The 72,089-nt window shown below is 44.2% G+C and overlaps 2 protein-coding genes across 2 annotated transcripts; one reads left to right on the top strand and one right to left on the bottom strand.

Annotated features, from left to right (window-relative positions):
• Positions 1-6,095: 6,095 nt before the first annotated feature.
• LOC309568910 (olfactory receptor 5V1-like) lies at positions 6,096-7,028 on the bottom strand (the record flags this gene model as incomplete). Its single annotated transcript, XM_082274685.1, has 1 exon — positions 6,096-7,028. One exon carries the CDS (start codon positions 7,026-7,028, stop codon positions 6,096-6,098), a length of 933 nt encoding a protein of 310 aa, XP_082130811.1.
• A 55,312-nt stretch (positions 7,029-62,340) lies between these two features.
• LOC309544345 (olfactory receptor 6B1-like) lies at positions 62,341-63,279 on the top strand (the record flags this gene model as incomplete). The annotated part of the gene is made up of 1 exon (XM_082243246.1): positions 62,341-63,279. The coding sequence occupies one exon, from the start codon at positions 62,341-62,343 to the stop codon at positions 63,277-63,279; it is 939 nt and encodes a 312-aa protein (XP_082099372.1).
• Positions 63,280-72,089: the final 8,810 nt, after the last annotated feature.

The raw sequence follows: 72,089 nt of genomic DNA, 5'->3' as shown, positions 1-72,089 counted from the left end.
GGAATTGAAGGATATATTGCAGAAGACTTGGACGGAATACCTTCGAGACAACGCTCAGCATACCTCAGACCCCATCCTCCTTTGGAAAGCTGGTAAATCAGTTCTCAGGGGTAGGATCATATCTTTTGCTGCATCCCACAAAAAGAAAACCCTGGCACATTTTAAAACTGCTAGTGATAATCTGCATGCGGCCCAACTCCAACTTTCCCACCACAACTCCCCGACCAACAGAGCCCAGTGGAAGGAAGCCAAATTGGCTTTCGACCACTGGGCAGAGTTTAAAGAGAAATTTCGGCAATCGCTCCAAGACCTTCGTTTTCATAAATTCGGGAACAAAGCAGGTAAATTGCTAGCCCATTTATTCAAAGGCCCTCACGCACCGGTCCACATTCCTAAAATTAGAGACTCAACGGGGAACATATTTACCTCACCCGTTGATATAGCCAAGGTGCTGCACACCTTTTACTCCTCCTTGTATGCCCCGGACAATGTTGACAAACACCAGGCAGAACAATTTTTAAACAACGCCCAGCTTCCCACACTGGATCCGACTGATCTGGCGCACTTAAATGCCCTGGTAACGCTTCAAGAGATCTCTGAGGTGATCGCCTTCTTGTCCTCTGGGAAAGCTCCGGGTCCAGACAGCTATACTTCCGATTTTTTTAAGATTATTGGAAGCTCGGTCGCCCCGACATTACAAGTTGTTTACCAACATATTCTTGATGGAGGGAATTACCTGCCTACGGGCTTCCATGCTCACATCAAGCTAATCCCTAAGCCGGGTAAGGACCCACTAGAACCAGGATCTTACCACCCCATATCCCTCCTTAATTTGGACTCTAAGATCCTGTCCAAAATTATGGCCTCCAGGCTAGCCTGCATCCTGCCCAACATCATTCACCCGGCTCAAGCTGGTTTCACAAAGGGTTGGTCGGCCACGACTAACATTAGGAAAGTACTGGCTGTTCTGGAGCAGGCTAAGTTGGATCCGTCCCTTGACATAGTTATCATCACCTTAGATGCAGAGAAGGCCTTCGATAATGTTGTCTTCTCCTGGCTGTTTACTGTACTCCAGAGGTTTGGCTTCGATGGGCCTTTTCTGCATCTTGTTAGGTCAATGTACTCCTCCCCTAGCGCTATGGTTATCACCAATGGTCATCCTTCGGAATCCTTCCCTCTCCATAAGGGTACCAGACAAGGTTGCCCTCTGTCTACCCTTTTGTTTAACCATGCCATGGAGCCGTTTTCCCGATTTTTGATCTCTCACCCGGCACTCCATGGGGTTCGGGTGGGCAATCAGGAGATCCAGACGGCAATGTTTGCGGATAACATCCTCATCTTTACTTCCCTACCGTCCACCGATATCCCTTGTATCCATGACATCTTCACAAATTTTCGGGTCTGCTTGGGGCTGAAAATCAACTTCAATAAGAGAGAAATCCTCCCCCTTTTTCATGTCAGGCCTCCACCTTGGGCACAAAATTCGGTTTTTCAGATTGCAAAGTCCCACATAAACTACCTAGGGATAAACATTGGTAAATCCCCTTTCTCCATATACACATTAAATTTCCCCCCTGTCCTCAAAAAGATCATTTCCCAGTTGGAAGCGTTGTCGGAACTACCTCTCTCCCTCTTTGGCAGATGCCATTTATATAAAATGACGTCTTTCCCCAAACTCTTATATCCTCTTCAGACCATACCCCTACTATTAAAGCAAAAGGACACCCAGCTACTGTACCGAGCACTACAGGCTTTTCTTTGGAGGAAGAAATGCCCCTGCATCTCCCTTACTAAAATGTCCCTTCCAAAACGTTTCAGGGGGGGGGTCAATCTCCCTTATGTTAGACTTTACAATATTGCTTGCCTCCTCCATATTGGGATGGACTGGGTTTCAGGTCTCTCAACATATTCCAACTATCAGATTGAGTCCCATATGGTTGCTCCCCTCTCTTTTGCCTCTATCCCACCTCCCCTCAGATCCAATTGCTTGCTCAGAGATACGATTGTGGCATGGAGGGAAACTTGCAAACTGTTGAAGTTTTCTCACACGATAACCAGGTTTCTGCCTATTGATGGACATCCTCAGTTCCCGCATCCTCAGGACTACTCGGCCTTCACCCTATGGCCGAGCAAAGGTTTAAAATGTTTCCATCAGCTTTTTGATCCAGGAACAGGCAACCCCCTTCCCACAGACACTATCACTAAAACCTACCTTATCCCCTCCAGCCATTTTCTACATTTATGTCAATCAATTGCCTTTGCTACCCAATTGTGTCAGGACAAATGGAAAGGTTTTCCTCGCTCACTCCTCAACAACTTTATGGACCTTCCGAAATTGAGCATTTCGGACATCTATCGGCCTCTCCAGTTTTTCAGACTTTCACAGCGGAACCCTTCAACCCCCTCACCTTGGTCCAAAGACTTTCAGTTTGATCACCTTCAATTTGATATATGGATATATAGTCCATGGCCAAATGGGCTGCATACTTGGAAAAATATCCTTTACCTCAGGCCTCACAACGGGGCTTGGCTCCCCAATATTCTATTTCAGTGGGAGGATCCTCTACACTTGGGCTGTCTGTCCTATCTCACTGCCAATCCAATGATCTACTCTTCAGCGACCCCACCTAGCGAACCTGCGACTTCCTTCCTCACATACCCGGATACTTCCTTGATGGCGGGACTAGTGCAACGGTCACTCCTTAATTACTGACCCTCCTGGGTCATTCGATCCCTCAATTACCTTTGCAACATAATGCAGTGCAATCCTATTTGCCTCCCTACAGTAGACTTCAACTCTGGTGCATGCTCTCCTGGTTCTTGTCCTGCTGGTTTATCCAGGCTTATGCCCACTCTCAGGTTATTTGCTTTGCCTCATATGTTTGTCTATTTGACTTCCTCCTGACCACAGAATTGGTGTTATTTGTTATGTGTTTTTGATATTGGTTCTGCCATGCTATAACTGTCATTCCCTCCACCTTTCCCTCCTTCCTCCCCCTCTCTCCCACCACACCCCACCCCACTCTTACCATCCCCCCATCTCCCCTCCCCTCCTCCTTCTCCATCTTTCTTCTACCTTTACCCCCCACTCCCCGCTTTCACCCCTACAGGTTATACGCATGTAGGTTCTAGGTTACTAGTTGGTCTGACATTTTTTGCCTCTTATTTTGATGTGAGTATTGATATGCCTAGATCGTATCCATGTTGGATTTTATATTTTCATATATGCCTGTAATGTCTTGAAAAACCTCAATAAATTTTGATTAAAAAAAAAAAAAGTTGCAACAACCGACATTTTAGTCCCTAGGGTCTCTGCTAAAAAAAAAACAAAAAAACATATGTAATGTTTAGGGGTTCTGAGCAATTTTCTAGCAAAAAAAAATGATTATTTCTACATGTAGGCCAGAATAGGCCCCGTATGGAAGTGGTTAAAGGGGAACAAAAAACATTTGCATTTCTGGTGCAGCTGCATTGATGTCTATTACAAGCAAAATGCAATATACTATGGGAAAAGTCCCGGACCCTTTCCAAAAATGCACTGGCTGAAAAATGCATAGATGTGAATGTGTACCAGAGGAAACCATGGTAAATGGACTGTAGTGTTTTCCTGAAAAATGCACAAAAAAAAACACATAGATGTGAATGTAGGGTTAATGGGGGAATTGTTAGGCCTGCTGAGCCAAACCTCCAACTGCAGCAGCAAGTTATTCAATTTGGTGGGGTTCCCCCTTCAAATCCATACCAGACTCTTATCAAGGATACAGGCCTGTAAACTCCGGTGCTGTTTTTTTTTTTTTTGTTGTTGTCTGTTTGCTTGATTTCTTATTTAGCAGCAATTTTTTTGTTTATATGTATTTCTCAAAAAAAAAAAATAGGGTACTATGTACCCCTTTACTTATGTACATGTGTAGGAGAAGTATTTCGGGAAGATACTTTTTTTAAGGGGGGTTACAGAGTCTGATAAATCCCCCCACCTAGACCCTCATTCTTTATGCTTTTTCTCTGTTTTTTGCTGTGCAAGTTCCCCCATGAAATCCATGTCAAACCCTGGTCTGGTATGTATTTTTAGGGGGAACCCCAATTCATTATTTTTGTTTTATGCATGGGGTCCCCCATTAACATCTATTCCTGACCCTCGTTTGGGATAAAGGCCTTGCATAGAGGAAAGGAATTTTTCAAAGTGGCAGAAAATCGGTTGTCTATTGGTCTTGCAAATGGCCAGAATTGATTTTGAAGATTAATATCTCATGGACTTCAACGGGGTTCAGGTTAACAATGTGAAGTTAGGAGTGGTTCAGCAAAAATTCTGTGAGTTGAATCCAAGTATGTTTGTTTCATCCCTACCATAGAGCAGAGCTCTCAGCTGGAAGAGAGTTCACACCACATCATCTGAAGAGGATTAAAATACAGCTTTGCTGTTGCATAACTGCATAGAATAACAAAAAGAAAATATTCAGATAGCAATTTATTAGAAAATGTATATAGGGTGTACTACAGCAATGAGGAAGCAACATTTAAGAAGTTAGTTATGGTGTAGTCTTTTATGTATGCTTTAACGTTTTTTATCATGAAACTGCTTGTAACCTGCAATCAATTAAGGAGAGGTGAACAGTAGGTACTAACAAAATGATTTTCCCCGAGTTTAAACTCTCACATCTCAGAGCTTCCTTCCCCCCTCCAGTCACAAGCACTTATTTGTGGTATGTCACCCTCGGATACGAAGGAGACTTCATTATTGTATAAAATGTGATTTTGCTTGAGTTTTTGAAAACTAGGCAATTACTGTTATTTCATGATGGTTTGATATTCAGGTTAAAAGTATTGTTGGTATATTTGCTCAATCCAAAATAAAGTGGTGCGGCCAAACCTGTGTAATTGTATTAATCTATTGTTATATTATTTTCCTACCTCATTTTGTATCTGTAAAGATTCTTTTCAAAACTGATGTATACAATCTTTCTACTGGTGTCTACTTTGTGCTTGTACTGTCCATGGAATGCATAGTAGATAAATAATAAGAAACAGACACAAATGTTTTCAAAAATAGATTCTAGAAATCGAGGAACCATTTACACCGAAATGTGTTTCCTGCACACCATGTGAACACACTGCCCTTGTGAGATAAATATGGGTGCCATCTTGTAAACAGGATGTTTGCTGCAAGTTTTGAGTTGTACCTTAATGCAGAAAACCAGCAAGCCAATCACACAAGCAGGAAATCAACAATGTACAAAACACCTCCAGGTCACCATATCGTATTCAATTTTACAGAAAATTACAGTGACTGCAGAGTGAAAAGGAAAGGTGACTTGATAAAGTTACAATACAATATAGCTTGTAAAGCATCTGTATATACTATAATATTTTTTTTTTTTTTCACAAAAGTTGAGTTACCCTTTAATGAACTCTTTATTCTGTGTTATTATTCATTTTTTTTCATAATAAAAAAATACACTTTTATATTTTTAAAACCTGAATATATTTTATATAGTATTTCATGCTTTACTAAAACATTATTCAGTATAGTCATCTAAATTCTAGCAGTTTTTTAAATATTAAGCTGCAACAAAGTTTTTGATGTCTTAAATAAATAAAAGGAGAATGAACACTGGATCTTTAAAATTGATCTATAAATAGAGGAATCCTGTAGTGTTGTCATTTGCAACTGCTTTCCTATGTTACATCTGCAACTGCTTCCAGTTTTACATTGCAATCTATAGAAAGTTATCAAATGGTGGCATTTCTAATTTCAACATGAAGAAAATGGGCTTAAGGTCAATCGCTATTACCCACAGCTATCGCCACAGCTCCTTACTATACACTGGCCACGCATGTCTTACAGCTGTGTACAAGTACAAGTCCGATGTCATGATTTGTGCTAGAATTTTATTGCTTTTTTGTTAGAAACATAGTCATTATTTCCACGTTATATCAGGTTCTCATCTGACGTCAAGATAAAAAAAAAGAAAGATAACACAAATGCAAAAGAAATGCTTTTATTTTCATACATAAGTTATTTTAATTTCAATATCATACAACCAGGGCACTCTCTTTGATATATTATACATACAGCAAATACCACAAGGCAATAATAATTAATTTGCATGTATTTTCCTGAATATAACTTTCTGAACAGATTCCTTTACTTCTTTATTTCTCAAACTGTATAGTATCGGGTTGAGCATTGGGATTACAATAGAGTAGAGAACAGCAATTGCTTTGTCCATGTTTGATGCATTTCCATTTGAAGGCTTAAAGTAGGCAAATATTAATGTTCCATAAAATAATAGCACAACCGTGATATGAGAGGCACAAGTAGAGAAAGCTTTCATTTTTCCTGCAGCGGTGCGTATTTTTAACACTGCCAAAATAATGAATAAATATGACCCGAATATAAAGATAAAACAAAATACTCCTAAAACAACATCAGTTACTATGAGCACTAGCTCATTAATACTTGTGTCGGAACAAGATAGCGCCAGCAATTGTGGAATTTCACAAAAAAAGTGGTTGATTTTGTTGGATGCACAAAATGACAGACGAAATGTGCTTGATGTGTGATATGTTGAGCTGCATAAACCAAATGTCCACACAACAGCAGACATAAAATAGCAAGCTTTTTTGCTCATAATAGTCTTGTATCTTAAAGGATTACAGATTGCAAGGTAACGGTCTATTGACATAATGGTCAATAGGAGAAACTCTGTGTCCATAGTAGCAGTAAATACAAACATTTGCACAACACATCCTTGGAATGATATTACCTTGCGTTTAGAAAAGAAATGAGCTAACATGTTTGGAATAGTGGATGTTGTGCATACTGCATCTAAAAAGGAAAGATTACTAAGGAAGAAATACATAGGAGTATTCAGTGCTGGATCGATACTGGTTATAATAATTATAATAAGATTGCCTATCATGCATATTATATACATAAGAAAGAAAACAGAAAATAAAACTACTTCGAACCCTGGAGCACTGGAAAGACCAAGAAGAATGAATTCAGACACTGTAGTTTCATTGTACATCCTGTGCTATTGTTTGCATAGGCCTATAATAGAAAGGAACATTTTATAAATTAATGAACATTTTACTAAACTGCTTTTATCTCATGTCAAAATTATACAACACTGAGTTGTTTCAGACACAAGTGCTGTACAGAACACAGGTTGCTTTACTGCATTTGGGGCTAACAGTTTGTAACATGAACGGTATATTGCAATATTTTACTAGACTTTATATCACGTTAGATGTTTGTTGGAGAATAATGAGTAAAAAAAGCCCACTGTATCTGTTCAGTTGTTACGCTGAAGAAAAAAAAAAAAATAAATATGTTGGCTTGATACCCTTGATGTCATCATAGAAACTTTGGGGAAATAATCACATCTTCCCACATTCTTTCTGGAGCAGGTATACCTGGCAATCATTCCGCTTATATCTTTCATTTTCAAAGCTCAAGTGAGCAAAGCCGAGGACAGAAACTGATTGGTTGCAATGCCCAGTTTCTCCAGATTCTGTCTGCTACAGTTTTGATACATTTCCCTCTAAAGGTGTCTAAAACGTTACAAAATGTGCCCTACTTACACCATTTACTAAAGGATTAAAGAATAGTGCTATGTGCAAAAGTCCTCATTGAACCTAGCACACATCCAGTGCATGAGTCACCTCAGGAAAAGAGTTGGTTGCCCCCAAATACCAGATTTAAATAATAAGCTTTAATCAGGCAAAACAGTAAATTCATAAATGTTATCATATGTTGATTACACATATATAACAAACAGTATAAATATAAAAAATACACAAAAAGAAATACAGAACATACAGAACCAGGGAAAAAGCTAAATTCATTTTGAATGAATGAACTTTATATGAAAGATGCATGCAACAAATGTTGCTTAGAGATAATTTTGGTAATACAAATGAAAACACTATTGTATGCATGACAAAATTATTACATTCATTTTTAGGAGTAAAAAGATGTATAAAATGGATCATACATTTACCTTTGACAATGAAGTGAAGTCTCGATCCAAAGGAATAATATCTTGCCCTCTCTTTATATGGTTTTTGAAGTCGAGGGAACAATACATATGAGGATCCATAAGCAATGCTCTCAATTTGCCAGATTATTGTTGAACCCCTTGAGTAAAACATAACAATGCAAGCGATAACTGCACAGGATTTATGAAAATAGAAATAATGAAGCAAACTGAGAAATGATTGTAATTATATTTAATATTTTGTAAAACAAAATAAAGATATATTCACTTGTTGACCTTTTAGAAAATGTCTAAAATAAAATAAGGACATTAAAGCTGAAGTGAAGGGAAAACAAAATGAACATAAGACAGCACCCTGCATTTTGGGTTTTCTAAAGAGAAACCAGTTGCCGACCACCTCATAGTAGATTTACAGCTACGGGGGAGGGGGACACTCTGTGGAACATCATAAATACAGTATATACGTGATTCTGCACTTCTGGGCAGGGGGCGCGTGCATGCCCCACGACACGTCACTTCTGCTGTGAATATTCACAGCAGAAGCAGATTAGCGGGTGTTGGCCAATGAATGGTTGCTGGCACCCACTGATCGGCAAAGAGACACACTGGATGGAGCTCTGCATATATAAATAATGCAGAGCTCTGTCCTGTCATCAGGTATGTGCTGGATTTTGTTTCCCTGCAAAGCAGCCAGTGTCATTATTACACTGGCAGTGCATATTTTTAGCAGTGATCCCTGTATTAGTGTTACTGGTATTTACAAAGTGTCAAAAGTGTCAGTTAGTGTCAGATTGTTCATCGCAATATCACAGTTTGGCTATAAGTTGCTTTGCTAGTATAAAAAAAAAAAAATCAGTATATATATACCATAGTTTGTAGATGCTATAACTTTTGCACAAACCAATCAATATACGCTCATTGGGATTTTTTTAAAATCAAAAACATGTAGCAGAATAAATATTGGCCTAAATTGATAAGGAAACTTGATTTTTATTTATTTCTTTTTTTATTGGATATGTTTTTTTTTTTTTTCAAATTCTTTATTTAGATAAACAAGGGTAGTGCAAACACAATATATATTTAAAAACACAGTAATAAATTGCAACATAAGCATAACTTGAAGCAGGTATGTGAGAAAAGTATAACAGAGCATGCGATGATAGCAAGCAAAAAAGTTGAGAGAGTAATGTATGGCAAATCAACATATAGACTATCGTAAAAAAACAAAAAGAATAATTCACATCATCAGATGAACAGGACTACAAGTCAGCAAAACCACAAAGTGGTGAGCGATGGTAGTAACATGCATTGACTTCTGATGTATGGGGAAGGTATGCTAGGAAAATCTTTTCTCACCAGGAAGACAGTGAAGACAAGTGTGAAACATACCAAGGTGGTACCAAGGAGGTACTCAGAAAAGGCAAAAAAGGGGAGGGAGAGGGGTGGATAGGAAAAGAATGGGGAAGGTAAGGGGAGGAGAGGGAGAAGACCCGAGGGTGCAGAGAGAGAGGAGGGGGGTAGTATAGTGAATAAGGTGTAATGGAGTGCTGCAAACCACAGAGGGCAAGAGAATATATATAGGAGACAAGGGAAGGTAGGAAGAGTATAAAGTAGCTGAGTGGATCCCGTGCGGTCGCTCAATCAGATCTAACTGCAATGTTTCAAGTATCACCCTGGAGAGCTCTTCCCTCATCAGAACAGATGAACATATTCCAGCAACCCCACGTCGCCGTGTAGTGTTCCCTCTTGCCCTGCGAAGTAAGAATCAGGTCCTCAAAGTCATTAATAAGCTTGACTCTGGACAGCCAAAGTGGGATTGAGGGGGGGTCGTGGATTTCCAACAGAGGTAAATGTACATTTTGGCTGCGTTAAGTAAATGGCGCAAGACCGATTTCTTATAACCGTCTGGTGGAATAGAGGAACAGTGCAGAAGAAAGAGATCAGGGTCATCCTGGAGGACAAAATCGGTCATCTTTTGGGTGATCCTCTTCACCTCTTTCCAGAAAGTACTCAGCTTTGGACAACTCCAGAAAATGTGGAGCATGGAGCCGCATTCCCTCAGCACATGTCAGATGCCTCAGGGAAGAAGTTGGTGATTCATACCGGGGTGTAGTACCACTGTGTCAGTAATTTGTAGTTAGCTTCTTGAATACACGTGCAGATCGAGGAGCGTAGAGAAAAGCGGAAAATGTTTCTATGTTGGGTCATCGTAAAGGTCCTCTGCAGGTCCCTCTCCCACTTCAGGGGTCTCGGGAGGACAAAATCCCCCAGGGGCTCCAAAAGTATGGCATAGATCAAGGACAGAGCGTGAGGCAAGGGAGTGTCTCCCGACAGAAGGTCTTTGAGGGGTGTCAGTGGAATTTCGAAAAGCGATCTGGGTTCCAGTTCGCGGAGGAAATGGAGCAGCTGCAGCGCCTGCCATCTGGTAAGTTTAAATGGGCCTCCCATCGCTGTCAGCTGTAAGGCCAGGTTGTATCGTTCCTGAAATGGTTTCTCTGAAACATCCCGACTCCAAGAGAGCTCGAAACCTTCCCCCCTCGCAACCCAACGAAAAGGCCCTGTTACCCAATATCGGGAACATAGGTGAGTATGCAGTCCCCGTGCTCCCAGAAGCCAGGGCCGAGGAGCAGATCTGAAGTGTCGGGCCAATAAGGGGGTGTCGTTTGACAGGCACAGGAACCGATCCAAGACACCTCGGGGCACCCGGGAGATGAATCGGAAATAGAGACATCTCCAGTGACGTCCACAGCTGTGCCTGCACAAGTCCACAAGCCTGTTCAAGTGGGCCGCCTGGTAATATCTCCTGGCATCCGGGACTGCCACTACACTAGATGATTTGGGCATCGTAAGAATACGTCTACCCCACCTAGGGCATCGGCCAGCCCAGATAAATTTTGTAAAGGCGGCGTCCACTTGCCTAAAGAAGGCAGCAGGAATCGCCACCAGCAGGGTTTGAAACAGAGGTATTTCAGTAAGATAGACATTTTGAGGATGTTGCAGCGACCGAACCAAGAATGGAGGCCCGTGGACCACTTGTCTAGCAAGGTATGTGTGGCACTCAGGAGAGGAGGGAAATTCAGACGGTACACATCCCCAGGGTTTGGTGGCAACAGTGTACCCAGATACTTCAGAGCTGAGTCAGTCCATCTGAAGGGAAAGCTGTGGTGAAGGGAATCTTAGAGCCGGGCAGGTAAAGACACGCCCATTGCCTCCGATTTGTGGTAATTTATCTTAAGATGGGAGACTACCCCGTAGATTTTGAATTTGCATAGGAGATTTGGCAGGGAAATCAAGGGGTTAGTTAGGGAGAAGACAAGGTCATCAGCGTAGGCTGAGATCTTATAGGAGACGGGACCCACAGGTAACCCGGAGATATCAGAGTTCAGGCGTACCTTGGTCAGGAAAGGTTCCAAGGAGAGGGAAAAGAGAAGGGAGGAGAGGGGGCAGCCCTGTCTAGTGCCGTTCAAAATCCGAAAAGGCTGAGAGAAGACTCCATTAGCTTTAACCATTGCACGGGGGCATGAATAGATACTCAAAATATAGTTAAACATGTGGGGGCCAACGCCAAAGTGACGCAGCACCTCGAACATGTATGCCCAATTCACTCAATCAAAAGCCTTCTCGGCATCTGTGCTTAAGAAGACATTAGGGCGGCGCATGGTTTTTGCTAGGTGGATCAAGTGCAGGGCTTTGATGGTATTGTCCCTGGCCTCCCTTGTGGTGATGAAGCCTACCTGGTCTAAATGAACCAGGTCTGGACGTAGGGGCTGGAGCCTGGACACAAGTATCCTCGTAAAGAGTTTCAGGTCGGCGTTCAGCAATGAGATTGGTCGGTAGCTCCCACACGGGTCCTTCCCCCTCCTTTGGTATGAACGTTATGTGTGCTAACAGAGAATCTGTATGAAATGTGGTGGACCGACCAATCTCATTGAACAGTTTCAGCATATAGGGGAGAAGCTGGGGATGTAGTAGCTGGTAATACATAGCGGTGAAACCATCAGGACCAGGGGCCTTACCCTTTTTTGCTGACCTAATGGCCATGGACAGCTCTTCGGGAGTAAAAGCCTCCTCCAAGGCGTCCCGCGCCGGCGATGGAAACCTCGAAAGAGGGACAGAGTCCAGGTAGGACTGGACGTGTTCCGCGTGAGATGGATCCTGGGATAATTGGTAAAGATCTGAGTAGAAATCCCCAAACCGTTGGGAGATTTCTCTGGGGAAATGGAGTTTACGGCCACTGGAGCTCGTGATAAAAGGGACATAGGAAGAGGTTTGCTGATCTCTTAGAGCTTTAGCCAGTATTATTGGATATGTTTTTTAATTAAACAATTAAATTGTATTGAGTTAAAATAGAGTAAAAAATGTAGATAGAGTATACATAAGTATACATAAGTGGTAAATAAACATCAAGTCATTACTATCATAATAATGAAATAACATTGCATAAGTCATAAAAGCAAGAACATATACCATATTGATGAAATATGATGGGTATTGAACATTATCATATATATTACGTTGGCAATCTTGTTCTAAGGTGAGGAAAAAAAAAAGGGGGGGGGGAGTGAATTGTTGTTTATTGTTTACATCCTTAGGTTTATCAAGGGTGTAAGTAGTCTCAGAGTACAAATTAAGACAGTTATATTCATTGTAAATGTAAAAGTTTTCAAGTTAGCATTAATTCCCTGTAAAGGTTTGAGTGGGTAAAGTTGTACCAGATACTCCAGATTTTGTGATATCTGGTGATTTTGTCATCTGTCATGGTTAAGGTTTTTTCCTTTTCATGTATATTTTCTATTTTCATGATCCAATCCTTTATGGTTGGAACTCATGTTGTTTTCCAACATCTCTGGATTAAAACCTTGGCAGCCTTTAACATATGTCTGGTCAGGGTTTGTTTATATTGTTTAAGAGTATATGTGGAGATGTTAAGGATGCAGCAGGCAGGGGTCAGTTTAATGTTGGTTTCCGTTATCGTATAAATCAGATCACAGACATGGCTCCAGAAATTGGTTAGTCTTGGGCATTGCCACTAGATATGGATCATTGTGCCTCTCCCCTGTCCATGTCTCTAGTATCTCTCGCTGGTTTGTTGCAACCATCTCTTTAGCTTATCTGGTGTGGCATACCAATGTGTTAAAATTTTGTATGATGTTTCTTGCATTTTCATGCTTATAGATGTAGGTTAAGATACATGCCCTGGTCCACTGACTCTCTGATATATTTGTACCTAATTATATTTCCCATAACTTTTTTAAGTTATCTGGGTTGTCATCATGTTCCGATTGGAGCCATGAGTAAGCCAAAGAGGTGGTTTTACAAATTTCTTTACCATTTAGAAAAATGTTCTCAAGTTCTGTAAGAGGTTTGGAGAATTGGGTTTTCTGCTTGTTAGTGGTTAGGTAATCATGGATTTGAAAATGCATCCAAAAAAGAATGTTGACATATCCACAGGTTACTTGAAGGTCTACTTTGCTTTTGATTATGCCTTAATTTAGGCAGTATTTTATCAAGAGAGGCTTGTCTCCGTCTGTGCATAATACTGCAGGGATGCTCAAGCTCAGTGGAAATTCAGGGTTATTAAAAATTGGGATGAGTGGGACTGCTATGTTGGACAGATGAAAGGTTTTTGTTAGTTTATGAAATATCTCTAATGTGTTGGCTATAGGAGGGTGTTCCAACAATTGTTTGGGATAGTGAGATTTTGGGTATCCATGGTGTAAGACCTAGAGTAAGTTCTGTGTAAGATCTTTCCAGATTGACCCAGTCCTTGTTTTGTGAATGACACTTCTAATTTTATAATTATGGTAATTATGGCTGCAAAGTAGTATCTCTTGAAATCTGGGAGACCCATACCTCCAAAGGCTTTAGATCGTGTGATTAGCTGAAATCAAATTCTAGGGTTTTTGTTGGCCCACGTAAAAGATCTTAGGTTTTGTTGGAGTTTTTAAAAAAAAGTTTAAAGGGAGTTTAATAGGAAGTGAATTCATGCAGTATAGCAGCCTAGGTAAGATTACCGTTTTGATTATATCTGCCCTACCAAACCAGGAGAATGTTTTTGTGTTCCAAACTTTGAGGTGTTTTTCTAATTCGTGCAACAGTGGTATATCATTTTGCTTGAATAGGTGGGTTAGTTGTGGGGTGATCCAAATGCCTAAGTATTTGAGAGCTTCCTAGACTGACCTAAAAGAAGTTTTGTTTTTCTTCAGGATACTAGAACAAAGGCCTTATCTGCATCTGTGAAAAGGAGAAGGCCCTCAATGCCCCCCTGTTTAGATCTTAAAATTAAGTTGAGGGTTTTTGTGATATTGTCTCTTGCCTCTCTTCCCAGCATAAAGCCAACTTGTTCTGGGCCCATTATTTTTGAAAGTAGGGGTCCTAATCTGTTTGGTATTATTTTTGCGAACATTTTTTATATCGTTGTTTGATAATGAAATTGGCCTATAATTTGTGCATTCAGTGGGATCTTTATTTTTTTTTTTTTGGGATAACCGTGTGAGAAGAAAGGAGTTGGGGAAGTCTTGTTTTTCACAAAGAGAATTAAGAATGTTGCAAAGTGGTTTTGTTTGGAGCTCTAGAAATGTCTTATAGTACTGTGAAGTAAGACCATCTGGTCCGGGACTTTTTCCAGCTTTCATACTCTTAATGGCTGATGAAATTTCTTGCATGTCTATGGGTTTTTCCAAATTTTTGGCATTTGTATTTGTGAGTTGAGGTAATTTACTTTTCATGAGGAAGCCAGATATTATGTCATGGTTTTAATAATACTTTTAGGATATTTATCAATATTTTATAATATTTTAAATAGATATATGATTTATATGTGCATTTTTAGATTATTATGTATATATTTGCCTTTTAAGCATATTGAATATTAATGGGATTATGCCTCATGTGACCTAGGGCAATCACAATTTATCTCACTTGGTGCCTTCTAATTTGACATGAAGTGGGTTATATTGATGTGCCAGTAGATGGAGGTATAGTGGAGCTTTACTGGCTAGCATTTGTCTTTGGTGTTGATTAATATGACCCATTTGTTATTAATTTATGATTGGGTATAAGGGATGCATAAAATATATATACATTGTAAGTTAATGCCTTTTTGGGTGCTCATTTTTTAGCTTTATTGCTTGGATCGAGAAGTAAGGGCAATATTTTACATATACCACTTCCAAGATGGTGGTTAAGTCTGTCCCGGGAGGTCACATGGGACGTAAGCTCCATGGGTAGCAAATATAAGCGGTGTCGCCAGTGCGCCGCCCGTACCTTGAGAACGTCACATCTGATGAAACGTATGTCGGTCGCGGTGTGCTGACATCACTATTACGAGTCTGAGGACAGGTGGAGGAGTCGACCGGCCGGCTGCTCATTCAAACCCTACGCTCTACTGTCTTGATTTTTTGTAAGTTGCTCTCTTTTTTCTATATATTAAACGCTTATGGTTTTACACTATGGGGCGCTTTGTTTTCTTTTTATAACCTCGCAATTGGATGCATTTGGTCATTTCTTGTTGAGTCATCTCGGCTTTGAAACCCACTGTGAATATCCCCACCAGACAGACATTTGGCTCTCCTTTCATATACATCTGGTAAGCAGCTGTGATGTCGGTGGTGGTCTCCCCCTGATTGTCATTTGGGGTTTCCTTGAGGTTGCTTTTTTTCCTGGCTAACCGTTAATTTCACCACTTCTTTCTGGTAAGTAGATTGGACTTATGGGTGATGGTCTCCACTATCTATTACTTTGCTTTGGACATTTTAATGCATATCTGGTAAGCAGTTAGTATTGGTGGTGGCTAGGGTTGAGCGAACACGGACTGTATTATTCGTGTTCGTACCGAATAATTGGATTTTTGTTACCCGAACACGGACCCGAAAACTTTACTGTATATTCGGGTAAAAATCCGTGTTCGGTCGTTTTATTTCCGGGTTTTGCATGCTTTGGCGCGCTTTTCATGGCGGGCTTTCAACAGCCAATCAACAAGTGTTTAACTGGTGTGCCTAAGCCATCCCAGCCATGCCTACAAATGTATCAGTAGCTGTGATTGGCCGTCTGAAGCATGTGACCAAGTCTTTATAAGTTTGAGGCAGCGCCGCTGCGGCGTCATTCTGCTGTTTAGTTCAGGGAGAGAGCACACATCAACTTGCTGGCTGCTGATTAGGGACAGACAGGAAAAAAAAAACATTTGTGTCTGGATAGAATTGAGGGACAGGTCAGAGTGTGTTAGGCAGGGCAAGTTGTAGGCATTTTAGGGAGAGAGTCTGCTGATTTTTAGGGTCAGTGTGTTCTACAAACTACAATCGATATTGCTGTGTGGGGTGGGGTTTGCAGTGACCGATCTACGATCTTAGCAATCCTTTTAGGGACAGAGTCTGCTGATTTTTAGGGTCAGACAGTGCGTTCTACAAACTACAATCGATATTGCTGTGTGGGGTGGGGTTTGCAGTGACCGATCTACGATCTTAGCAATCCTTTTAGGGACAGAGTCTGCTGATTTTTAGGGTCAGACAGTGTGTTCTACAAACTACAATCGATATTGCTGGGGGGGGGGTTGGGGTTTGCAGTGACCGATCTACGATCTTAGCAATCCTTTTAGGGACAGAGTCTGCTGATTTTTAGGGTCAGTGTGTTCTACAAACTACAATCGATATTGCTGTGTGGGTTGGGGTTTGCAGTGACCGATCTACGATCTTATCAATCCTTTTAGGGAGAGAGTCTGCTGATTTTTAGGGTCAGTGTGTTCTACAAACTACAATCGATATTGCTGTGTGGGGTGGGATAGGAGATAGGCAGGTGTCAGTGGTCCACATCCATTTTGCTGTGTGTGGGCTGCAGTGAACACAATCTTTTTGGGCTGCAGTAAACACAATCTTTTTGGGGTGCAGTGAACACAATCTTTTTGGGGAACAGTGAACACAATCTTTTTGGGGTGCTGGCTGCTGATTAGGGACGGACAGGAAAAAAAAACATTTGTGTCCGGATAGAATTGAGGGACAGGTCGGAGTGTGTTAGGCAGGGCAATTGTAGGCATTTTAGGGAGAGAGTCTGCTGATTTTTAGGGTCAGTGTGTTCTACAAACTACAATCAATATTGCTGTGTGGGGTGGGGTTTGCAGTGACCGATCTACAATCTTATCAATCCTTTTAGGGACAGAGTCTGCTGATTTTTAGGGTCAGACAGTGCGTTCTAAAAACTACAATCCATATTGCTGTGTGGGGGGGGGGGGGGTTTGCAGTCACCCGATCTACGATCTTATCAATCCTTTTAGGGACAGAGTCTGCTGATTTTTAGGGTCAGACAGTGTGTTCTACAAACTACAATCGATATTGCTGTGTGGGGTGGGGTTTGCAGTGACCGATCTACGATCTTAGCAATCCTTTTAGGGACAGAGTCTGCTGATTTTTAGGGTCAGTGTGTTCTACAAACTACAATCGATATTGCTGTGTGGGTTGGGGTTTGCAGTGACCGATCTACGATCTTATCAATCCTTTTAGGGAGAGAGTCTGCTGATTTTTAGGGTCAGTGTGTTCTACAAACTACAATCGATATTGCTGTGTGGGGTGGGATAGGAGATAGGCAGGTGTCAGTGGTCCACATCCATTTTGCTGTGTGTGGGCTGCAGTGAACACAATCTTTTTGGGCTGCAGTAAACACAATCTTTTTGGGGTGCAGTGAACACAATCTTTTTGGGGTACAGTGAACACAATCTTTTTGGGGTGCTGGCTGCTGATTAGGGACAGACAGGAAAAAAAAAACATTTGTGTCCGGATAGAATTGAGGGACAGGTCGGAGTGTGTTAGGCAGGGCAATTGTAGGCATTTTAGGGAGAGAGACTGCTGATTTTTAGGGTCAGTGTGTTCTACAAACTACAATCGATATTGCTGTGTGGGGTGGGGTTTGCAGTGACCGATCTACGATCTTATCAATCCTTTTAGGGACAGAGTCTGCTGATTTTTAGGGTCAGACAGTGCGTTCTACAAACTACAATCCATATTGCTGTGTGGGGGGGGGGGGGGTTTGCAGTCACCCGATCTACGATCTTATCAATCCTTTTAGGGACAGAGTCTGCTGATTTTTAGGGTCAGACAGTGTGTTCTACAAACTACAATCGATATTGCTGTGTGGTGTGGGATAGGAGATAGGCAGGTGTCAGTGGTCCACATCCATTTTGCTGTGTGTGGGCTGCAGTGAACACAATCTTTTTGGGGTGCAGTGAACACAATCTTTTTGGGGTACAGTGAACACAATCTTTTTGGGGTGCAGTGAACACAATCTTTTTGGGGTGGAGTGAACACAATCTTTTTTGCCCACTGAGGAGGAGGGAGAAAAGTATTTTTCTATCAGGCACTGTGTGCAGCATTTTTCCTTCAGCTGTGCTGTGCTGAGTGACTGATCATATACTGCTGTGTTCAGTTCACATGTGCTAATATTGAGTGGTTTCAGAAATCATACACTTTTTTTCTATTCCACTATTCAATATACAGCCTTGGGTTAAAAAAAATTAAATTGTGGCCTGCAGCAGAGCTGAATGATATTTGGGGTTTTTGGGGTTCATCTCATACTTCTGAAGATTTGAGGGTGCTGCCTGTTCCATATTCCTCCTACTCCTCATTCAGCCTTTTAGGGGTATAGTAATTGGGGCCTAGTGTGGTTTTGTACGTGTGAGATACATACACTTTTTTTGATCATATTTCCTATTCCGCTATTCAATAAAAACCTTTGGGGATCAATTAAATTGCGGGATAGTCTGTGTTGGTACATGTGAGATCCACCTTTCCAAGTTTTTGGGGTTCATCTCATACTTCTGAAGATTTGAGGGTGCTGCCTGTTCCATACTCCTCCTACTCCTCATCCTTCCTTTAGGGGTACAAACAATAGTAATTGGGGCCTAGTGTGCTTCTGTACGTGTGAGATACATACACTTTTTTTGATCATATTTTCTATTCCGCTATTTAATCAAAACCTTTGGGTATAAACAATTAAATTGCGGGATAGTCTGTGTCGGTACGTGTGAGATACACCTTTCCAATTTTTGGGGCGCATCTCATACTGCCGAGGATTTGAGGGTGCTTCAGTCTGCCTCCTGCCTGTTCCGAACTCCTCCTACTCCTCATCCTGCCTTTAGGGTACAAAAAATTGTAATCGGGGCCTAGATTGTGTTTGTACGTGTGAGATACACCGTTTTGTAAAATTTGTCCTATTCCGTTATTCAATATACACCCTGTTTGAGTTTAAAAAATTAAATTGCGGGATAGTCTGTACCGGTACATGTGAGATACACCTTTTTAAATTTGTTTGGCGAATCTCCTTCTACCGCCGAGGATTGCAGGGCACTTCAGTTTGGCTCCTGTTCCCAACTCCTCCTACTCCTCTTCCTCATCCTGCCTTTAGGGTACAAAAAATTGTAATCGGGGCCTAGTCTGTGTTTGTACGTGTGAGATACACCGTATTATAACATTTTTCCTATTCCGCTATTCAATATACACCCTTTTGGAGTGTAAGAAAATTAAATTAAGGCATAGTCTGTATCGGTACGTGTGAGATACACCTTTTAAATTTGTTTGGCGCATCTCCTTCCACCGCCAAGGATTGCAGGGCGCTTCAGTTTGCCTCCTGTTCCCAACTCCTCCTACTCCTCTTCCTCATCCTCCCTTTAGGGTACAAAAAATTTTAATCGGGGCCTAGTCTGTGTTTGTACGTGTGAGATATACCGTTTTTTTATCCTTTTTCCTATTCCGCTATTCAATATACACCCTTTTGGGGTAAAAAACATTAAATTGCGGCATAGTTTGCATATTTGACTGTCAGATACACCCGTGCGATACTGTTGTTGTTTTGTTCCGCTATTCAATAAACACCTTTCTAGGGCAAGATCATAAATTACAGAAATATGAGGAGACCGTCAAATAGGGGCCGTGGCCTGGGTCGTGGTGCTGCTGGTAGAGCTCCTGTTGCAAGGAGAGGACGTGGTCGATCTGTGCCAGCTACACGCACAAGTGAAACACCTTCCACAAGTGTGAGTAGGCGACAGAACCTGCAGCACTATTTGGTAGGGCATAATGCGCCTCTAGACGTGATGAGGCCTGAAGAAGTACATACGATAGTAGATTGGGTTGCTGACAGTGCCTCCAGTTCCTTCACATTGTCTCCCACCCAGTCTACTGCAGAAAGGTCAGAGTTGGCACCTGCAGCCAATGTCCAACCGTTTTTCACCTCACCCCCTTGGAAATCAGGCAAGCAGTCTGAGCCCCAATCCATACAGCAGTCTCTTGTTCTTTTTGAGGACTCTGTCAGCAGGGTTTCCCAGGGCCATCCACCTAGCCCTGCCCCAGAAGTTGAAGAGATTGAGTGCAGCGATGCCCAACCACTTATTTCTCAAGATGAGTACATGCAAGGACCATCGCAGCACGTCTCCGATGATGACGAAACGCAGGTGCCAACTGCTGCGGTGTTCAGCATTGTGGAGATCAACAAGGAGGGCAGGGGTGAAGACTGGGTGGAAGATGATGTGGAGGACGATGAGGTCCTCGACCCCACATGGAATGAACGTCATGCAGGTGACCTGAGTAGTTTGGAGGAAGAGGCGGTGGTCGCACAGAGCCACCAGCACAGCAGAAGAGGGAGCAGGGTGCAGAAGCAGAGCAGCCATGCCCTAGACACTACGCCCGCTACTGCCCAACGCAGCAAGGGAACGAGCGCACCAAAGTCAGCTCAAAGGAGTTCTCTAGCGTGGAAGTTCTTTAGAAAATGTGCTGATGACAGGACACGAGTGGTTTGCACCCTGTGCAATTAGAGCCTGAAGCGAGGCATAAACCTTCTCAACCTGAGCACAACCTGCATGATCAGGCATCTAAGTGCAAAGCACGAGCTGCAGTGGAGTAGACACCTTCAAAACCAAGAAACGTCTCTGGCTCATCCTGCTTCCTCTTCTGCTGCAGTCTCGGCCGCTCCAGCCACATCTGTAGTGATACCGGCACCTGCCACTCCGCAAACAGAGGATCTGTCAGCAACACCACCACCTGGGTCACCAACCATCTCCACAATGTCCCGTGGAAGCGTTCAGCTTTCCATCTCCCAAACACTTGAGAGGAAGAGGAAGTACCCCCCTACCCACCCGCAATCCCTGGCCCTGAATGCCAGCATTTCAAAATTCTTGGCCTTTGAAATGCTGTCATTTCATCTGGTGGAGACGCACAGTTTTAAAAACCTTATGTCGGTGGCTGTCCCACAGTACGTCGTGCCCAGCCGCCACTACTTTTCCAGGCAAGCCATCCCTTCCCTGCACAACCAAGTGGGGGGAAAAATCAGGTGTGCACTGCGCAACGCCATCTCTGGCAAGGTCCACCTAACTACCGATACGTGGACCAGTAAGCACAGTCAGGGGCTATATATCTCCCTAACGGCACACTGGGTAAATGCAGTGGCGGATGGGCCTGAGGCGGATAGCAATTTGGCGCATGTCCTTCCACCACCGAGGATTGCAGGGCGCTTCAGTTTGCCTCCTGTTCCTAACTCCTCCTACTCCGCTTCCTCATCCTCTACCGCCTCCTCATCCGGACAGCGTAACACCTTCACCACCAACTTCAGCACGGCCAGGGGTAAACGACAGCAGGCAGTTTTAAAACTTGCCTGTTTGGGGGACAAACCACACACCGCGCAGGAGTTGTGGAGGAGCATGGAACAGCAGACAAATGAGTGGTTGCTGCCAGCGAGCCTCAAGCCCGGCCTGGTGGTGTGCGATAACGGGCGAAATCTCATAGCAGCTCTGGGCCTAGCCGGTTTGACGCACATCCCTTGCCTGGCGCATGTGCTGAATTTGGTGGTGCAGAGGTTCCTTAAAAACTACCTCGATATGTCAGAGCTGCTGCAGAAAGTGCGGGCCATCTGTGCGCACTTTCGGCGTTCTCACCCTGCTGCTGCTCGCCTGTCAGCGCTGCAGCGTAACTTCGGCCTTCCCGCTCACCGCCTCATATGTGACGTGCCCACAAGGTGGAACTCCACCTTGCACATGCTGCAAAGACTGTGCGAGCAGCAGCAGGCCATAGTGGAGTTTCAGCTGCAGCACGCACGCGTGAGTCGCTCTGCGGAACAGCACCACTTCACCACCAAGAACTGGGCCTCCATGCGAGACCTGTGTGCCTTGTTGCGCTGTTTTGAGTACTCCACCAACATGGCCAGTGCCGATGACGCCGTTCTCAGCTTAACTATCCCACTTCTATGCCTCCTTGAAAAAACAATTCGGGCGATGATGGAAGAGGATGTGGCACAGGATGAGGAGGAGGAGGAGGAAGAGGTAACATTTCCAAGGCTTTCAGGGCAGTCATTCGCAAGGGGCTCCGAGGGTGGGTTCCTGCACACACAAACGCCAGGGACACAATTGTCCAGCAGGGGCACAGTTCTGGAGGATGAGGAGGATGAGGAGGAGGAGCTGGAGGAGGAGATGGAAGCATGTTCACAGCAGGGTGGCACCCAGGCCAGCTCATGGCCATCACTGGTGCGTGGCTGGGGGGGATACAGAGGACACGGACGATACACCTCCCACAGAGGACAGCCTTAAGTTGCCTCTGGGCAGCCTGGCACACATGAGCGATTACATGCTGCAGTGTCTCCACAACGACCGCCGAGTTGCCCACATTCTAACTTGTGCTGATTACTGGGTGGCCACGCTGCTGGATCCCCGTTACAAGGACAACGTACCGTCCTTAATTCACTCAATGGAGCGCGATCGCAAGATGCGCGAGTACAAGCGCACGCTGGTAGACGCCATGCTGCTGGCATTCCCACCTGACAGCGGGGCCACAGTGGAAGCACAAGGCAGAGGAGGAGGAGGAGGAGGAGGAGGAGGAAGAGGTCGCCAACGCAACCAGGGCACCGACAGCACCTCAGAAGGCAGGGTTAGCATGGCCGAAATGTGGAAAAGCTTTGTCAGCACGCCACAACAAACAGCAGCACCAGCAGTTCATATGGAACTTCTTAGCAGGATGCAGCATTTCACCAACATGGTGGAGCAGTATGTGTGCACACGCCTAGACGTACTGAATGAGGGGTCTGCCCCCTTCAACTTCTGGGTCTCCAAGTTGGGCACATGGCCTGAGCTTGCCCTTTACGCCTTGGAGGTGCTGGCGTGCCCTGCAGCCAGTGTATTATCTGAACGGGTATTTAGCACGGCTGGGGGCGTTATCACAGACAAGCGCAGCCGCCTGTCCAGAGACAATGTGGACAAGCTCACGTTCATTAAAATGAACCAGGCATGGATCCCACGGGACTTTTCCATACCTTGTGCAGAATAGCGATGGATACCGACCTTACCCAGCCATTGTTCCATTTTTGCTCTTTCTCACTCTTTTGGGGTGTACCCTCATTTAAAATTTGTGAAAAGAAGCAGTGTTGGCTACCTCGTCCTCCTCCACCGCCGCTTCCACCTACACCGCCCATAGGTGTGCGCAGCCTATTGCATTAGGGTGTGCACCCCAAAGTTTAAAAACACATGCATGTGTTTGCCTACATGTACATGGCCCCGTTACATTACTCTCCCTGCTGGCAAAGTGAAATAGAGCAGAGCAGGTCCGAGGGAGATCTTTCCCATCTCCTCACTGGCAAACAGAGCGATAATGCTATGTGCCCTAGGTGATTAGGGTGTGCCCAGGCACATCCGGCACACCCTGTGCGCACGCCTGTGACACCGCCACATCCACCACCACCTCAACCTCCCTCCTACTCCATATGGGCCTCGTCCTTCAGAGATGAAGAACATTGTTTTATTTTTTTATTTTTTATTTTTTTTTGTTGTTTTAAGTTATTTCCCTATCCACATTTGTTTGCAGAGCACTTGCCATGCTCTTAGCTACGTTTTGCTGCCATTTGCAGCACTCTAGCCCTTTCCATTGGTGTTTTAGAGCCATTTTAGTGCCTGAAAGTTCGGGTCCCCATTGACTTCAATGGGGTTCGGTGTCCGGGAAAAGTTTGGCAAAAGTCCGGGACACGGACCCGGACTTTTTTTTAAAGTTCGGCCGAACCCGCCGAACACGGACATCCAGGTGTCCGCTCAACTCTAGTGGTGGCACATATTTTTGGCAGCACATACTGCAGTGGATTACACTTTGGGTGTAGATACCTATTGGATGATGCAGTATTACGCTATGGAATCTATTTTTTACATGTACCTGGTATATAATTGCTGAGTCTTCTTGGACATCTGAGGATTCATCTAGAAGTCGTTCCTGATTGGATTCGATAATCTTTGATTTGGGCAATTTATTTACCTGTATCTGGTAAGGAGTTTGCACATTTAGTGGCCTTTCCAGCTATTTACAAAGGACTTTACACAGACTTTCAATTTTTTGGTAGTTTATTACCATTTAATGGACATTTGAACCAAGATATTGGAAGCATTTGTGGTTCACATATTTTATGTATGGTTTATCACTGTTCATCTATCACCTTTATTCACATTTTGGTATAATATTTTTGGTTAAATATTATTCATTGTTTAGCGCAACTTATTTTTATATATTTTTGTCTAGCTGTTTGTCGCACTTTAAGTTGCTGCTCACCTTATAGGAGCCTAGCGCAGTTATCCCCTCTATTTCTATTATGTCACTCTTGCCACCTTGTAAGTAATTGGGTTTGTGTTGTTGTGGTAAATTATATAAGTTGGTGTAAAATTGTTGGAAATTGGTGGCTATTAATTTTGTGGTGTAATCTAAATGACCTTTACTGTTTTTGATGCTGAATATGTTTTCCATATTTTTGGCATCTTTCAGTGCTTTAGCAAGTAGTTTTCCACTTTTGTCTCCTTCTTCATTATAAATGCGTCTTCTGAAGAAAAGAGAATGCTTGAGGTTAGAGTCAAGAAGATCTTCGAGGTGCTCGTCTAGCCTCAAGCAGTTTTGAGGCACAACTAGTAGTAAGTGATTGTATATGGCGAGATTCCAAGTTTGCTATGGTGGAAGACAATTCGGTTATTTTGCTTTCTCGCTCTTTCTTCTTTCTAGCCCCCCCATTTAATGAACTCGCCCCATATCACACATTTATGTGCTTCCTATATGTGTAAATATGAGTAGTCTTATATTGTATTGATTTCAAAATATGTTTTGATGGAATCTGTAATGTTTCTTTTTTTGAATATTTTTTATTGAAATTTCAAAAAATACAAACAACATACATGAAAGGAATGCCCACAGGGAAAATAAGTTCAGCGTCATGTGCTTACAATAAGGAATGGATCAAGGGGGAACAGGGGGAGGGGGAGGAAGAGGGAAATAAGGGGTTACTCCAGAACACAGCAGTAATTGGAATGCAGTTGCATGATAGAAATAACATAATCAGGTGTCAGTACATACATACATACATAACCAGAGATGCATGAAACAGTCGTTTGATTCTCAGCAGGAGGGTATGGGATGTCTTAAAGGAGAGTTATGTGGTACCCTGGAACTCTACTCGGGATGGGACAGGGACAGAGGGATTCTGATATAGACCCACACTGCGTGGTAGGGGAGGAGCGGAAGGGAGACGACCCCCCCAAAACCCCAATGGGAACATAGTCGTCAGGGGGAAGAGCGCCGACCCCCCCCCCCCCGCCCCCACCATACCCCGATGTCAGAGTGTTAGCATCAGTACTATGGGGAATATTTCCAGTATTGCCATGCTCTGTCAAATTTGGCAAGTGAGAGAGCATTGATTGCCAGGGACTTCTCTAGGTGGTGGTTGTCATTAACAGTTTTGACTACCTCAGAGAAACTGGGGATCTCCAGTGATCTCGATCTGCGGAGAATCAGCGTTCTGGAGGCCAAAAGTATGTGCGTAACCATCTGTCTAAAGCATATTGGATATTCGTCAATGCCAATGTTTAGCAAAGCCATCTCCTTCCTAGGGGGACGAAGGATGCCTGTACATTCAGCAATACAACAAAAGACTCTGGACCAGTAACTCGTCAACGACGGACAATCCCATAGAACATGAGCTAGCGTACCTATACCACCACACTCCCTCCAACATTGGTCAGAAACCGAGGGGAAGACCTTCGATAGTCTGAAAGGGGTGTAGTACCATCTGTTAGTGATCTTTAGCATTAGCTCCCAATGGGAAGTGCAGTGGGAATTTTGGTAGGTAGACATGGTGGCCCGGAACCATTGTTCTGGGGTGAACGTACAAGCAAGATCTTTTTCCCATCGTAGCATAGGTGTGGACTTGGGGGAGTCCGGCCTGTGCAGGAGGCACTCATAAAAGAGGGATATACCTTTAGCCATTTTTTTAGTACAGTGGCAATACAACCAAGCTTTCTGGGATATTTGTCTGGTTAATAAAGGGTGTTTGGAAAGGAAGTTATATATGCAAAGGACTGTAAAGGTCAGGGCAGGTGGAATGTTATAGGTCTGCATAAACATTTTTGGAGAGCGGAGGGCACCATCCAAGTAAAAGTGGGAGAGTTCCGACAAACCCAGAGGGGCCAATTGGCGCAGTTTAAGAGAGGGTATATGGGCTTCAAGAATCGTCAGCGGAAAGGACGAGCAGTTGTGGGGGGTGCCTCCAGTCTGCTCCCCCTGTGCGGCCCCCAGCATGCGCCACGCCAGAAGGGAAGCCTGCATTGTTGGGGGGAACATGGGAAGCCTCCAGGTGATCCAGAGGTCGCCCAGGAGCAGCAGGTGGAGGTCCTTTGTGGGCAATAGGTGGCGTTCAATCTGTGTCCAGGGGTGTTCAACAGAACGAGAGAACCATTCCCTTATCTGGTCCAGCCTAGTAGACCAGTGGTACAATTTAAGGTCTGGCAATTTTGCACCACCATGTTCCCATGGGCAATGTCAATGTAGAGGTAGCTACTCGTGCTCTTGCGCCACACCAAATAAAATTGCGCATGTAACGTGAGAAAGCATCCAGGTATTTTTTTGGGAAGACTATGGGGAGAGCTCTGAAGAGATACAGAATTTGGGGTAGTATCGACATCTTGTAGACAGCCATCCTGCCGCCCCAAGAAAGTTCCATCTTGGCCATTGAGGTCATCTTTTTGGTGGTTTTTGTCAGTAGGGTGTCAGCATTCGTGGGGAGGAGGTTCGAAATGCGGGGGGGTTATTTTCACACCTAAGTATGGGATGTGGCTGTCAGACCAGGGATAAGAGTATTTTTTTTGGAGAAGTGTTATCATTTGCCTATTAATTCCCAAATTTAGCACTAGTGACTTAGTCGTATTGACTTTGTGGTACGAGATTGCACCAAATTCTAAAAGGATGCGGGGGACCGCTGGAAGGGACTGCAAAGGTTTCGTGAGAATTACCACAATATCATCCGCAAAAAGGTTCACTGTATGAGATGTGTCACCAACTAGGAATCCCACCACCTCATTGTCTGATCTAATGGCCTCTGCCAGGGGTTCAATAATCAAGTTGAAGATTGTGGGTGAGAGAGGACGCCCCTGACGGGTGCAATTGGTGATGTGAAATGGTGTGGAGGTCGTGCCTGAAGTGAGTACTTGGGCTGAAGGGCAGGAATAAAGGGCCAATATCGAGGAGAGAATACACCCTGAGAAAGCCAAATTTCTCCAGAGCCAGGCGCATGAATAGCCAGTTAACTCTGTCGAACGCCTTCTCTGCATCCAGCGTAAGGAGCAGAGAAGGCGTTCGAGTCTTCTCCGCCAGGTGGACCAAGTTGATGATCCGCCTAGTGGCATCCGACTTTTGCCTCCCGGGCATGAAACCCATCTGGTCATTTTTAACTAAGTAGGGAAGGATGGGTTGAAGAAGGGCAGCTAGTATCTTGGCATATATCTTGACATCACTGTTCAAGAGGGAAATGGGTCTGTATTTGACGGGGAGACTGGGATCTTTTCCAGGTTTGGGAATAGTTGTGATGTAAGCATTCAACATCTCATGGGGGAACTCAGTTTTCTGAGCCGCCTGACTGAACACAGCAGCAAGTGTGGGGCTCAGGGTGGTGTCATGGAGTTTGTAATATTCATTACAAAGACCATCTTGTCCCGGGAACTTTCCAGTAGGGAGTGTGCAGATAGCTCTGGAGACTTCAGCGGCTGTAAATGGGGAGGACAAGGATTGTAGGTGGGCTTCGCTCAGAGTGGGCAGGCAGAGTCTGTCAAGAAACTCACGAATAAGCTCGGGAGTAGGGTGGGCAGTGGTGGGATCTTGGGATAGATTATACAGGGAACTGTAGAAGTCTGCAAACTCATTCGCAATGTCACGGGTTTAGTTCCAGTCAGTCGATGGGAGAGGTGGGAGATGCGCGTGGTAGTCCTTTTCTGCTTGGTCCTGGCAGCTAAAATTTTACCTGCCCTGTTGGTATGGGCATAGAATTTAAGCTTTAGGGCTTTGAGGTGGCGATCATAGCGATCCATGAGGTGAGATTTCAGGGATTCTCTCTTCTGGGACAGCTGCAGGGCCACAGCCTGTGTAGGGGAGGATTTGTGGGCAGTTTCAAGGATATGGATCTCTGATATGAGTGTGTTGAGTTTTTGGTTATAAGCCTTTCGCAGTCTAGCAGTTTGTTGAATACAGACGCCCCGTATGAACGCCTTGTGCGCTCCCCAAAGCGACCAAGGGTCTGAGACTGAGGGGGTGTTAAATTTGAAGTATTCTGACAATTGACCCTTAATGATTTTACCAGAGAAGGGATCTTGTAGGACCTTAATATCACATCTCCAGACCGACGTCCGTTCTTTGGGTCCGATCTCCTCCATCACCATTTCTACAGCAGCATGGTCAGACCAAGTGATGCTTCTAATGGCTGAGGAGGAGATCCTACCCAGCAAAGGGAGGTCAATCAGAAACATATCTATACGCGAGTAAGATCAATGTCTGGAGGAGTAGTAGGAATAATCTCTTTCCGAGCCATGCTGACACCTCCAGACATCATAAAGCTGTTCCCTGATCAGGAGAGAGTGCAAAGACAATTGTCGGCCCCGAGCGGGCACCGAAGTGTCAAGCCCTGGGTCGACCACGGTGTTCAAGTCCCTACAATTAACCAGGTTACCATACACATCGGAGGAGACTCTCTGTAGCAGTCTGTGGAGGAAGCGTTTCTGGTGACAGTTCAGAGCATAGAATGCAACCAGGGTCAGGGGAATGAAGTTGAAGTCACCTTGGAGGATGATAAATATGCCATCAGGATCTTGGGTCAGATGACGAAGTGTAAAGGCAATTGTGTCCCTGATCGCAATCATCACGTCCCGCTTCTTCTCAGAGGCGTTGACAAAAAACAAATTGGGGAAGTTTCTGTGGGAGAATTTCGGCTGGCTGTTGAGCTTGAAATGTGTCTCTTGGATGGAAACAACATCGGCCTTGCTGTTACATAACTCAGTCCACAGAGAGAACCTCTTGGCTGGGTGGTTCAAGCCATTCACGTTCAAGGAGAGAAATTTGATGGTCATGGTGTCTTGAGAAGGTGGAGACGTATCAGCTGGACATATGAAGCAGGTATTATGGGCACATGACGAATGTGGCAGTCAACAGGTAAGAGTAGACAACGTAGGTGTACACTGGAGCAATGGGTAAGCGAGAAGAGCAGTCCAAAATTGACGCAAAGCGCCAGACTAGGAGTAAAAAAGAGTTCAGGGGCAGGTAAAACCTGCAACAAAAAGTGAGGGGCCATACGGGTCGAAGACACTGCCTAGGCCGGGGACTAATGTGGAGCGGGCAATAGTGGGTGCTCACCTCCGGGAGAGGACTTTTTGGAGTTGGACCTCTTGCGTGAGACGACGTGCCAATCACCAGAGAGATTCTGCGGAGGCGAAGAAACCGAGGAGGAGGGCGGCTGGTCCGGGATGATCCCCCATCTGTGAAGTAGGGACATTCCTTCCTCCAATGTGGATATGGTAACCATGGAGCCCTGATGTGTGATGGTTAGGATGGCCAGGTGTTTCCACTTATGTGGGATACGGTGATTCCTGAGGTCTTTTGTGATGGTGGCAAGGTTCCTGCGCTTCTGAAGCGTATGCCTAGAAAGATCTGGGAGAATTTGGATTTGGGGGTATTGCCCAGGCATGGCTTGGAGTTGTCTGGAAGCCAGAAGCACTCTGTCTTTCGTTTGAAAAAAATGCACACAGAGGAGAACGTCTCGAGGTAGGTCTTGGGCTATGAAGCCTGGTTTTTGGATCCTTTGGATCCGGTTGATCTCTAGCTCATAAGCCGAAAGGGAGGGAACCAGGGCAGAGAAGAGATCAGTTTCCACCTTTCTCAGATGTTGAGGCTGGACCGATTCCGGGACCCCCCTTAGTTTCAGATTGTTCCTCCGTGACCTGTCCTCAAGATCAGCCAATTTATCATTCATCCAGGCTATATCATCAGAGTGACCATTGTGTGCAGTGATCAGGGTGTTGAAGGAGAGGGTGCATTTTTCCAAAGAGGATTCCACACTGTCCACTCTCATTTCTATGTGCTGAACATACCTTTTTGTTTGAGCCAGGCCCTGTACAACATCAGCATGTATGGAGGACCAAAGGGAGTGTAGCATGTCCTTAAGCAATGAGGCAGAGACCGGGTGGTCACCAGCAAGGAACGCTGCAAAGGGGTCCGCGGGCAGTGTGGCTGGCGCCCAATGAGGGGGAGAGGCAACCGCTGATTGATCTATCATGCAGAACTGTGTGGGGTCTGGAGGAGGGGACCCCCAGCGGGGCTTCTGCTTAGCAGAACTTTTGGTGGAGGGTGAGGGGGAGTGGAGGAGCCGGACGAGTTACCACTGTCCGGGTTTGCTACCTGTCTGGATGGCGGGTCTCGGCTCTCCCGTCCGCTCGCTCTGCTAGGTGGTGGCGGCTGCGACCATCTGGCTCCATTTTGCCGAAGCCCGGCAGCGTTAGAGAGAAGGAACTGGTGGTCTGTGAGGCTCCCTTTTTGCCCCGCATGGCTCCCGGAGGCGGTAGGGGTCCGGTGAAGGCGTCTATACCCACTGTGTAAGCTGGTGGCTGATGTCCCGGGTTGCTGAGCGGAGCTGAGGATCTATGCGGCCATCTTCAGCGCCGTACGCCACGCCCCCAAATCTGTAATGTTTCTGAGTATTTCTGGGTCTGTGAGTAATGCAGGGTTGAAAGTTTTTCAGTTTGCTCAGTCATGTTTAAGTTAAGTGAAATTGGAGCGTGGTCTGAAAGGGTTTGAATGCCTATTTGTGTCTCTTTTGGGTAATGAAAAAATAATCAATATGCGAGTATCTATCATGGGGTGAAGAGAAACAGGTGAAATCTTTTCCCATAGGGTTTAGAGTCCTCCATGTGTCTACTAGTAATAATGAGCATAGGTGATTTTAAATCTTTTTAAGTACCCTAAAGGTAATGCATGTCTTCCCATTGGACGTATCTTGAAGGTGGTTAAGCAGGATGTTAAAATCGCCTCCCAGGATTAAACACCCGGAAGCAAATCCTTTCAACTCGTCTCTCAAGCTTTGGCAGAGGGTGGTGTGTGCCGATTCTGGAAAGTAGACGTTTGCAAGTGTGACGAGTTTACCTGCCCATGAGCCCTTCAAGAACAAATAGCGACCTTCAGGATCTATTAAGTGATCCATTACGGAAAAATTTGCTTCTTTACTTATTAGAATAGCGATCCCTTTAGTCTTGGCCAAAGGATTTGTGGCGTGGTATGTTTTGATAAAGCAGCTATTTGTTAAGGCGGGTACATGATGGGTTTTAAAGTGTGTTATCTGCAGAAACATGACCTATGGTTTAGCTTTTTTTGAGCTTAAAATATTTTCTCTGGTATATTTAGGCCCCTCACATTGTGTGAAATGACAAGGGGTATTTTGCCTAAGGAGGAATATGCCATATTTTAATGGTGCTGTGAGGAGAAGAAAAAAAATAGGTATTTTTTCATTTAAAACAGAGAATAAAGAACTAAAGAACAAGTTTTGTACAATCTTTGACTAGCCTTGGTCAAGGGTTAGTTATAGTGGTTATGGAGTTTCTATTTAAAACTGTAAAATCAGCTGAGTCAAAACAATTAACTCCACCAGTTTTGGGGATTGGTGGAAAGTGTCTGTGAGTGTATTGTTTAATAATAAAAAAATGATAGAAGTTACTAGGCACCGTTTCGTTTATCAGTAAGATAGGTACTCAGTAAGAGTAATCAGAGCCCAATCTTGAACCGATAAAATAGGTTGCATCATTAAGCGAGAGCCAGACGCTCTCAGCCGCAGTGATTAAATTTAAATATATAAAATTGTGAAAAGCAGGGGGATGTGGAAAGAGAATAGAAAACACACCTAAAGGTGATCAAACAGATCATCAAAGTTATCTATTTCAGATGAAGCAACAGTAGGTATAATTATGAACTCTCAAATGTCTTAGGCTGGCCATACATTATACAATTTTCTTGTTCAGTTTCCTTTAGATTTACCTTAAACTATATAGTGCAAGGGGCTGCCTGATTGCATACAAATTAAAAGTGTTTATGTTTGGCCTCCTATTATATGTTTTTTGTAAATCTAAAGGAAAATTGTACAAGGAGATTGTATAGTGTATGGCCAGCCTTAGTGAGTTCTTAGGAGAGTCAGGTGTGACAGCACCTCTTTGACCTGTTCCATTGACCATGGATCATAAGGGTTCCTGGGATGTCAGTGTTTTTTCCAGACAGGGGAACATAAGATCTTAGGTAGCAGTCTGCTTGGTTGGAAACCCTGAAAGAGCAGCACTTATTCGCACAATGTGGAGGTGTCTGACATCACCTTTATGTTACTTTTAAGTAAGGTGAGTGATTATCATCTTAAGTGGTAGTGATAGTTCAATTGTTTTCAAACTCACCAAGACATGCATGACTGCAAGTACGCAGTCAATTGTCAGTCTGATGTGGGGGGTCCTTGGGTCCCAACATTCATTTCCCAGTGCTCATCCCGAGGGGGAGAATAAAAAGAGAAGAGGATATGAAGGTGGGGTATTTTTCTCCATTAAATAATGGTGTTAATGAGGATGAGTCATCTGTCAATAGAGCAAAGAGGTTGTAGTTCACTTCTCTTTAAGATGAGGACATTCATGTATCTTCAATAACCTCTCTAAACCAGGATTGCTTGGATTTAGGGTATGAAAAGTTGGATCCAAAGCTATTCTGTCTATGTTGTCTGATTTTCTTTTAAACAGATTTGGGTGTTGTTATCTTCTCATTTGTTGGTGTATTGCATGATGATATGTCCGGGATTTTGAATTCCTCATACCATTTCGGCAGATCTGCGTATGGTATTTTCAGATTGCCACAGAAATCACGTGTAGTGAAAAGGGGAATCACCACCCGTATGTGATTTCCTTTTCCTTTAAAGCTGTCAGTAGAGGGCGCATTGCTCTTCTGTTTTTCAGAGAAATGGGTGAGAGATCTTAGAATAGAAATATGTTGTCGCCATTGAATGTGATGAGCTTATTTTGCCTGACTTTTCTTAATATCTCCTCCTTAAGTGTGAAACTTGTGACACAGCAGATGTCTCTTGGAGGAGCATTTTCTGGTCCCTTGGGTTTGAGAACTCTGTGGGCTCTATCAAACTCAATTACTGTGTCATTGGGTCTTTCAAGCAGGTTATTAAAGATGGTTTGTAGTACAGGCTTTACTTGCTCTTCCGTGACTGTTTCAGGGACTCCTCTCACCCTAATATTATTCCTCCTTCCCCCATTGTCAAGGTCTTCCAGATGTCTATTAATTACAATCATATGGGCAGAGTGTGTTTCAGTGACCTTTTCAAGCCTGATGATAGCTCTGTCTCTTTGTATGCCTGCTCTCTTGTGAGATGCCATATGCTCAGTCCCTCAGGTCAGTGATTGCTGCAGTAAAGGATTTCTTCAGATTGGCTGCAATGTGTGTCATTTCTGTAAGTGTGTGTGGCTGTTCTGAGTGATCTGCCTCTCTTTTTTTTTCAAATATTTTATTTAGAAAGTAAAAAACAGTGGGAAATACATTGGTATACAGTGCAAATAACATTAATCGTAAAGTGAATACACACTAAACCAAGAAAAATGGTAACACAGTGGAGTTCAACATGGAAAGAGAAGCAGCGTGATCACCATGTAAGACAATAAGGTCATAACATTATACTGCCGAGGGTGTATTGAGCGCCTAAAGTCACATGAGTATCCATAAACGGATCAACAGGGCTGTAAAACAATTCCAACTGTCCCTTCCAGATTTTATATTAGGATAAAGAGAAGTGAGAGAAAGAAAAAGAGAGAAAGAGAAAAGGAGGTCAGAAGTCACAGATAGTAAGCAGAAAGGAGGAGGGAAGAGAAAAAAATCTGGGGGGGGGGGGAGAAGGAGTTTAATGGAGAGGGTCCAGGCAAAGCAAAGAGTATGGACGTGCCCAAGTGTCAACAAGTAGAGTTTTGAGAGCACATCAGGGATTTCCCCCTGTCAGAGAGGATAAGCACATTCCAGAAACCCCAAACCTTCTCATAGCGCTCACGCCTGTGTGGAGCTGTGAGGGTAAGGTCCTCCATTTTGTTGATCTCTTACAATTTGCACATGCAATCCCTGATAGTGGGTCAATGGGGGGGTCTTCCAATACATTGGAATACACGACTTAGCTGCGCATAGAATGTGAGGAAGGGTCAACTTTTTATATTTTGTGAGCGGAATGTCCGATAATTGGAGGAGGAAGAAAGCCGGGGTGTCTTGAATGGTATGATCAATAAGCTCCCCTATGAGGTCTTTGACAGCCCTCCAAAAACTAACTATCCTAGAACACAACCAAAAAACATGCAGCAATGTACCCTCTTCCTCCCGGCAACGCCAGCACACCCCCGAACCACTCGGCTAGAAATTGTGTAGGAGGGAGGGCACTCGGTACCACCTGGTGAGTACCTTATAGTTAGTCTCTTTCATGCACGTAGGGGTTTTGACGGCCAACGTACAGATATTCAATCGTTGAACCGACGTAAATACAGTCAAGATCAGCCTGCCATTTGCGTATGCATGACAGGTTGAAGTCCTCTGCCGGTTTAACTAATAAGCCATATGTTTTTGAGAGTGGGCCAGGTAAGCAACCCTCACCTGTACAATAGTCTTCAAAGGGCATGAGTGCATGGGTATCTAGTTCAGGGGAGGGTAGCGAGTGCAGGAAGTGGTGAAACTGGGCCGTCGACCAGAACCCCAGACCAAAGGGACCATCCGGCGCTGTCAGAGTTTCTATGGATGGCCACCATCCCTCACATGCTAAGTGGGACGCTAGAGACTTGCCCCGGGTCTTCAGGAGCCTGAAGGCTGGGTCTGTGTTGCCCGGCCCAAAGGCCGGGTTGCCTAGGATTGGGAATAATGGGGAGGTGGGTGTAGATATAGCCATCAGCGTAAGCGTCACACCGATCGTAGGGTGCGACTTAAGGGAGTTCGGGGCAGCACCCACACACCAGGGGGCTCCGCCTAGAGGGACACCCGACTGCGCCTGTTCAACTTGTACCCAGAGTTTACCCGAATTATGTCTACGCCAGTCTAGGAAGCGGCTAAGGTGTACTGCCTGATGATATTTTGCCATGTCTGGAAGGGCCAGGCCACCGTACCATTTAGGGAGGACTAGATGGGCCCATATGAAATGTATAAAGAGGGAATGAAGCCTTGTGAAGAAAGGCAAGGGAAGCCTTATGGGAAGAGCCTGTAAGAGGTACAAGATCTTAGGAAGCACTGTCATTTTAATGAGATTGCACCTCCCAAACCAGGAGTGCAAGCCTCTACTCCAATCATCCAGGAGCTTACAAACTGCAGACAGCAAAGTGAGAAAATTCAGTTCATAGAGCTTGGACAGGTCCGGGGAAATCTGGGTGCCAAATATGTGAGTGCCGATGTTGTCCAGCAGAACAGCAGGGACAAGGAGAGGTGACTCAGAAGCATAGGTGGAATTGCCACTTCTGACTTAATTTTTAAGTCAGAACAATGACCATAGGCATCTAGTTCTTTAAGTAGGTTAGGAACCGAAAACATGTCCTCCCCATAGGCCGAGACCTTGCATTCAACATCTCCAACTTTGACACCAGAAATATCGGGATTACTCCTTACTCTGCATAGAAAAGGCTCCAATGAGAGTGCAAAAAGTAGGGGAGAGAGAGGACACCCCTGGCAAGTGCCATTGGTAATCGGGAAGGAGTCTGAAAGTATGCCGTTGCATTTCACCTGAGCTGTAGGATGAGAGTATATTTGTTTTATCCAGGACAACATGGTACCACCCAGGCCAATGGACCGTAATATTGACAACATAAATCGCCAATTGACACGGTCAAAAGCCCTTTTGGCATCGGTGTTAAGGAATACACATGGTGTACGCGATGCCTGGGACACGTGAATCAAGTTCAGCACCTTGGAGGATTTGTCCCTAGCTTCACGGGTGGGGATCAATCCTACTTGGTCTAGATGAACGAGATGTTGCATGTGAGGCGCTAGACAATTAGCTGACATTTTAGTGAATCATTTTAGGTCTATATTCAACAAAGAAATCGGTTGATGCCGTTGGGTCCTTCGGAATCAGGGATATGTGAGTGCAAAGAGAATCAGTGGGGAACGATGAGGCTCCAGAGCCCAGGCCATTAAACCACGCCAGCAAATGTGGGCCAAGTAGCGGGAGGAAAGTGGTGTGATAATGAAGTGTGAAGCCATCTGGGCCCGGTGCTTTACCTATCTTAAAAGCACCCAGCGCACATATGAGTTCCAATAAAGATATCAGAGCTTCCAACTGTTCCCTTGCGTCCTCGGGTAGTAGCTGCAGCTGGGCGGAAGCTATATAGTCATCCATTTGAGACTGCGTAGCATCCTGTACCGAGTAGTTGTAAAGGGACGAGTAGAACCCCCAGAATTCATTTGCAATCTGCTTAGGGAGCATAACCCTATGCCCCGAGGAAGAGGCAATATGTGGGACATAACTAGCCAGCCTCTGTGCCCACACAGAGGCCTCCAGCAGCTGCCCACATTTGTTCCCTGACACATAGAAAGAATGGCGGGAGCACTGTAGGTCTGCCCTTTAGCTTGGGCGAGGAGAAGGTCCTGGACTTGTTTACGTAGGCAAAAGAGATCCCTCTACATCTCCCAGGCTTAGGTTACGCTTGTGCAGCGATTCTAGAGTATGAATGTCCCCCAGCAATTTCTCTAGCATTTGTGACCAAAGTTTAAGGCGAGAGCCATGTTTGATAAAGATGCCACGTATAACCATTTTATGGGCTTCCCAGACGACCCCTGGGTCATAGTCATCCGTCACATTCTCACGGAAGTAATCCCTGACTTCCCTAAGGACCTCTGTGTGTACCTCCAGGTGTTGCAGAAGAATATCACTAAGACGCCACACTTGGGTCCCTACACCCGTACCTTCCGTTAGTCTATAGGACAAAGAGATCATGGCATGATCTGAGAAAGTAATCGAGTCAATGGCAGTGGACACCACAGCGTTAGCTGGTGGTGGGGAATCAAAAAAAAGTAAATTCTGGAGTATGTCTTGTGAGGTGGAGAGAAAAAGGTGTAGTCACGTTCCCCATTATGTTGCAGTCTCCAGATGTCAATGAGCTGAGCGTTGTGGAACGCCTGCAAAATCCTCTTGCGGGGGCCGTGAGGAGTGGATGAAACGCCTGAGGAAGTATTGACCGCAGGGGCAAGGGGAACATTAAAGTCTCCCCCCAAAATCAACTGGCCTTCCTGAAAAGAAATACGCTTCTTAAGAATATGGACAATAAAGGAGTCTTGACCATCATTGGGAGCATAAATATTCGCCAGAGTTTCCGGGAAATTACCAATCGTGCCCTTGAGGAACACGAACCGTCCCTCAGAATCCAATAAAGAGCCCTGGAGGGTCCAGGGGACACGGGCCGACAGGAGGATGGACACCCCTTTAGATTTTGCCTGTTTGCGTCGGTCGAGTGATAGGAAGCAGGGTAATAATGTTTCTTGAGTAGAGGGAGACGATCCTCTCTGAAGTGGGTCTCCTGGATAAATGCCACATCTGCACGACTGTGGCGTAGGTCATTAAGGAGCACTTTACGTTTTTTGGGGATATTGAGCCCCTTAGCATTCAGAGATGTCACCTTGAGAATGTCCATTCCCCAGGGTAGTGCATAGGCAAGGAGATGTAGAGGAAAGAGAGGGGGTAAAACTAAAAAAAAAAAAAAAAAAAAAAAAAAAAAAATTGGAGGGGGGGGGGGGCGGGGGGGTAGACCAGAGAAGAGGCAAAGGGGTTAGACACTAGGAGAACCAAAGAAAAAAGAGTAAGCAAGAGGTAGAAACCTCACACTGAAACTAAAGGGCAGGTAAACTGCGCTTGCACTAGGAGGCTGCCAGAGCCCACCACATGCAAGCCTACGTGGAAACGTGGGTGGAGTAGGCTCAGCAGAAATGACGAGTCCAATCCACCCACCCAACCCAGCAGGAGAAGGCCAAAGAGGAGAGGCAATTAAGGTATCAGTGACAGACAAGGGTCGAGGAAGTGAACACAGCAGCTGGACAAGGGGAGCAGTGCATAAGCAACAAGAGCATGTATAGCAACGCAAAACAGACCTTAGATAGTAAACATGGGTTCAACAATTATAAAGAGTAAAGTGTCCGGACTGCCTGTACACTAAGGTAAGTATAGGTGGCCCGCACAGGTGCACCACTATAGTGACCATATCAGGTAAAGGCACTCAAGTCCAAAACTTGCAGCATGGGGTGACCAGAGGCTGCAGTGACATCATACAACAGGCAAGTGGAGCATTCTCTCCAGGCAATCCGGATCATCCGTCATTGAATAAGAACACCATAGCTGCCCCAGGGGGCACCCGGCAACACCCCCCATCCCCCCCCCCAATCACCCGGGGACACTACGCCAAAATAGTCCGCAGTGAATGGCGACGGCGACTCTGAGGTCCCCCGAACTCGGAAGCAGGGGGGACCCCCAACCCCACCACCCCCCAATCCCTGGGATGAGCAATGAGATAAGTCCCGGAACCCACCTGCATGCCAGCCCAAAAGCACACTATGGCAGGTGAAGATCACCAGTCAGTGAGGCCCACAGGCGATAAGTCCCAATCTGTCCCAGCTAGTACAGTCACATGGCGTCTGAGCGTGACGGGGCATATCATGCAGGAGGGAAATATGAAATCGGGGTCCAGAGGACCGCATCTGATCCCCCACAGGAGTTCTCAAAGCTCTAATAAAAACAAAACAGCTATGAGAAAACGGGTAAGCAGGCAATGAGGGGAACAAAGCGGGTTGCACTGAATGCACATAATTTACAGTGTAGTCCCAGAACTGAACGGGAAAAGGGGGCTGACAGGAACCAGGTACTCACTCACAGGGCAATAGGTTCAGGTGTTCAGAGCTCCCTGGGGGCCTCAGGCGTTAGGGCTCTGGATCTGCGGCGGATGCTCTGAGGGCGAGGAAGTTAAGCGGTTCCCAAAGAAGTCGGAGCTCGATGGTCCGCGGGGCGAGGGATCATCAGCAACCAGTTCGGCACCTGAATAGGTTCAGCATTGAAGAAAGCGAACAGGGCGGGCAGTGGAGAGTAAAGGAGGAGTTGGGCTTGCGGAACGTGATCGATAGGGGGTACCCCCATCGGTAGGTGATGCCTGTTTACCTAGATAAGTCCAGCAGCGGGCGCAATAATGCCCGGCGGTACAACGTGGCCCTGGAGAGTTCTGGCATAATCTTTAGGGATGCGCCATCAAAGTCTTCAGGGCCGGTCGCCTCAGGTAAGCCCTTGAGCCAAATATTATTTTGGCGGCTGCGGTCCTCCATATCTTCCATATGCAATTGCATAGCCAGAGTTGCTTCCATGTGAGAGGTGTGTGCTTTCTCCAGGGCGGCAAGTCGGTGATCCATAGCTGTGAGTGCAGTCTCTCCTTGAGACACCGCCACTTGCCGAACCTCCGCCTGCACTGCCTGCACCTCTCTCCGATGAGTCGCTTCAAGCCGGACAACGATAATCTCCAGATCAGCCTTACTAGGCAGGGAGCGGAGAATGGTGTGTAATTCCTCGTCCACCCCAAGTTGACTGAACGGTTGGGATGTGCTCGGCTCGGGTGGGCAAAGTCCTGCTGGAGTATCCGACAGAGCATCTGAGGCAGCCGATGAGGCAGGAGAGGCCAGTGGTAAGTTTGCGCCTGCGTGTTGCAGGCCACATGGCTCCGCCATCTTGCCAGCTGGGAAGGGAGCCTGCGAGGCCGTGAAGAAATGTTTTATCTCACTTTCCGAGGGGGTTCCTTGAGGGGTGCCCGTATGTTCAGGGGTGCTCTTGGTCTTCCTCTTCTTGATGGACCTCATGCCTCGAGGTAAGCTCGAGGAGCTGGGATTGGCAGGTTAGGATACGGAGCTCAACTAGAAAGCAGCCTCAGCCGGCCATGTCCAGACCATGCCCCCGTGATCTGTCTCTCTTACCAGATCCTCTGATGCAGGCAGGGATTCCTCACTGAAGTCTTTCTCGAGGCGGGAGGTTACCATCTTGCCAGCCGACACGCTGTCTCTGTGTGATTTTCTTGTTTGAAAGATTGTGGGGATGTTCTATAAGGAGGATGTCCCTGATGATCGATGTGGTCTGTTGCTGGATAAGGCTTTGGTCACTCTGCCCATGTTTGATCCCACTGCGGGCTGATTTTGTGGCCTTAGAGCTTGTGGTCTCTCGAAGTTCCTGCATTATGCCTCCATGACGCTCGCGCGCCAATCCACGCCCACCTATTGGATATGTTTTATAGCATATTTTCAAATTGTCAGCCCTTTTTTGTTTGTAGCACAAAAAATAAAAAACCCAGTGATGGGAAAATAATTACACACATTTCATTTATATACAGTGTTGCATGCCTGTGCAATTGTCAGGTAAAGTGATGCAGTGCCATATAGCAAAAAACGGCCTGGTCATGAAGGGGCGTAAATCTTTCTTCAAGCGGATACCGAAAGGGTTATACTTTCAGTCTTTCTCCCTGATTGAAACTTTGTATAGCCCCCATCTGGGGAGACATGCAGAGAGGGGAAAGGAAGATAGGTAAATTATTCTTCTGACTCATTCACCTATATTTGAGAATTTAAGCTTGAGCCACTGAACTTTGAAATCATCAGAACAACTAAGGATAATCCACATAAAACATGTAAAATGAGCCCAGAGCCCCACCTGCTGTTTGAATATGGACCCATGAAACTGACTGCACAAAAGTAAAGAAATGACAAGCCCGATTCCAAAAAAGTTGGGACACTGTACAAATTGTGAATAAAAGCAGAATGCAATGATGTGGAAGTTTCATATTTCAATATTTTATTCAGAATACAACATAGATGATATATCAAATGCTTAAACTGAGAAAATGTATAATTTTAAGGGAAAAATAAGTTGATTCTAAATTTCATGGCATCAACACATCTTAAAAAAGTTGGGACAAGGCCATGTTTACCACTGTGTGGCATCCCCTCTTCTTTTTATCACAGTCTGCAAATGTCTGGGGACTGAGGAGACAAGTTGCTCAAGATTAGGAATAGGAATGTTGTCAGATTCTTGTCTAATACAGGCTTCTAGTTGCTCAACCGTCTTAGGTCTTCATTGTAGCATTTTCCTCTTTATGATGCACCAAAAGTTTTCTATGGGTGAAAGATCTGGACTGAAGGCTGGCCATTTCAGTGCCTGAATCCTTCTTCTACGCAGCCATGATGTTGTAATTGATGCAGTATGTGGTCTGGCATTGTCATGTTGAAAAATGCAAGGTCTTCCCTGAAAGAGACGACCTCTTGATGGGAGCATATGTTGTTCTAGAACTTGGATATACCTTTCAGCATTGATGGAGCCTTTCCAGATGTGTAAGCTGCCCATGCCACATGCACTTATGCAACCCCATACCATCGGAGATGCAGGCTTCCGAACTGAGCGCTGATAACAACTTGGGCTGTCCTTGTCCTCTTTAGTCCGGATGACATGGCGTCCCAGTTTTCCAAAAAGAACTTAAAATTTTGATTCATCTGAACAGTTTTCTACTTTGCCACAGTCCATTTTAAAATGAGCCTTGGCCCAGAGAAAACGCCTGCACTTCTGCATCATGTTTAGATATGGCTTCTTTTTTGGCCTATAGAGTTTTAGCCGGCAACGGCGAATGGCACCGTGGATTGTGTTCACTGACAATGATTTATGGAAGTATTCCTGAGCCCATGTTGTGATTTCCATTACAGTAGCATTCCTGTATGTGATGCAGTGCCGTCTAAGGGCCGGAAGATAACGGGCATCCAGTATGGTTTTCCGGCCTTGACCTTTACACACAGAGATTGTTCCAGATTCTCTGAATCTTTGGATGATATTATGCACTGTAGATGATGATAACTTCAAACTATTTTCAATTTTTCTCTGAGAAACTCCTTTCTGATATTGCTCCACTATTTTTCGCCGCAGCATTGGGGGTATTGGTGATCCTTTGCCCATCTTGACTTCTGAGAGACACTGCCACCCAGAGAGGCTCTTTTTATACCTAATTATGTTGCCAATTGACCTAATAAGTTGCACATTGGTCCCCCAGCTGTTCCTTATATGTACATTTAACTTTTCTGGCCTCTTATTGCTACCTGTCCCAACTTTTATGGAATGTGTAGCTCTCATGAAATCCAAAATGTGCCAATATTTGACATGACATTTCAAAATGTCTCACTTTCAACATTTGATATGTTATCTATATTATATTGTGAATAAAATATAAGTTTATGAGACTTGTAAATTAGTCCATTCCTTTTTTACTCACAATTTTTACAGTGTCCCAACTTTTTTGGAATTGGGTTGTACAATGTTAGCAGTTCATAATATAATAGATAGGAAAAAATGTAAAATAAATCTCTGGATAATGTTTTTCTTAGTTTATTCATTGCTATACTTGTTCCAGTGTTGATACTCCTACAGATTAGAGTTGGACTATACTGTACTGCACCCTGACCTGGCTATGCATTGTGGAAAATGGTGGAAATTGCTTTTTTTCACTGTATGAAACACCAAGGAATATATTTATAAAGCAGTAAATCTGACATTGTTATATGTTTAAATGACAATGATCACCACCAGAGAATATTTTGTGAAAGTCACAATTACTGCTTTTTAAATATATCCCCAAGTTTTAGTATTAAAAATACATTGGAGATTATTCTGCCTATTGGTGCAGGTGGTTTAATACTGTGTGCCTTGTAACCTGGAATCCCTATGAGCCTTTTACCTTATCACTAAAGCCATAAGTGAAGTAAAACCAAAGACAACAACTCTTTAAAAAAATCTTAAATCCTGTTCACAAATAAAATCTGTTAAGGATTAATACACTGGTCTTTTTTCTCCTAAATGTAAGCTTTTTTTTCAGCACTCGCTGTCTATTGTAAATGTCTAGGGAGCAAAATTGCCTTTGTCTAGCTCGCTAGAGTAACTTCATTATGCAGATTGTAAAACTATGTTGCGCTAACCCTAAAATGATGTGAATATCAATCCAGTGACATGATATAAGAAACTGATGCAAATTAAAATAGAGTTCCAAATGTGAGTGCAAGTCCGGCAAAAAATTGTGGAGTGACAGTCCACACAAGTAAGAAAGATGGTAACTGGCTTGAAGACAGAATATGGAATCAAACACCAGAAAGAAGCCATGAAGGCTTACCAAAAAGCCATGGCCCTCTTATGAAAGGAAGGGCAGGTAACACCTCTGCCCTCAAAGGGCTAATTGGGAATCCTTAAAGCTCAGCTTTGCTCATTATGTAGATTGCAATAATGTTAAGAAAGGGATTTAGATTCTGGTCAAACCAAAATTTGCACCAGATTTTTCTATTTCTTTATTGAGAACAATGTACCAGATTACAGCATTGTCACAATATAAGACACGAAAATGTCAAATAGTTAGGTAGAACAAAATATAAATGTGGATAATTCCAGTGCAATAACCAGATGATTGCGAAAAAATGATTCAGATTCAAAGGTACTGTGCAGACATAATTTTAACTTATTAGAAAAGTGGATGCACTTGGTACGTATGGGACACATGGCGAGCAGGAGATAGTGGACTAACATAGCACATCCAAGTGCACCCAGAAAAGCGTCCTAAGAAGGATGTAACCTGATATACTAGAAAACAAGCGGACTGAACAACCTCAACATGAGAGGTGACCTCGAGAGCAGGAAAGTGGAAGAAAGAGTAAGGACTAGGGGGAGGAAACAAGGAAGGGAAGACGAGGAAAGAACAGAGCAAGTAGATGAGGCTAGTAGGAAAGGCAGAAAGAGACAGGGGGAGCCGGGGCAGGGCCACCCAAACGGCACGCCGGGCGAGCAGCGCACATCGCGCGACAGATCAGACGGCCTCTTGCTGGTACACATCAGTGCCGTTGAAGTGCACCCATAGCATCCACCGGTCCCAGGTCTTCTCCTCAGTGTTTTTCAGGGTGGCAGTCAACTCTTCCATGCGGATTTGCACCAGATTTAAAGGGTTTGAATTCCATTTGAATTTGAAGTTTTTGGTTCAATTTGTTGTCCAAAAACGTTGGCATTGTAATGCATTGTGCACCATTGTTGCTATTTTGAAATAAATTTAGTGATTGCTAGTAGTGTTGAGCGAACACGGACTGTATTATTCGTGTTCGTACCGAATAATTGGATTTTTTTTACCCGAACACGGACACGGACACTTTACTGTATGTTCGGGTAAAAATCCGTGTTCGGTCGTTTTATTTCCGGGTTTTGCATGCTTTGGCGCTCTTTTCATGGCGGGCTTTCAACAGCCAATCAACAATCGTTTAACTGGTGTGCCTTAAGCCATCCCAGCCATGCCTGCAAATGTCTTAGTAGCTGTGATTGGCCGTCTGAAGCATGTGACCAAGTCTTTATAAGTTCGAGGCAGCCGCCGCAGCAGCGTCATTCTGCTGCTTAGCTAAGGGACAGAGCACACATCAATGTGCTGGCTGCTGATTAGGGACAGATAGGCAGGAAAAAACCATTTGTGTCCGGATAGAATTGAGGGACAGGTCGGAGTGTTTAGGCAGGGCGAGTTGTAGGCATTTTAGGGATAGAGTCTGCTGAATTATAGGGTCAGTGTCTTCTACAAACTACAATCGATATTGCTGTGTGGGGGGTGGGGTGAATCTGCACTCAATCCTGATCTACGATCTCTTCTCAATCCTGTTAGGGACAGAGTCTGCTGAATTTTAGGGAAACTGTGTTCTACAAACTACAATCGATATTGCTGTGTGGTGTGGGATTGGAGATAGGCAGGTGTCAGTGATCCACATCCATTTTTCTGTGTGTGAGCTGCAGTGAACACAATCTTTTTGGGCTGCAGTGAACACAATCTTTTTGGGCTGCAGTGAACACAATCTTTTTGGGCTGCAGTGAACACAATCTTTTTGGGCTGCAGTGAACACAATCTTTTTGGGGTGCAGTGAACAAAATCTTTTTGGGGTGCAGTGAACACAATCCTTTTTGGTGTGCAGTGAACACAATCTTTGTGGGGTGCAGTGAACAAAATCCTTTGTGGGGTGCAGTGAACACAATCTTTTTGGGGTGCAGTGAACAAAATCCTTTTTGGGGTGCAGTGAACAACATCCTTTTTGGGGTGCAGTGAACACAATATTTTTGGGGTGCAGTGAACAAAATCCTTTGTGGGGTGCAGTGAACACAATCTTTTTGGGGTGCAGTGAACACAATCTTTTTGGGGTGGAGTGAACAACATCCTTTTTGGGGTGCAGTGAACAAAATCCTTTTTGGGGTGCAGTGAACAAAATCATTTTTGGGGTGCAGTGAACACAATCTTTGTGGGGTGCAGTGAACACAATCTTTTTGGGGTGGAGTGAACAACATCCTTTTTGGGGTGCAGTGAACAACATCCTTTTTGGGGTGCAGTGAACACAATCTTTTTTGGGGTGCAGTGAACACAATCTTTGTGGGGTACAGTGAACAGAATCTTTGTGGGGTGCAGTGAACACAATCTTTGGGGGGTACAGTGAACACAATCTTTTTGGGGTGCAGTGAACACAATCTTTGTGGGGTGCAGTGAACACAATCTTTTTGGGGTGGAGTGAACAAAATCATTTTTGGGGTGCAGTGAACAACATCCTTTTTGGGGTGCAGTGATCAAAATCCTTTTTGGGGTGCAGTGAACACAATCTTTTTGGGGTGCAGTGAACAAAATCCTTTGTGGGGTGCAGTGAACAGAATCTTTGTGGGGTGCAGTGAACACAATCTTTGGGGGGGTACAGTGAACACAATCTTTTTGGGGTGCAGTGAACACAATCTTTGTGGGGTACAGTGAACAGAATCTTTGTGGGGTGCAGTGAACACAATCTTTGGGGGGTACAGTGAACACAATCTTTTTGGGGTGCAGTGAACACAATCTTTGGGGGGTACAGTGAACACAATCTTTTTGGGGTGCAGTGAACACAATCTTTGTGGGGTGCAGTGAACACAATCTTTGGGGGGGTACAGTGAACACAATCTTTTTGGGGTGCAGTGAACAACATCCTTTTAGGGTGCAGTGAACACAATCTTTGTGGGGTGCAGTGAACAACATCCTTTTAGGGTGCAGTGAACACAATCTTTGTGGGGTACAGTGAACAGAATCTTTGTGGGGTGCAGTGAACACAATCTTTGGGGGGTACAGTGAACACAATCTTTGTGAGGTGCAGTGAACACAATCTTTGTGGGGTGCAGTGAACACAATCATTGTGGGGTGCAGTGAACTCAATCTTTGTGGGGTACAGTGAACACAATCTCATACTTCTGAAGATTTGAGGGTGCTGCCTGTTCCATACTCCCCCTACTACTCATCTAGCCTTTTAGGGGTACAAACAATAGTAATTGGGGCCTAGTGTGGTTGTGTACGTGTGATATACATACACTTTTTTTGGATCATATTTTCTATTCCGCTATTTAATCAAAAACCTTTGGGGATCAGTTAAATTGGGGGATAGTCTGTGTTGGTACGTGTGAGAGAGATCCACCTTTCCAAGTTGTTGGGGTTCATCTCATACTTCTGAAGGTTTGAGGGTGCTGCCTGTTCCATACTCCCCCTACTCCTAGCCTTTTAGGGGTACAAACAATAGTAATTGGGGCCTAGTGTGGTTGTGTACGTGTGATATACATACACTTTTTTTGGATCATATTTTCTATTCCGCTATTTAATCAAAAACCTTTGGGGATCAGTTAAATTGGGGGATAGTCTGTGTTGGTACGTGTGAGAGAGATCCACCTTTCCAAGTTGTTGGGGTTCATCTCATACTTCTGAAGGTTTGAGGGTGCTGCCTGTTCCATACCCCCCCTACTCCTCATCTAGCCTTTTAGGGGTACAAACAATAGTAATTGGGGCCTAGTGTGGTTGTGTACGTGTGATATACATACACTTTTTTTGGATCATATTTTCTATTCCGCTATTTAATCAAAAACCTTTGGGGATCAGTTAAATTGGGGGATAGTCTGTGTTGGTACGTGTGAGAGAGATCCACCTTTCCAAGTTGTTGGGGTTCATCTCATACTTCTGAAGGTTTGAGGGTGCTGCCTGTTCCATACTCCCCCTACTCCTCATCTAGCCTTTTAGGGGTACAAACAATAGTAATTGGGGCCCAGTGTGGTTGTGTACGTGTGATATACATACACTTTTTTTGGATCATATTTTCTATTCCGCTATTTAATCAAAAACCTTTGGGGATCAGTTAAATTGGGGGATAGTCTGTGTTGGTACGTGTGAGAGAGATCCACCTTTCCAAGTTGTTGGGGTTCATCTCATACTTCTGAAGGTTTGAGGGTGCTGCCTGTTCCATACTCCCCCTACTCCTCATCTAGCCTTTTAGGGGTACAAACAATAGTAATTGGGGCCCAGTGTGGTTGTGTACGTGTGATATACATACACTTTTTTTGGATCATATTTTCTATTCCGCTATTTAATCAAAAACCTTTGGGGATCAGTTAAATTGGGGGATAGTCTGTGTTGGTACGTGTGAGAGAGATCCACCTTTCCAAGTTGTTGGGGTTCATCTCATACTTCTGAAGGTTTGAGGGTGCTGCCTGTTCCATACTCCCCCTACTCCTAGCCTTTTAGGGGTACAAACAATAGTAATTGGGGCCCAGTGTGGTTGTGTACGTGTGATATACATACACTTTTTTTGGATCATATTTTCTATTCCGCTATTTAATCAAAAACCTTTGGGGATCAGTTAAATTGGGGGATAGTCTGTGTTGGTACGTGTGAGAGAGATCCACCTTTCCAAGTTGTTGGGGTTCATCTCATACTTCTGAAGGTTTGAGGGTGCTGCCTGTTCCATACTCCCCCTACTCCTAGCCTTTTAGGGGTACAAACAATAGTAATTGGGGCCTAGTGTGGTTGTGTACGTGTGATATACATACACTTTTTTTGGATCATATTTTCTATTCCGCTATTTAATCAAAAACCTTTGGGGATCAGTTAAATTGGGGGATAGTCTGTGTTGGTACGTGTGAGAGAGATCCACCTTTCCAAGTTGTTGGGGTTCATCTCATACTTCTGAAGGTTTGAGGGTGCTGCCTGTTCCATACCCCCCCTACTCCTCATCTAGCCTTTTAGGGGTACAAACAATAGTAATTGGGGCCTAGTGTGGTTGTGTACGTGTGATATACATACACTTTTTTTGGATCATATTTTCTATTCCGCTATTTAATCAAAAACCTTTGGGGATCAGTTAAATTGGGGGATAGTCTGTGTTGGTACGTGTGAGAGAGATCCACCTTTCCAAGTTGTTGGGGTTCATCTCATACTTCTGAAGGTTTGAGGGTGCTGCCTGTTCCATACTCCCCCTACTCCTCATCTAGCCTTTTAGGGGTACAAACAATAGTAATTGGGGCCCAGTGTGGTTGTGTACGTGTGATATACATACACTTTTTTTGGATCATATTTTCTATTCCGCTATTTAATCAAAAACCTTTGGGGATCAGTTAAATTGGGGGATAGTCTGTGTTGGTACGTGTGAGAGAGATCCACCTTTCCAAGTTGTTGGGGTTCATCTCATACTTCTGAAGGTTTGAGGGTGCTGCCTGTTCCATACTCCCCCTACTCCTAGCCTTTTAGGGGTACAAACAATAGTAATTGGGGCCTAGTGTGGTTGTGTACGTGTGATATACATACACTTTTTTTGGATCATATTTTCTATTCCGCTATTTAATCAAAAACCTTTGGGGATCAGTTAAATTGGGGGATAGTCTGTGTTGGTACGTGTGAGAGAGATCCACCTTTCCAAGTTGTTGGGGTTCATCTCATACTTCTGAAGGTTTGAGGGTGCTGCCTGTTCCATACCCCCCCTACTCCTCATCTAGCCTTTTAGGGGTACAAACAATAGTAATTGGGGCCTAGTGTGGTTGTGTACGTGTGATATACATACACTTTTTTTGGATCATATTTTCTATTCCGCTATTTAATCAAAAACCTTTGGGGATCAGTTAAATTGGGGGATAGTCTGTGTTGGTACGTGTGAGAGAGATCCACCTTTCCAAGTTGTTGGGGTTCATCTCATACTTCTGAAGGTTTGAGGGTGCTGCCTGTTCCATACCCCCCCTACTCCTCATCTAGCCTTTTAGGGGTACAAACAATAGTAATTGGGGCCTAGTGTGGTTGTGTACGTGTGATATACATACACTTTTTTTGGATCATATTTTCTATTCCGCTATTTAATCAAAAACCTTTGGGGATCAGTTAAATTGGGGGATAGTCTGTGTTGGTACGTGTGAGAGAGATCCACCTTTCCAAGTTGTTGGGGTTCATCTCATACTTCTGAAGGTTTGAGGGTGCTGCCTGTTCCATACCCCCCCTACTCCTCATCTAGCCTTTTAGGGGTACAAACAATAGTAATTGGGGCCTAGTGTGGTTGTGTACGTGTGATATACATACACTTTTTTTGGATCATATTTTCTATTCCGCTATTTAATCAAAAACCTTTGGGGATCAGTTAAATTGGGGGATAGTCTGTGTTGGTACGTGTGAGAGAGATCCACCTTTCCAAGTTGTTGGGGTTCATCTCATACTTCTGAAGGTTTGAGGGTGCTGCCTGTTCCATACTCCCCCTACTCCTCATCTAGCCTTTTAGGGGTACAAACAATAGTAATTGGGGCCCAGTGTGGTTGTGTACGTGTGATATACATACACTTTTTTTGGATCATATTTTCTATTCCGCTATTTAATCAAAAACCTTTGGGGATCAGTTAAATTGGGGGATAGTCTGTGTTGGTACGTGTGAGAGAGATCCACCTTTCCAAGTTGTTGGGGTTCATCTCATACTTCTGAAGGTTTGAGGGTGCTGCCTGTTCCATACTCCCCCTACTCCTCATCTAGCCTTTTAGGGGTACAAACAATAGTAATTGGGGCCCAGTGTGGTTGTGTACGTGTGATATACATACACTTTTTTTGGATCATATTTTCTATTCCGCTATTTAATCAAAAACCTTTGGGGATCAGTTAAATTGGGGGATAGTCTGTGTTGGTACGTGTGAGAGAGATCCACCTTTCCAAGTTGTTGGGGTTCATCTCATACTTCTGAAGGTTTGAGGGTGCTGCCTGTTCCATACTCCCCCTACTCCTAGCCTTTTAGGGGTACAAACAATAGTAATTGGGGCCTAGTGTGGTTGTGTACGTGTGATATACATACACTTTTTTTGGATCATATTTTCTATTCCGCTATTTAATCAAAAACCTTTGGGGATCAGTTAAATTGGGGGATAGTCTGTGTTGGTACGTGTGAGAGAGATCCACCTTTCCAAGTTGTTGGGGTTCATCTCATACTTCTGAAGGTTTGAGGGTGCTGCCTGTTCCATACCCCCCCTACTCCTCATCTAGCCTTTTAGGGGTACAAACAATAGTAATTGGGGCCTAGTGTGGTTGTGTACGTGTGATATACATACACTTTTTTTGGATCATATTTTCCATTCCGCTATTTAATCAAAAACCTTTGGGGATCAGTTAAATTGGGGGATAGTCTGTGTTGGTACGTGTGAGAGAGATCCACCTTTCCAAGTTGTTGGGGTTCATCTCATACTTCTGAAGGTTTGAGGGTGCTGCCTGTTCCATACCCCCCCTACTCCTCATCTAGCCTTTTAGGGGTACAAACAATAGTAATTGGGGCCTAGTGTGGTTGTGTACGTGTGATATACATACACTTTTTTTGGATCATATTTTCTATTCCGCTATTTAATCAAAAACCTTTGGGGATCAGTTAAATTGGGGGATAGTCTGTGTTGGTACGTGTGAGAGAGATCCACCTTTCCAAGTTGTTGGGGTTCATCTCATACTTCTGAAGGTTTGAGGGTGCTGCCTGTTCCATACCCCCCCTACTCCTCATCTAGCCTTTTAGGGGTACAAACAATAGTAATTGGGGCCTAGTGTGGTTGTGTACGTGTGATATACATACACTTTTTTTGGATCATATTTTCTATTCCGCTATTTAATCAAAAACCTTTGGGGATCAGTTAAATTGGGGGATAGTCTGTGTTGGTACGTGTGAGAGAGATCCACCTTTCCAAGTTGTTGGGGTTCATCTCATACTTCTGAAGGTTTGAGGGTGCTGCCTGTTCCATACTCCCCCTACTCCTCATCTAGCCTTTTAGGGGTACAAACAATAGTAATTGGGGCCTAGTGTGGTTGTGTACGTGTGATATACATACACTTTTTTTGGATCATATTTTCTATTCCGCTATTTAATCAAAAACCTTTGGGGATCAGTTAAATTGGGGGATAGTCTGTGTTGGTACGTGTGAGAGAGATCCACCTTTCCAAGTTTTTGGGGTTCATCTCATACTTCTGAAGATTTGAGGGTGCTGCCTGTTCCATACTCCTCCTCCTACTGCTCAACCATCCTTTTAGGGGTACAAACAATAGTAGTTGGGGCCTAGTGTGGTGGTGTACGTGCGAGATACATACACTTTCTTTTTGATCATATTTTCTATTCCGCTATTCAATTAAAACCTTTGGGGATCAATTCAATTGCGAGATAGTCTGTGTCGGTACGTGTGAGATCCACCTTTCCAAGTTGTTGGGGTTCATCTCATACTTCTGAAGATTTGAGGGTGCTGCCTGTTCCATACTCCTGCTCCTACTGCTCAACCATCCTTTTAGGGGTACAAACAATAGTAATTGGGGCCTAGTGTGGTTGTGTACGTGCGAGATACATACACTTTTTTTGATCATATTTCCTATTCCGCTATTCAATAAAAACCTTTGAGGATCAATTGAATTGCGGGATAGTCTGTGTCGGTACGTGTGAGATCCACCTTTCCAAGTTTTTGGGGTTCATCTCATACTTCTGAAGATTTGAGGGTGCTGCCTGTTCCATACTCCTCCTCCTACTCCTCATCCATCCTTTTAGGGGTACAAACAATAGTAATTGGGGCCTAGTGTGGTTGTGTACGTGCGAGATACATACACTTTTTTTGATCATATTTCCTATTCCGCTATTCAATAAAAACCTTTGAGGATCAATTGAATTGCGGGATAGTCTGTGTCGGTACGTGTGAGATCCACCTTTCCAAGTTTTTGGGGTTCATCTCATACTTCTGAAGATTTGAGGGTGCTGTCTGTTCCATACTCCTCCTACTCCTCATCCATCCTTTTAGGGGTAGAAACAATAGTAATTGGGGCCTAGTGTGGTTTTGTACGTGCGAGATACATACACTTTTTTGGATCATATTTCCTATTCCGCTATTCAATAAAAACCTTTCTAGGGCAAGATCTTAAATTACAGAAATATGAGGAGACCGTCAAATAAGGGCCGTGGCCTGGGTCGTGGTGCTGCTGGTAGAGCTCCTGTTGCAAGGAGAGGACGTGGTCGATCTGTGCCAGCTACACGCACAAGTGAAACACCTTCCTCAAGTGTGAGTAGGCGACAGAACCTGCATCAGTATTTGGTAGGGCATCAAACGCCCCTAGAAGTGATGAGGCCAGAACAAGTTGAGGCGATAGTAGATTGGTTTGCTGCTGACAGTGCCTCCAGTTCCTTCACATTGTCTCCCACCCAGTCTACTGCAGAAAGGTCAGAGTTGGCACCTGCAGCCAATGTCCAACCGTCTTTCACCTCACCCCCTTGCAAATCAGGCCAGCAGTCTGAGCCCCAAGCCATACAGCAGTCTCTTATTCTTTTTGAGGACTCTGTCAGCAGGGTTTCCCAGGGACATCCACCTAGCCCTGCCCCAGAAGTGGAAGAGATTGAGTGCAGCGATGCCAAACCACTTATTTCTCAAGATGAGTACATGCAAGGATCATCGCAGCACGTCTCCGATGATGACGAAACGCAGGTGCCAACTGCTGCGGCGTTCAGCATTGTGGAGACCGACAAGGAGGGCAGGGGTGAAGACTGGGTGGAAGATGATGTGGAGGACGATTAGGTCCTCGACCCCACATGGAATGAACGTCATGCAGGTGACCTGAGTAGTTTGGAGGAAGAGGCGGTGGTCGCACAGAGCCACCAGCACAGCAGAAGAGGGAGCAGGGTGCAGAAGCGGAGCGGCCGTGCCCTAGACACTACGCCCGCTACTGCCCAACGCAGCAAGGGAACGAGCGCACCAAAGTCAGCTCAAAGGAGTTCTCTAGTGTGGAAGTTCTTTAGAAAATGTGCTGATGACAGGACACGAGTGGTTTGCACCCTGTGCAATCAGAGCTTGAAGCGAGGCATAAACCTTCTCAACCTGAGCACAACCTGCATGATCAGGCATCTAAGTGCAAAGCACGAGCTGCAGTGGAGTACACACCTTCAAAACCAAGAAACGTCTCTGGCTCATCCTGCTTCCTCTTCTGCTGCAGTCTCGGCCGCTCCAGCCACATCTGTAGTGATACCGGCACCTGCCACCCCGCAAACAGACGATCTGTCAGCAACACCACCACCTGGGTCACCAACAACCATCTCCACAATGTCCCGTGGAAGCGTTCAGCTTTCCATCTCCCAAACACTTGAGAGGAAGAGGAAGTACCCCCCTACCCACCCGCGATCCCTGGCCCTGAATGCCAGCATTTCAAAATTATTGGCCTTTGAAATGCTGTCATTCCGTCTGGTGGAGACGCACAGTTTTAAAAACCTTATGTCGGTGGCTGTCCCACAGTACGTCGTGCCCAGCCGCCACTACTTTTCCAGGCAAGCCATCCCTTCCCTGCACAACCAAGTGGGGGAAAATATCAGGTGTGCACTGCGCAACGCCATCTGTGCCAAGGTCCACCTAACTATGGATACGTGGACCAGTAAGCACGGTCAGGGGCGTTATATCTCCCTAACGGCACACTGGGTAAATGCAGTGGCGGATGGGCCTGAGGCGGATAGCAATTTGGCGCATGTCCTTCCACCACCGAGGATTGCAGGGCGCTTCAGTTTGCCTCCTGTTCCTAACTCCTCCTACTCCGCTTCCTCATCCTCTACCGCCTCCTCATCCGGACAGCGTAACACCTTCACCACCAACTTCAGCACGGCCAGGGGTAAACGACAGCAGGCAGTTTTACAACTTGCCTGTTTGGGGGACAAACCACACACCGCGCAGGAGTTGTGGAGGAGCATGGAACAGCAGACAAATGAGTGGTTGCTGCCAGCGAGCCTCAAGCCCGGCCTGGTGGTGTGCGATAACGGGCGAAATCTCATAGCAGCTCTGGGCCTAGCCGGTTTGACGCACATCCCTTGCCTGGCGCATGTGCTGAATTTGGTGGTGCAGAGGTTCCTTAAAAACTACCCCGATATGTCAGAGCTGCTGCAGAAAGTGCGGGCCGTTTGTGCGCACTTTCGGCGTTCTCACCCTGCTGCTGCTCGCCTGGCAGCGCTGCAGCGTAACTTCGGCCTTCCCGCTCACCGCCTCATATGTGACGTGCCCACAAGGTGGAACTCCACCTTGCACATGCTGGAAAGACTGTGCGAGCAGCAGCAGGCCATAGTGGAGTTTCAGCTGCAGCACGCACGCGTGAGTCGCTCTGCGGAACAGCACCACTTCACCACCAATAACTGGGCCTCCATGCGAGACCTGTGTGCCTTGTTGCGCTGTTTTGAGTACTCCACCAACATGGCCAGTGGCAATGACGCCGTTCTCAGCTTAACTATCCCACTTCTATGCCTCCTTGAAAAAACAATTCGGGCGATGATGGAAGAGGATGTGGCACAGGATGAGGAGGAGGAGGAGGATGAAGAGGTAACATTTCCAAGGCTTTCAGGGCAGTCATTCGCAAGGGGCTCCGAGGGTGGGTTCCTGCACACGCAAACGCCAGGGACGCAATTGTCCAGCAGGGGCACAGTTCTGGAGGATGAGGAGGATGAGGAGGAGGAGGAGCTGGAGGAGGAGATGGAACCATGTTCACAGCAGGGTGGCACCCAGGCCAGCTCATGGCCATCACTGGTGCGTGGCTGGGGGGATACAGAGGACACGGACGATACACCTCCCACAGAGGACAGCCTTTCGTCGCCTCTGGGCAGCCTGGCACACATGAGCGATTACATGCTGCAGTGTCTCCACAACGACCGCCGAGTTGCCCACATTCTAACTTGTGCTGATTACTGGGTGGCCACGCTGCTGGATCCCCGTTACAAGGACAACGTACCGTCCTTAATTCACTCACTGGAGCGCGATCGCAAGATGCGCGAGTACAAGCGCACGCTGGTAGACGCCATGCTGCTGGCATTCCCATCTGACAGCGGGGCCACAGTGGAAGCACAAGGCAGAGGAGGAGGAGGAGGAGGTCGCCAACGCAACCAGGGCACCGCCAGCACCTCAGAAGGCAGGGTTAGCATGGCCGAAATGTGGAAAAGCTTTGTCAGCACGCCACAACAAACAGCAGCACCAGCAGCTCAGATGGAACGTCTTAGCAGGAGGCAGCATTTTACCAACATGGTGGAGCAGTATGTGTGCACACGCCTACATGTAGTGAATGACGGGTCTGCCCCCTTCAACTTCTGGGTCTCCAAATTGGGCACATGGCCTGAGCTTGCCCTTTACGCCTTGGAGGTGCTGGCGTGCCCTGCAGCCAGTGTATTATCTGAACGGGTATTTAGCACGGCTGGGGGCGTTATAACAGACAAGCGCAGCCGCCTGTCCAGAGACAATGTGGACAAGCTCACGTTCATTAAAATGAACCAGGCATGGATCCCACGGGACTTTTCCGTACCTTATGCAGAATAGCAATGGATACCGACCTTACCCACCCATTGTTCCATTTTTGCTCTTTCTCACTCTTTTGGGGTGTACCCTCATTTAAAATTTTTGAAAAGAAGCAGTGTTGGCTACCTCGTCCTCCTCCTCAGGGCCAGATTAATGTAGGGGCTATTGGAGCTGCAGCTCCAGGCCCCTACCTTTTATATAGGCCCCGGGTTGGCCATATTCACTGTTACCGCTCTTCTGTCACTTGTAAACACAGAAGTCTGGCTTCTATGCTCGCTTCCCCAGGCAGCACCCTCAGAACCTCCCCACACAGCGTGAAGGCCGGACAAGGAGGGACAGTTGGCGATGCATGGATGTGTTTATGGGCTTCAGAGACAGCATCCCATGTTGAATTAGGCATGCATGGCTGCACCCTTCCTCCTCTGGGTGCATGGCAAGGCACGGCCCTTAAGGCCCTTCAAAATCCTCAGCACCAAGCCCATGATGCTGTTAATCCGGCCCTGGTCCTCCTCCACCGCCGCTTCCACCTACACCGCCCATAGGTGTGCGCAGCCTATTGCATTAAGGTGTGCACCCCAAAGTTGAAATACACATGCATGTGTTTGCCAGCAGGGAGAGTAATGTATCGGGGCCATGTACCTGTAGGCAAGGAGAAATAGAGCAGAGCAGGTCCCAGGGAGATCTTTCCCATCTCCTCACTGGCAATGCTATGTGCCCTAGGTGATTAGGGTGTGCCCAGGCACACCCAGCACACCCTGTGCGCACGCCTATGTCACCGCCACATCCACCACCACCTCAACCTCCCTCCTACTCCATATGGGCCTCGTCCTTCAGAGATGAAGAAGAACATTGTTTTATTTTTCTGTTTTTTTTTGTTGTTTTAAGTTATTTCCCTATCCACATTTGTTTGCAGAGCACTTGCCATGCTCTTAATTACGTTTTGCTGCCATTTGCAGCACTCTAGCCCTTTCCTTTGGTGTTTTAGAGCCATTTTAGTGCCTTAAAGTTCGGGTCCCCATTGACTTCAATGGGGTTCGGTGTCCGGGAAAAGTTCGGTAAAAGTCCGGGACACGGACCCGGACTTTTTTTTAAAGTTCGGCCGAACCCGTCGAACACGGACATCTAGGTGTCCGCTCAACCCTAATTGCTAGCTCTTTAGTTTCTAACCCAAAAACTACAATTTGTTTTCTTTTAACTTGGGTATTTTACTTTTTTGTATTTGTTTTAATTTTGGGTGTATTTGAGGGCAGCAGTAAGTGCCCAGTGTTAACACAGTTTGATGATTAGGTCAAAATACCTAAATTTTGAGACAAAATGTACAGACAGCTGTTTACATAAGAAAAACAGAACTAGAACCCTCATATATGGGTGAGTAAAATGAGCTAAAGACATCATAGCCACATGGAGGTGTCTTAAAGAAAAGACAGAGTTGCAGTCTTTAGGGCTGGGTGGATAAACATTGGCCAGTGACACTACAGTTTGATGACAGCATCAACAGCTCTAGATGCACAGACAAAATTAAATGGTAGATGACGTAAAAAATTAAGGCATCAGCCCTTAGGTTTAAGATGGTAAAATTCGCCAGTGACTAAAGTTCATCAGCAATAAAAATTGGTCTGGATCTGGAAACAGGCAGAAGTTAGCCATTTTCCTAAACAAATTACAACTAAAACCTGAACTAAAAAGTCCCAGATCTGAAAATATATATTAAATACAGATTAAAAAAAATAATAAAAATGAGAAAAAAACAAAAAAAACATAATGATATGATCCTATGTTTCAAACCAATATACTATTTAGTTACAACTGTAAAAACACTGTGCCTGTGACATCTTATTCACAGATCCCCAGGCAAACTGGGAAGACACAGAGTGGAGTTACATATAATTTTCCACTGTCCCTATTTTCTCCACACTGGGATGCTAGTTCCCATTTGGGTATTTTTTTATGAGCCTGGGTGGGTCTGATGACAAAGGAGTGGAGATGATTGGGCATGTGAATGGTGAGTACCGCCCACAGTTTCCTAAGACATTGATGGGATGACATCAGAATATTACCAAAGAAAACTATGCAGTGTACTATACTGTATGTACACAAAGGATGCCATATTTACTCAATACACGTAAACAGACTATGCATAGTTACAGCAAGTCTTCAACGTATGAACAGTTTTGACAGTATCAACCTTTTGACAGTAAACATTAAAATAAATCCAGGAGTTTTATCTTGTAATTGGTTTATTCACAGCAAATATTCTACAAACATTGGAGAGATAATGACAACTGTATAGGAAATAAAGCTGTATTGTTTTTAGGTAAATATTGGTGAATAAAAGATGGACTAAATATACTAGGGGTACCACACCCCAGATGTATAGTAACTCAAAATAAACACAAAAGGTTGACTTTAAAGGGGTTGTAAAGTCAGAAGGTTTTTTTTTATCTTAATGCATTCTATGCATTAAGATAAAAAACTTTCTGTGTAGCAGCCTCCCTAAGCCCCCCCCCCAATGCTTACCTGAGCCCCCTCTCGATCCTGCAATGTCCATGACTGTCTCAGCCATCTGTGGCAACCCTCCTCATGGGCTAAGACACAGCAGCAGTGCCATTGGCTCCTGCTGCTGTCTTACAAATTTAGTTAGCCAATGAGGAGAGAGAAGGGGTGGGGCTGAACCACAGCTCCATGTCTGAATAGATACAGGGAGCTGTGACTCAGCTTGGGTGCCCCCATAGCAAGCTGCTTGCTGTGGGGGCACTCAATGGGAGGGGCCAGGAGAGCCGAAGAGGCACCCGAGAAGAGAAGGATCCAGGCTGCTCTGTGCAAAGCCAGCCGCACAGAGGAGGTAAGTATAACATGTTTGTGTTTTTTATTGAAAAAATGAGACTGTACAATCACGTTAAGGTACCAAATACAATAATATAATCAATTACTTTTATTAGCTACAGAATAGCATACCAAGACCACCAAGACATACCAAGCTACTAATGACTAAAGAAATATTTTTAAGCGATGATGCACAAGTATAACTATATATATATATATATATATATATATATATATATATATATATATATATATATATATATATGTATGAAAAAGAGTTGATTAATTGTTTTACTTATTATTCTCTTTTATTCAATATTTACTTTAGATGTGGCCCTGTTCATTTTCCTGAGGAAGTGGAACTTGGTTCAGAGAAATGTGTTGAATTTGGCCTCCGCCCCCTTATCTGATCTAGTTAACTGTATCATTGAGTGATTATGTCTTACTTTATACAATTATGATATAAAAATTATTCAAATGAATATTCTAAAACTGACAGGTGTGGGTTGGGAGCATTTTTTGAATAGAAAGAGTTGAACAAGTAGTATTTATTTTTAAATAACTAAAAATAATGTACACAATGAGCAAATATATATTTTAGTATTATTTTATTCTGTATCTAATAAAATAAATACATTTTATTATCAAACTTGCTTTTAATTTGTAAACAACTTGCTGGCAATAGAAATACATCACTTTGGCTCATGAGACATGGTAATAATTAATTCCTTGAAGGAATGTTTTACAATTTATTTTTTTTAAAAACAAATACAATATATATTCTAAGAAGGGCTATGCTTTTCTACAACACACAGTTTACTTATAAAAGCAACTATGTGTCACGCTTGAAAGTGGACAGAAGAAAGAATAGAGGCAATACATACTGTACATGACAAGCAAGGAAGAAAGTTATATATTTGGCAATATTAAGCAGTGTTTTATTCTGAAGTACTGTTTTTCAGGGAGCCAGAAAGTAAGAGTTTTTGAAGTACGGAAAAAAACTAAAAACAGTATTTACTTCCCTCTCTGCAAAGACCTTAGCTTTTAGCTTACAAAAAAAAAAAAAAACCTGTAAGAACCAAGCAACAAAATAGTGATTTTTTTCTTTTTCTTTTTCTTACAAGACCACTGAAAAAGTAAAATTTTGTACATTCCTATGGCTGAATAAAATTAAGCAAGATGTGAGCTTTTACCATATGTTTTAAGTTAAAAACCACAGCTTTCCTTTAATACCTTGTTTTACTGTGAAATCAGTAATAGCTAGAGTTTATTCATACGTACACATTTTTCCAAGCTTTATATTAAGAAAATGGTAAAATGCATTAATTTATGCAATGTATGCTTGCATTTATGCTGATATCAGTTTCTAAGTAACTATAATAACTTTTTCATAGGCTGTTATATTTTTAAGATAGGTTGAGCTGTGCTTGCCACATAAAAAGCTAATTGATGGTGGCAGGGATTGGCAAAACTTTGACCTGTGTATAACCCTCCCTATCGTTATTCCAATGGTTAGATTGACTTCTGTCAAACAGACCCAGTGGATCCACTGGACCCGCTGGAAAACTTAATTTGTGTGATTTCAGGATTTCTTTTTCCATTTAGCCTGCTTGCTAAATGGAAAAAAAGAGTTGTGTGTAACCCACTTAAGTCTTAACATGTAGATCCTGACAACAAACTTCTCTTATTTGCTAATTTTAGCATTACATATGTTAAATATACCATTGGAAGCATTTTGTAATATTTGTTTAATAAGTGTAAAAAAGACCTTATGATTCTTTTCTGACTGTTATCAATAACAGTGCACAAATTAAACATCCTACAAGTCAGAATATTATTCAGGGCAAAGTGTAATTTGTGTTGTTTTAGAAATATTGAAAGATATATGCTGCTGGTGCTAATCTGAAAGGAGAAATTGCTGAAATTTCACAACAAAGCAGTCCTCTACCAAAATGGCACTTGAACTCTCAGAATGGTAACTGATTGTTAAGGATAGTTAACATCACGATGCACTACCACTACTGACCATTATTTATATGACATTTGCTACTCAAGTAGATTTAAAATACTTTTTTTCCAAACAGTATAGATAGAGGGTTTAGGAGCCAAGAAAGTTTATCATTTCTACAGGGCTCACACCTCTAAGCACCCCTGGTCAATGAGGTTGAACGAATAGTGAGGTTACTATTCAAAAAACTGTTTTTACCCAAAAGTTTGCCTACACTGAAATTCTGTCACTGCAAGTTCCCCCATGCAGAGGAGAAATAGAAGGCAAGCAACAGAATACTTAAAAGTAAAAACATGTGAAGTCCACAGTCCATTAAAGGGCAATGGTGGTACTCCATTGTAGATCACCGTTCTGTCCAGTGGGACCGGGTACCTTAGCAACTGCATAAACCTGTAAGGATGTAATTTCTAGAAGATCCCCCCATACAGGGGGTACTCCTGGGGAGAAAGCTGCAAAAGAGGACCATTTACACCGTTGATGGTCCTCTTTTGCAACTTTTTCCCCAGGAGCACCCCCTGTATGGGGGGATCTCCTAGAACTTACATCTTTACAAGCAACAGAATACACCACACTAGGCACAGTGCTTTATCTGCTCTTTTGCTAAGCAATAAAGGGTTTCTTTGAAGCTCCTACCAGTTCCATTTCTGGGTATCTTTTACAGGAAACTAGTGTTTCATCTCATAGTGCAGGATTACTACCATTGCTGCAATTCAATAGAGCTTAACACTGTGCTTCCAAAGATAGTATTGAAAGCATTTCTATTACCTATTTCTCCATTGTGATCTAAAAGATATGGCAAACAATGAGCTTCAAGCATCTGCATTTAGATTATTTCTTTCTTTTGATAATTTCTGGGTAACTTTTTAGTACTTCTGAACACCACTCTTAAGCTGGTCATACATGGATCGCAATTTGGCCAGTTGAGCAGGGACAAGTCAAATTTCAATCCATGTATGAATACTCGCTTTGTATACAAGTTGATTTATCATACAGCCAGCCTGTCAGGTTTTTCTTGAATGATTAGTGCCACCAGCTATAGCTGGCAACACTAATCATTGTGTTCTGCTGGCAGGGAAAGCTCCCACGCTGGCAACACTAATCATTGTGTTCTGCTGGCAGGGAAGTCTCTCACAATAGCACTGAGGGAGGGATTCCCATATCAACACTGACTGAATTGATGGGGGAATCAAACAATTTTCTTTCCTTCCACCCATGGTGAAAGAAAATAAAGTTGCATAATCTATAGTCTGCCTTACACTACTATCAAATGGATTGGGCAGGCAAAAAGATAAAACATACATACATTGACTGTCAGTTTTATAGATCACTTCTTCAGAGATATATTTTTTGATGTTTTGTATTACAAGCACGAACAATTTTTGTTTTTGGAAAGATGCTCACAATGATAGCTAAAATCATAATGTAAACATTTGTACTCAGCCCACCACAACCCTTTTAACTGAGGGCTATTGTGTATAAAACTGAATTTCATTGAACGTATAATAATTAACATTACCATCATGCTTTTTCCACTCTTATTGATTCACTTAGATGCATGTCAACCAAAGCAAAGTGGGTGAATTTATAATTCTGGGGTTTCCTGGTTCTCTTCGTTTGCAATATTTTTGCTTCCTGCTCCTACTGATATCATACCTGTTAACGCTATTGAGTAACTTTGTAATCATCATTATTACATGGATAGAAAGAAGTCTGCACACACCAATGTATTATTATCTACGTAACCTCTCTTTTCTGGAGATTTGCTATGTTTCTGTAATTGTGCCCAAGATTCTCACCACTATAACTCCACATGGGAGATATATTTCTTTCCCTGGTTGCATAATACAGATGCTTTTATTCTTTTTCTTGGGATCCACAGAATGTTTTTTATTTGGTGTCATGGCGTATGACCGCTACTTGGCCATCTGCAAACCACTGCGATATACAACTCTAATGAATAATACCATGTGCTACTGTTTTAGTGTAGTTGCAGTCATTGGAGGCTTTGTGACCACTTTCCCAAATATTGTCTTAATCTCCCAGCTTCCATTTTGTGGAGGTCATAATATTAACCATTTCTATTGTGATACTCCCCCCATACTTCAACTGTCTTGTGCAGACACATACCTAATTGATATGTTAGATTTTGTGTGTGCTTCCCTAGTGTCATTATTTTCTTTCTCTGTGACTTTGATTTCCTATTTATATATTTTTGCAAAACTCTTACATATACCTATTAACAATAGAAGAAAAACCTTTTCTACTTGTTCATCCCACCTAATTGTTGTGCTTATTTATTATAGTACTGTTATATTTATGTATGTTAGACCAAAAGTAAGTTTTTCTTTTACTCTTAATCGAGTAGTTGCAGTTTTTTACACTGTGATAACACCTATACTTAATCCTCTTATATACTGTTTAAGAAATAAAGAAGTGAAATATTCCATTAAAAAGCGCTTGGGTACTTGGAAAAATTGTTATATACACTAAGATGGCAAACATATTTAATAAAGGTAATATGAAGTGTTATTTAACCACTTAAGCCCCGGAGGATTTTCCTGCTAAACGACCAGGGGGTATTTTGCGATTCGGCACTGCGTGATTTTAACAGACAATTGCGCGGTCGTGCGACGCTGTATCTAAACGAATTTGGCGTCCTTTTTTTCCCACAAACAGAGCTTTCTTTTGGTGGTATTTGATCACCCGTGCGATTTTTACTTTTTGCGCTATAAACAAAAAAAGAGCGTACATTTTGCAAAAATAACAATATTTTTCACATTTTTTTATATGAAATTCCCCCAAAAAAAATGTAAAAATCAAAATTTTTTAAAATTTTCGGCCAATTTGTTTTATGCTACCTATGTTTGGTAAAAAAAATCGCAAAAAGCGTATTTTGATTGGTTTGCGCAAAAGTTATTGCGTTTACTAACAAAGGGAAAGATTTCTGTCATTTTTGGTGTTTTTTTTTTTAACGTGTAATGGCGGCGATCTGAGATTTTTTTTTGCGGTACTGCGACATTGGGGCGGACAGATCGGACCCTTGACTGACATTTTTGACACTTTTGGGGTTACCAGTGACATTTCTACAGTAATCAGTGCTATATATATGCACTGTTACTGTAAAAATACACTGGTAGTGAAGGGGTTAACTTTATTTGGGAGGGAGGGGCTGTGTGTGTCCCTAGGGGTGTGCTTTCTACTGTGATTGGCTGTGGCTTGAGCTGTAAGGACACTGATCAACGGATCTACATAGTAGATCCATGTGATCAGTGTTTTTACAGCGAGGAGAATGACAGGTGGCTTGTTTACACAAGCTGCCTGACATTCTCCCTCTCCCCCGCCGATCGCCGAGTGACCGGCGGACATCGGGTCCGCTGGTCACACGCGCGGGGGGGTCCGTGACCGCGCGGGAGCGCGCCTCCGCGGGCGCGCGCTCGCTCCCCAGAGCCTCACAGGCGAGCGACGTAGACCTACGTCACTCTGCCTGTGAGGGGCTGACTGCCGCAGTAAATATACTGTGAGCAGTCGGCAAGCGGTTAATATATTTTAATACATTTTTACTTCTCTTTTTTATTATGGTAATGGCTAAAAATGTTTTTCTTCTTTTTTTCATTCAGGTAAATTTTAACTATAACTTCATTCCATCATCCTCTGCATGTTGGAAAGCATGCACACCATCATGAGTTAGACTCCGTTCACACTAGTGCAACTCCAAAGTTGCATGATTTCCAGTGTGACTTTGGAGTGCATCTCTACACTCTCTGGCACTCAAGTCACATCAAAGTAGCATGAAAGTAGTGCAGGAACCTTTTCAAAGTCACTGCAACTTTGAGTCTCATAACTTATTGACCAGCCTGCAACCAACCAAATTATCCTGTCTAACTATGCATTAAAAACAGGGGTTTAGTTTACACACATTTGCAAATACATGCATTAGTTGCAGAGCCACTGCACGGCACCCCAGTATTATCTGCAGTCCTAACTCTAAATTTTGAGAGCCTCCATAGTAGAAGCACATGCATTATAATGGATAGGCAGAGGGCAAGTGAGGCTGGAGGGAGCCCATCCCCCTTAAAGGCACAGGGGCGCACTGGACACCCAAAACACAGCACAATGGCAGCAAAGGTGTCCCGTGCATTTCCTCACCAGTATTCCTACAGCACAAACATGTGGCCACTGCCCTACCTATGACTGGCCTTGGCAGCAAGGAGCACATGTCAAACAAAAACTAAAGAAAATTCCTGGCTCAACTTACCAACCAGCCTGCAACCAACCAAATTAACCTGTCCAACAGTATATGTTAAAACAGAGGTTTAATTTGCACATGTTTCCAAATGCATGCATAAGCTGCAGAGCTACTCCACAGCATCCCAGTATTATCTGCAGTCCTAACTCTAAATTTTGAGAGCCTCCATAGTAGAAGCACATGCATTATAATGGATAGGCAGAGGGCTGGTAAGCCATTCCATGTGCATTTTGCTGCAAAGGTCAGTTATAACTGGGGTCAGTGGTCATTTGTTTATGCTGTTGGAATACTGGTGAGAGGATGCACTGGACACTTTTGAAGCAGTGTGCTGTGTGCTGGGTGACCAGTGTGCCCCTGTGCCTTTAAGGAGGGGTGGACCCCCTCCAGGCTCACCTGCCCTTTGCCTATCCTCTATAATGCATGTGTCCCGTTTATGGAGGCTCTCAAAATTTAGAGTTATGACTTCAGATAATACTGGGGTGCCATGGATTGGCTCTGCAGCTTATGAATGTATTTGCAAATGTGTGCAAGCTAAACCAGTGTTTTTTAACACATACTGTTAGACAGGTTAATTCAGTTGGTTGCAGGCTGGTCAGTAAGTTGGTTTTGTTTTGCATGCGTTGCCCTTCCATGTGCCAGTTATAGATGGGGCAGTGGCCATTTGTTTGTGCTTTAAGTCACATAGATCAAAATGGGTGCCAATGAAATCAATGGGCTGCGACTTGTCATGGGACTTATGTGTCAAAAGTCGCATGACAAGTCGCACTAGGTGTGAACAGAGCCTTAAATACTTAAATATATTAAAATAAGAGATATGAACATAATACTGCCTTGGTAAAAGCACCAATCATTGAAAGATTAAAATGCATTTGTCTATTAGGGTATGTGCCAATTAATATCTAAGTGTACAGTATGTGCTGTGACAACATGCTTAGTTGACACAACAAACACATTAATCATTTTTGAACTAACACAATGGCCATTATGCATAAAATCTCAATTGTCATATGGAAGTGAAAACAAACTGGTACAATTGTAACACCTGATTCTAAATGTGTGTATTTCATTTTTTTTATCTTTTCACCTTCCAAAAATCCTCACACAAATGATCATTTGACTCTATGGGGTTGATTTACTAAAACTGGAGAGTGAAAAACCTGATGCAGCTCTGCAAAGAAATTAATCAGTGTTCTGTCTCTAGAACAGAGAACAGAGAACAGAGAGTTAAACCTTCCTGCTCCATAAACTTCAGATACCATATTTCTTTGATCTCAAATTTATCAGAACAAGCCAGGTGAAACTACACATTGATAAAAATAAACATCAATCAGTACAAAACTGCATACAATAAAGAAACAATGATCTATAATACAGGATGGGATAACAAAAACTCACTTTTTAAGCTCTCTCAGGGGTGATGGCAAGAGATTGAGATAAACACGTCTTGCTGCCCTGCTGTATCTTCTCAAAATGGTGGCTGATTCACTTCCTGTGGAAATCCTACCCAGAATGCTCTAGTGCCTAACAACTTTATTTAACACATTCTGAGTTTACAATATGTAGTTATTGCAGAACTGAAGCTATACTAAAAAGGAACAGATGGCGCCTGCATTCTGCATATAACTGACTTGTGGGAATCAAGAAAACCCAACATGTTATTTTAAACAACATAAACACAAGTATACTGAATAAAGTCTGGTGGACAGAACACTCCCTGCCTGACTTCATGTGACGTCACTAACAGAGTCTTCTGCAGAAAGCAACAGAACAAGTTCGGCCACTGGTCTTAAAAATACTTTGGCCTCATTCTGCTGAAAGATCTTGACTTCAACTTTACGGACACGCTTATACTCACTTGGCAGTACTCTGGTGGCCACTCATTCCTTTGTGTCTGGCAATCTCTCATGAGCACAACATCACCAGGTTCAAGATTAGGTTTTTCAATGCGCCACTTTCTCCTTGGTTGAAGAGTAGAGAAATATTGTTTCTTCCACCGACTCCAGAAGGTATTGGCAAGGGTTTGTACTTGTCTCCACTGATGTTTGTAAAGGTCCTTTTCACAAAATTCTTCAGCTGGAGCACATACAAGGCCAGTCTTTTGAGTAAGTAATACGGCAGGTGTGAGAATCACTGGATCCTTGTCTACATCAATTAAATCAAATGTGGCATGGTCATTAATGTTGCTGTCGGGACTGCGCAGAAAGGTGGGACCTGTGAACCATGAAGTACTTTCGAGGCGGCTGGCTTCAACAAATCTGGTTGCTAGGTCAGCAGGATTGCAGTCTGTAGGCACAAAATGCCATTGTTCTGGTCGGGTGGACCTCCTTATCCTCAACACTCTGTTATTGAAATAGACATAGAAACACCTAGTTTCATTGTAGATGTAACCCAGAACTACTTTACTGTCTGTGTAAAAGTCAGCTTCTTGAATTTCTATGTTTGTCTCTGTTGCAATTAGTTCCGCTAGCTCTATAGCTAATACTGCAGCACAAGGTTCCAATCTAGGAATGGTGTGTTCGGGGAGTGGTGCAAGTTTTTCTTTACCCATCATAATCCCTATGTGGCATTGTCCTTTAATGTCTATGGTTTTGAGGTAGGCTACAGCAGCAATTGCTTTAACAGAAGCATCTGAAAACACACAAAGTCTTTGCATCTGAACTTCTGTAGATTACATGGGGGCATATGGGCATGGAACTTTGAGGCTAGATAGAGCTGTTAGTGAGTTCTTCCACTCTACCCATAGGCTCTTCCTGTCAGTGAGGAGAGGGTCGTCCCAGTCAAATGACTCACAGGTTAAATCTCTATGTAGTGCTTTATGCCAGATGATAACAGGGGCTGCAAAGCCTAAAGGATCATACAGGCTGTTTATAGTAGACAGGACACCTCTACAGGTAAAAGGCTTTTCTTCCACATGTCTGAGGCCGTTTCTTCCAGAGTGTCTGAGGCCGTAAATAGCAACTGCAGGGGAAGGGCTGTTGCCAAATATGTGCATCCTCATGCTGTATTCTGTGATGTCTCCAGAGGGATTGTTGTCCCTAAACCAAAGGTACCTTAGAAAGTTTTGGTGTTCTTCTTTAACAAGGAGGAATGGAGCACTTGTTGTATGTCTGCCATAAATGCAACTGAATCTTTACGGAAGTGGAACAGTCTGTTGTTAAGGTCAGGGCCAGAGAAAAGGACATCATTTAGGGAGACACCTTCATGCTTGGCGCTGGAGTGGAACACTACTCTGATCTGTGCTGGCTTCCTAGGGTGATAGACTCCAAATATAGGTAAGTAGTAAGTACCAGCATTCCTCTGAGTCTTTGAGGTTTGGGGCTTTCTCAGCATGACCATTCTGGAATATTTTCTCCATGAAGGAAAAGAAGTGTTTTCTCATTTCTGGTTTCCTTTTGTGTCTTAGGGAAGTAAATAGTGATGGACGAACATTGGCTGGGGCGGTTTGCGAATGTCAGCCGCAAATTTTCTCAAAAGTCAGCGAACCACAAGTTCGTGGCGGGCCCCATTGACTTTAATGGGAGGCGAACTTTAAAAACCTTTAGATCATATTTGCAGCCACAAAAGACGTACTAGCTGTGCACAAATAGTCCCAGCACATGGGCAATGTCATTACAGAAGTATTGCAATTTGAAATGTTGCCCTAAGTTTTTTTTTTTTTTTTACAGCAAAAAATTATTATTTTTTTTTTCATAAATCAGCCAGAACTGACAGCAGCCAGTAAATACATGTCTAATACATATAGGGTCCATTCACACATCTGTAAAATGGGTCCGCATCCATTCCACAATTTGGCAGAACCTTTATAGACCCATTGATTTTCAATTCCAGTCTGAAAAATGAGGCATTCACAGGATACAGAAGTAAGTGTCGGCCAGTATTGGCCCCAAAAATTAGCCCACATGGGTTTACCTGACAGCTAAGAACATAGTATTTGGTGGCTGGAGGTACATTAGGCATTCACACGATACATAAGTAAGTGTCGGCCAGTATAGGCCCAAAAAATTAGCCCACGTGGGTTTACCTGACAGTTAAGAATGTAGTATTCTGTGGCTGAAGGTACATTAGGCATTAACAGGATACAGAACTAAGTGTCGGCCAGTATTGGCACCAAAAATTAGCCCACATGGGTTTACCTGACAGCTAAGGATGTAGTATTTGGTGGCTGGAGGTACATTAGGCATTCACAGGATACAGAAGCAGGCGTCGGCCTCTATAGGCCCCACAAATTAGCCCACATGGGTTTAACTGAAAGCTAAGAACGTAGTATTTGATGGCTGGAGGTACATTAGGCATTCACAGAAAAAATAATTGTCGGCCCTGAAAGGCCCCAAAAATGTTCCATTCAATGGACATGAAATGCCTTTTATGCAGCTGTATGTAGCAAAGCCAAGGACCAAGAATTTCTGTGCATGGATGGCGGTCTGGCTGATATTTGTGGCCTGGCATGAGGAATTTCAATGAAACATGGTCTACTGGTCACACGTGTTGAATTCCTCAGAGATCCATGCCTCATTCCTTTTTATAAATGTGAGGTAGTCTACACTGTCATGAGCTAGGCGAGTGTGCTTATCGGTCACGATCCCCCCTGCTGCACTGAACGTCCTTTCTGACAGGACACTGGAAGGGGGGCAAGCCAACATTTCCATTGCAAATTGTGCAAGCTCTGGCCAGAGGTCAAGCCTGCCCACCCAGTTGTCCAGGGGTTCATCACTCCTCAGAGCGTCCACATCGGCCGTTAACCCGATGTAGTCGGACACCTGTCGGACACCTTTTTTTACACTCCAACATTTGGGCCACAGAAGCTTGCCTTTTTCCAGAACAACGTGACGACGGCATCATGGAAGGTGGAGTGGAGGACAAATGTGAGGAGAGAGCAGAAGGAGAAGAGGCTGGGCGGTGAGACCCTGGAGTGTGGCTTTGTGGGTTATGACGGTGTTGCTCCCACTGGGCTCGGTGATGGAATTTCAGGTGCCTTCTTAATGCGGTTGTCCCTAGGTGAGTGTTGGGCTTACCGCAAATTATGTGTTGACTGCAAAGGCTGCAGATGGCAACACTGTTGTCAGCAACGAACACATTAAAAAAGCCCACACGGGTGGCGTGGCTTCTGCATGGCGGCAAGCAGACGTGCTTAGATTGAGCTCCGGCATCATCTCGGTGAACTAACCCCTGGCAATGCCTTCTAAGGCCCCAACTTACAATCCAATGTCGGGCAAACGGTCTGGGAAGGGATCGACATCCAAGCCCCCCAACTCCGGGTCCATTAAGCGCTTCCTATCCACGGGGAGCTTGGGCTCCCATGCACAAGGGAGCAGGGCCGAAGCCTCGGAGTCGGGTAAGGCGCCCTCCGATTGCACCGCATCACCGCGCAAGCACTACCCTGCATCCTCCTATTTCTCTGACCACCTGGATGAGCCACCCTCTACTACCACATCTGATATGTCTTCCCTACTTCACGGCCTAAAGCAAGAGATTGGGGGCATGTTTCATAATTTGGAGCGGTCACTTAAAAAGGTGATCACTGCGGTCCGCTCTGATAGGTCTCACTTGCTTACAAGAGTAGAAGACACGGAGCGGCGGCAGGACACACAGGAGGACTCCATCAGGGAATTACAGGAGAAAGTTATGCAACTGGCGGTTGCCCACCATGCCACATTATATAAGATGGAGGACCTTGAAAACCGCAACCGGTGGAATAACTTACGTATTCGTGGACTGCCTGAGGCTACCAGAGATGATGATCTTGAAGCCACGGTGAGAGGCATCTTTAATTCTGTCCTAGGGAGAGCACCCACTGACCCCTTGCGCTTTGACCATACGCACAGAGCACTCAGGCCCCATAACTTATCCTCTGACCTACCCAGGGATGTTATCTGCCACCTGCACTACTTCGAAGACAAAAACGCCATCATGTCTAAACTACGCGGCACTCAGGTCATTGACTTTGATGGTGCTTCTCTCAAAATCCTTCCTGACCTCTCTAAAGAAACATTGGAGCGCCGTCGGGCACTAAAGCCTCTCCTAGAGCAACTCAAGGCAGATGGCTCCACATACCGATGGGGTTTCCCGGCTTGTCTCATCGCCACTAAGAACAGGCATTCTGCCACTCTACGCTTTCCTGAGGATCTTCCTGCTTTCCTCCAAGAGATGGGCCTCCCACTCTAGACCTCCCGGGATGGCATGATTGCATTCCTATCTTCACCTTCAAACCGGAGCCCTCATGGTGCAAAAAGCCCTCCAAAAGGATGCGCACCTCTGCGCCGTCCTCTGCTCGTAAGTCTGGATCAACCTCCTTGTAAAGCTTCTTCACTTGGCTGACAGCTTGCTTAGACTCTGCTTGTTTCCTTTAGAGCGGTGATTCTCTACTGCCGAGTACCCCCCATGTTCCCATGGGGGCTTTTACTTGTTTATTTGTTTACTCATTTACTTATTTCCTTACTTGTTTTGCTTGCTTACTTACTCATTTTGGGTCAGTAAAAGAGGCCAATTTTTTTCAAGACTAAAATACAATCTTAGAAAAGTATACTGTTATATAACACCTCACTTCAATCTGTGGTATTGGGGGGGCATAGGTTTATCACACCAGTTATACAAATAATTGGCCATTAACTGTTGTCACTGTGTGTAGCACAGTTAACACAGCAAAAGAGGCCACATTTTTGCAGGACTAAAATACAATCTTAGAAAATGATACTGTTAAATAACACCCCACTTCAATATGTGGTATTGGGGGGGGGCACTGGTCTATCACACCAGTTCAAAGAATTGGCCAGTGAGTTTGGCACTGTGTGTACCAGACTTAACACAGGAAAAGAGGCAATATTGTTGCAGGACACAAATACACTTGTAAACGTTTACTCAAATAACACCCCACTTCAATATGTGGTATTGGGGGGCCACTGGTCTATCACACCAGTTGTTCAAAAAATTGGCCAGTGAGTTTGACACTGTGTGTACCAGACTTAACTCAGCAAAAGAGGCAATATTGTTGCAGGACACAAATACGCTTGTAAAAGTTTACTCAGATAACACCCCACTTCAATCTGTGGTTTTGGGA

This window comes from Pelophylax lessonae, assembly GCF_965119305.1.
Source record: "Pelophylax lessonae genome assembly, chromosome: 1".
Lineage (NCBI taxonomy): Eukaryota > Metazoa > Chordata > Amphibia > Anura > Ranidae > Pelophylax > Pelophylax lessonae.
Note: the sequence above shows the minus strand (reverse complement) of the source record. Positions and strands in the feature narration are given on the sequence as shown.